At 40.4% G+C, this 64,587-nt stretch overlaps 3 protein-coding genes across 4 annotated transcripts; 2 read left to right on the top strand and 1 right to left on the bottom strand.

The window, feature by feature from the left end:
- The first annotated feature begins 5,341 nt into the window (after positions 1 to 5,341).
- On the top strand, positions 5,342 to 33,390 carry vps11 (VPS11 core subunit of CORVET and HOPS complexes). 2 transcript variants are annotated; one of them, XM_085469586.1, is made up of 16 exons: positions 5,342 to 5,549; positions 11,839 to 11,946; positions 12,033 to 12,168; positions 12,253 to 12,416; positions 15,531 to 15,778; positions 15,980 to 16,181; positions 16,309 to 16,460; positions 16,714 to 16,900; positions 17,055 to 17,198; positions 18,441 to 18,638; positions 18,742 to 18,903; positions 24,518 to 24,651; positions 27,668 to 27,870; positions 28,006 to 28,177; positions 32,446 to 32,668; positions 32,839 to 33,390. In XM_085469586.1, the coding sequence occupies exons 1-16, from the start codon at positions 5,364 to 5,366 to the stop codon at positions 33,001 to 33,003; spliced, it is 2,784 nt and encodes a 927-aa protein (XP_085325712.1). In that variant the 5' UTR covers positions 5,342 to 5,363; the 3' UTR covers positions 33,004 to 33,390. The 2 variants fall into 2 exon arrangements, with proteins under 2 accessions (XP_085325712.1, XP_085325713.1); XM_085469587.1 differs by lacking the exon at positions 5,342 to 5,549 and adding an exon at positions 7,546 to 9,198 and having other exon boundaries at positions 11,798 to 11,946.
- Positions 33,391 to 33,945: 555 nt separating this feature from the next.
- Positions 33,946 to 51,316, top strand: hyou1 (hypoxia up-regulated 1). The gene is made up of 24 exons (XM_085469585.1): positions 33,946 to 34,400; positions 35,262 to 35,337; positions 35,531 to 35,624; positions 35,745 to 35,823; positions 35,937 to 36,091; positions 36,674 to 36,750; positions 36,847 to 37,028; positions 38,942 to 39,057; positions 40,179 to 40,365; positions 40,584 to 40,718; positions 40,838 to 40,920; positions 41,006 to 41,138; positions 41,288 to 41,475; positions 41,648 to 41,786; positions 42,131 to 42,188; positions 42,956 to 43,032; positions 43,192 to 43,365; positions 43,543 to 43,697; positions 43,775 to 43,862; positions 48,377 to 48,633; positions 48,708 to 48,792; positions 48,967 to 49,222; positions 49,327 to 49,425; positions 49,830 to 51,316. The coding sequence occupies exons 2-24, from the start codon at positions 35,268 to 35,270 to the stop codon at positions 49,877 to 49,879; spliced, it is 2,937 nt and encodes a 978-aa protein (XP_085325711.1). The 5' UTR covers positions 33,946 to 34,400; positions 35,262 to 35,267; the 3' UTR covers positions 49,880 to 51,316.
- Positions 51,317 to 52,977: 1,661 nt separating this feature from the next.
- h2ax1 (H2A.X variant histone family member 1) lies at positions 52,978 to 53,843 on the bottom strand. The gene has a single exon (XM_085469588.1). The coding sequence runs from the start codon at positions 53,737 to 53,739 to the stop codon at positions 53,353 to 53,355; it is 387 nt and encodes a 128-aa protein (XP_085325714.1). The 5' UTR covers positions 53,740 to 53,843; the 3' UTR covers positions 52,978 to 53,352.
- Between the last annotated feature and the right edge of the window lie 10,744 nt (positions 53,844 to 64,587).

Genomic DNA, 64,587 nt, shown 5'->3' with positions numbered 1-64,587 from the left:
ATTCCTGTACATGCAACAAGTCTTTAATTCATCTAAGAACTTGTTTTATTAAAAAAAAAAAAGAGTCAAAGTTAAAGGAACCCCAAAATGCTTTATGATAATCCTAAGAATGGATGTATGTAGTTTTTTTCTGATATAAAAGAAAGTTACATTTCTGTCACTTGGTACAATGGTAAACTGTATAGTTCTTCCACTGGTGGAAATCAGTGTAGTTCTTTGTAAAGACAAAGAAGTTGTCTTCCCCCAGACCACACAGAGAAAAAAAAGAGACAGATACTAGCTTGTAGCAAGTGAGTATGTTGACATTTGCCAAAGAAGGGAAAGGTATATTCAGCCACAAATCCTGCTTTTTTTTTTTTTTTGGGGGGGGGGGGGGTGCTCTAGATTGTTTCTTTTTGTTTGTTTTTTAGGTATTTAAATATTCAGGTAACATTATCAGCACAATTCATCCTGTGTGGGATACAGAGTTGGAATTAAGTGCAACAAAAAGGCACCACTAATGCCTGTATATATTCAGTATTTGCACCTTATGACCCAAGGCAAAATGGTCATGGTCTTGGAAGCATATATAAATTTTACCCACTCTGTGGAAATTATGCATTTTAATGATATATGTATACAGTGTCATGGAAAAGTATTTGCCACCTTGCTAATTTCTTTGTTTCTTTGCCTGTTTGTGAAACACAGAGGTTTGAGAGCATTAAACAAAACGAATATTAGACAAAGATCCAAGTCCTTGGTGGCAAGAACTCATACACTGCACTCAGTCATCTCTGATAACTGGTGATTTTTTTCATAGTGCTGTGGAGGAATGTTGTTACATTCTTCTTTGCGGAATTGAAATCTGCCACATTGGAGTGTTTTAAGAATGAAAAACCTTTGACTAGGCCACACCAAACCCCTCACAGGTGGACTTTCTAGTGTGGTCTCTGGTAAGTCCAAATTCTCCTTCAGGATTTTCTAGTAGAGAGCAGAATTAATAGTTTAAACAATCATGCAAAGTCATCTGGGTCCCAGACCTCACACTACCATCATACTGTTTAACTGTTGGTATGATGTACTTTTTATGAAATGCTATTTTGGTTTTATGTTAAATTGTACGAAATGTATCATTTCCAAAGGAGTTCAACTTTTCCCTCGTCAGTCCATAGAGTATTTTTACCAAAATTCTTGGATCATCAAATTGGAGTTTTTTTGTTTATTTGTTTTTTGACAGCAGTGGCTTTGACCTTGGGTCTCTTCCATAGATATCCCTTATTGTTGAATCATGAACACTGCTTCATAACTGAGGCAAGTGAGCCTTGCTGTTCTTTACAAGTTGTTCAGTGTACTCTTGCAGTAATTTTGGTAGGCTGGCCACTCCAGAAAAAGAATCCCACTGTTCGCTGGAGTCTCAAAGCCATAGAAATCCTTTCCAGTCTGATAGATGTCATCTTTTTCTTTAAGTTATGGGATGATGTCCTTTCGTTTAGCCTACTTTTCTTTGTCAGACAGGTTCTGTTTAAGTAATGTCTTAATTCAGCAGGTCTGGCAGGAGTGTGGATAGTGAAAGTGAACTCGGGTTTCTAAAAATGTGGTTCATCACAATTTATTATGTAACATGTTGGGGCAAATACTTTTTCAAGGCACTATGTGTGTGTGTCAGTAACAAAACCACACATCTACAATACAGCCATAATTTTGTCATTTTCCCTCACTTTTTCTACCTAGAAAATGCTTCTATAATGTTGAATTCCTATATTAATGACCTAAATGATTATAATACCCTTTTGTGTTAGCACTGTCTTCTTGAATGTAATCATTTTGTACCTGTATTTTTCTAATTCAGTCTTGATTGTACTGTATTGTATGCTATGATGGTATACTGTTTCTAAGGTACATAGTTGTTACAACCAACAGTTCTCATGACAGAAAAGCTGCTGCACCTTATAGTCACTGGAAATGTGGGGCAGTTTTAAGTCCAAAGGACTGTCATGTCACCATCCATAAGACTGATAAAAGAAAGATTTGTGCATATTGAGTGGTTGGAAAATCTCTTTCCCCGGTTTGTTACTTTTTTCCTTTGCAGTAAAAGTAAAAGTCTGTTCAGAAGAGTTCAACTGGGACACTTCTGCAATCACAACAATGAAATGCTTGAGTCCCGGTTTATTTATTACTGCTCCTTTTTATAGTTTTAGTCAAATAAAAAAACAAACAAACAGTGAAATATAGAAATGAATATGCATCTGTTTATACATGCACATGTATAAGGTTATTTACCCTTTACTGGATGTAGATCATGACTTTTTTGTGATGAAGAGATTGTCGGATCTTCTAAGTATCTTTCCTCCAATAGGGTTGTATATCATGTGCTTACTCTAATTTATGTTACTGTAATCATTATGAAACGTCTGTTTTTGATTGTTAAAGCCCAGTTGTTACATGCAGCCTTGCCTTACTGGAACCCCTGCTTAGTGTGGGATCCCTTAGCCACCCGACCTTCCATACCCCACATCGTCCTAAACTATGTCATGACACTGTTTGCTGATGCAACTGTTATTCCTTTGACACTTTCTTCTGACGCAACTTTTGCTTCTTGAACACCTATTAAAATAACATCTACTACATCTGTGTGGAATAAGTGTTTTTATATACATTCTTCCATTGCCTCATTATATTTATAATGAACAGCTAGTGCCCTGTTTTGTGTGTGTGTGTGTGTGTGTGTGTGTGTGTGTGTGTGTGTGTGTGTGTGTATTAGGGGTGGGCTATGAGGTGCCGTAAGGGACATTATTACTGAAACGCTCTCACACACACTACTGAAATTTTAGCTCTCACACACACTACTGAAATTTTAGCTCTCACACACACTACTGAAACGCTCTCACACACACTACTGAAACGCTCTCACACACACTACTGAAATTTTAGCTCTCACACACACTACTGAAACGCTCTCACACACACTACTGAAACGCTCTCACACACACTACAAACACAAATAAATATACCAAAAAAATAGTTGATAACTGTACATGGACCACAGCACAACCACCATACTAACGTTGTTTAAAACAGATCTGACCTGTAAAGGTGTCCTGTGGAATCTGCCAATACGGCGAGAGCAGCAGGTTCTTTAAGTCATGCAAGTTGAGAGGAGGGGACTCCATTGATCAGACTTGGGATTTGGGAGGATTATCCATTTGAAAGAGGCCACTGCCACGAAGGGGTGTACATGGTCTGCAGTACTGTTCAGGTATGTGCTATGTCTAGAAATGACATCCACGTGAAGTCCAGGACCCAGGGTTTCTCAGAAGAATTTTGCCCAGAGTGTCACACTATCCTTGCCAACTTGCTTTCCTTCCCTCTTGCTGCCATGGATAGCTGTGGATCAGTCCCCATCTTCTCTGGTCTGCATGCCAAATATCCTTGGGCAAGATACTAATCCCATGCATGTCAATGTTAGATAAAAAGCACTTACATAGCAGAGCATAGAAAAAAGTGCTTGTGCGAATGGGTGAACGAACCAAGTTGTCTAAAGTGCTCAGAGTAGAAAGGCGCTATATGAGAACCAGTCCATTTACCATCTCGTCCACAGATAAATGCTGCACATGCATCTGTCTGTCCTCATCACGTAAAAGAAACCGTGATTCACCAGATCAGACTACCTTCTTCCAGCGCTCCAAGGTCAAGTTTTGATGCTCACATGCAAAGGGACTGTGACTGACCTGTGACTTTGCAATCCCATACAAAGCAAGCTGTGGTGCACTGTGTTTGGACTCTTATATGAAACTCTTTTCTGCTATTTCTGTTATATTAGCTCTTTTTTTTTTTTTTTTTTTTTTAAATATTGTACCACATGGGCCAGCCTTTGTTCCCTGCGCCAATCAATGAGCATTGGGCGCCTATGTCCCTGTCACCGGTTTACTGGTAGCCCTTCCTTGGACCGCTTTTGGTTGGTACTCACCACTGCAAGATATTTTTTAAAACACAAGTGTAATTTGGTCTTGCATTCTTTTAGTTTCTTCTCCACATTCAATGGCTGATTTTGTTTTAGGTCCTTTGATATCAAATATTCTATTTGTAATTAAACAAGAATATGTCAAATATCTCTTTGTTGTGTATCATGGATAAAAAGAATTCACTTTTTTAGTAGGATTGGAATTCAATTTCCAATATTTTTGGAAGATTACATTGGCCTCCAGCAACACTGTGAGGAATGCTGGAGTTGTTTTTGATCAGGATATTTCCTTCAATGCACATATTACACAAATATGCAGGACTGCTTTCTTCCATTTCCACAATATCTCCAAAATTAGAAACATTCTGTCTCAAAGTAATGCTAAAAACTAGTTCATGGAACTGTTACTTCTGGGACTTCTGTAATTCATTATTATCAGTCAGATTATCAGATTATTATTTATCCTAAAACTCCCTGATCCAAAATGTTGCAGTAAGAATCACTGGCATTGGCACTTGCATGCTCACTCAGCCCCATTTATCTCAAAGACCTTATAGTACCCTATCAACCCAATAGAGCACTTCACTCTTCAGATTACCGGCTTACTTGGTAAATAGACTGATTCTTATATAGCACTTTTCTACTATCCTAGAGTATGCCAACTGCTTGTGACTTTACTTGTGGCATTTAAAAGTAGAATGGGAAGCAAAGCTTTCAGGCCTCTCTTCTGTGGAGCCAGTTTCCAATTTGGATTCAGGAGACAGACACTATCTCTACTTTTAAGATTAGGCTTAGTGGCGCAAAGGTCAGCACTTTGTGAAATAGTCCATCTGTCACAAGCAACCTTGCCAAAGTCACTTAAACCACTTTTCTTCCTCATTCTGAGGTTCGATTAGAACTTAAACAGGTTTTTTTCAACATTCCTAAATACACTAAGGTACTGTGACTTGATTGGTTGATTAGATATTTTTGGAGGATCTGCTAAACAGGTGTACCTAACGAAGCCCCAGTAACCCCCCTCTCACCTTTATCTGTACCATATATAACCAGTGTTGGGGAGTAACGGAATACATGTACCGCGGTTACGTATTTAAAATACAAAATATGAGTAACTGTATTCCGTTACAGTTACCGTTTAAAAAGGTGGTATTCAGAATACAGTTACTTTGTTGAAATAAATGGATTACACTGCGGTACTTTCCTGTTTAATATTGTCGCGGGTCAGGACTGTTTGGGTTTTGTTTGACAGCTACGTGCTGTTGTTCCAGGCGGCAGCGTTACGGTTGCCATGGTTACAGGGCGACGCTCTCTCTCTCTCTCTTTTGACTGTGTGTTTCCTGAGAGCCTTTTCGTTGTTGTTGTTGTTGTTGTGCTAAGCTAACAGGCTGAATGCTACAAGCATAGCTCTAAAGAATGTAGCATCATGGGCAGTGTAGTCCGTGTTGCAGGGAGAATGGACTGCCATACACGTTATGGGTCTGTGAGCGCGAGGAGGGAGAAAAAGGGGAGTGGAAAGGTACGAGTTGTCGTCGAGGAAAAACGGGAGCTGGAAGCATGTAAATATAATAATAACCACTGCAGCCAAGAAGAGTGCCTGACGAGCCCAGTTGTAAGTAAGCTATTAAGACTCGACTGTACACCGTGTTGGTGTTTTCCTCCGAAAACAATAAGTTCCGTTGGAGCAGTCTTTCAACGCCTCTCTCTGTCTCTCTCAAGAAAAGTTGACCCACACAACAAAGTAAAGCTATTTTTCGGCTGAGCCGACAGGGACCCCGCCGTATTAGTCAGAGGTCCCTTTACTACAGTTCGGAGTCGCGGACCTTCAGTAATAGTAATAAATCACACAGCAATAGTACATTCACGTTGTTGTAAAAAGCATGATAATATATTAAGTAATCCAAAGTATTCAGAATACGTTACTGTCATTGAGTAACGTAACGGAATACGTTACAGAATACATTTTGGGGCATGTATTCTGTATTCTGTAATGGAATACATTTTAAAAGTAACCCTCCCAACACTGTATATAACTGTAAACTGTATAACCGCTGCCATAGCTGGACTGGCCATCGGGCATACCGGGCATCTGCCCGGTGGGCTGATGGTGATTTTTCGTTTTTAATGGGCCGACGGTTACAATGAAAGGTGGTGGATTGGCCAAATGGTCATGATCGACTCTGGGCTGGACCAATTACAGCCGATGAGGTCGAACTTTAAAGTTCTGTATTTTGGTGTAAAGGAACGTCATTTGTCCCGAACTTCAGCAATTTTTTTTTATAAAAAAGACACAAAGCTGGAGTTATTCTGTGTCTTTACGCTGCATAGCTGCCTCTTCTTCTCTCATTCTCTCCCCCTCCATCTCCTGTTGCTACTTCAATCATGAAACTCATCAATGATCAGCTGATCGGCTTTGCTGTCCTAAGTCCGTCTCGTTTGTTTATCCCCCACTTTGCGCCAGAAAGACGAAACCAGCGGATGTCGCGCTAAACAACAGCAACACGTTTAAGCTTGATAAGCTGTTGTTATAATTTATTTGATATTACTTTCTAGTATCAGCTGATGTTTGCTGGAGCCACAGCCGTAAACTTTTCTTTCTTATTCTCATTTAAAATGTCTAGGTTTTAATAAATACAACCAAATCTTACAACCAAAGTGGTCATCTGATGTAAAATATATAAAAATTCATTATTGTATATAGTAAATATTAAGTCTAATATATGCCCTAATAAGCTATAGTACCATGTGTGCAGTCTGCAATTCTGTTGCAGAAAGATATTGAATCTATTTAATTACTGTAGAAAAATAACTGGTTTCTGTGCATTTGTTTTACCCTGGCAATACATTAAAGTCGATTACGTCGATTAAGCATCATGAGGCGGAGGGTGGGGGGGTGGTCCCCTATTTTTTTTACTGGGAGTTGGCAACCCTGCTAGTTAGGTATATGTAATTATTGATTAGGTTGTTTGATATTTCTGGTAAGTAAGTACCAGAATAGGGAGGATGGTGTAGGTTTAAGTTTATTAGATTGATACATATATACCAACAAGACAGTGTACATCACTGTCACAACAGCATTTGTTTTCATTCAAAGGCTTTATGGCTTTTCCTATAATACCTGGTGGGCCGTTCTCTAGTCAAAATGCCCAGGCTGATTTTTTTGTCCCAGTCAAGTCCTGACCGCTGCTATATGAACAAATACACACATTTTTCTCTGCAGGGCCCTATTTCAGGAAGCCGGTTTAGTGCAAACTTTGAGTAAGTATACCCTGAGTTAACGAAAACTCTGGGTTTTCGGTTTCACAAAGCGAGTTTAGATTAATTCTGAGTGAGTTACTATGACGACACACTCCGTGAAGCTAACCTGCCCCCTAGCAGGTTTACTTCAACTAACCCTGACGTTCTCTGCCTCTTTGTCGGAAACCTGACTGTAGGAAGTGTCAGACATGGCGTGCCCCTTCCTTGAAGAGCCAGTAGATGTTGAAGCCCAAATTCTCCGCAGAGCTCTCCGCCGGGAGAGAGTGATTAGAGCGCGTTTGGACATTTTATCATTTCCTGATGATTTCCTGTGTGAACGTTACCATTTTTCAGCACAATCTATCATTTATTTGAATAACATCCTCAGGCCTAATATTGCTCATGTGACACATCGCGGACATTCTCTCAGTTCTGTACATATTATTTGTATTGCACTTCGGTTTTTTGCAAACGGGAGCTTTCTGTATAATATTGGTGACGCTGAGCACGTTTCCAAGGCTACCGTCTGTCGGGCAGTCAGGAATGTTACAGTTGCACTGAAACGTCTCCTGTACTCGTTTGTGGTGTTCCCCGGTCATAGACCCACACGATTTATCAAAGAGGGATGCCACAAAATTGCAGGTATCAGGATGAACAAAACTTAATTCATGATGTGGTGATATTTGAACTACTACTTAAATTTTACATTTATTCTCACGGTTCCCAGGCGTGATTGGCTGTATAGATGGCACTCACATTCCAATCATTGCTCCTTCAGTAAATGAAGGAGACTATGTGAACAGGAAGTCTTTCCACAGCATTAATGTACAGGTACATAGTTCCCTGTAGCATTTCAAACTAACAAATTATTTCACTATAGTAATGGATGCTAATTTGTGTTCTCTGCACTGTGAAGATCATATGTGATGCTGCCAACATTATCACAAATGTGGAAGCCAACTGCTCAGCCTCTGTGAGTGGTGGTGGTGGAGGACCCCCACCTGTTTTTCGGGCCTCCGCTTTTTTTTCTGTTGGCTATAACGGGTCACATTTGAGCATACAGAGTAAGCAAATATGTACTTGTAATGTGCTCAGATAATTTCAATAAGTGCTTACAGAAAGAAAATTAATGTAGCCTCTAACTGCAATCGATTTACATCGGACAAACAGACCAAGCACTATGGCTCATAATACAATTACACCACCTGTTTGGACTATATTTTTATATTTCATTTTTACTTGCTGCCAGGAACGTTTGGGGCCTGTTGGGTTGCACCTGCGCTCACATCACGTCACAAAATAAAATGTATGAAATAAAAAATAAAATATAATAAAATATCGTGTTAAATGGGTGGAAATCCCTAGATCAATGTTTAAATTAACACTCACGCATTGACTCTGTCGGCTATGTTTTGCCATGCATGCTCCCTTTCTTTTGCAGCTGAGCCTGTGTTACTTTTTTTCCGCGGAATTTGCATGTTATCGGCATATGCTGCCATCAGAATTTCGGCCTCAAGCGCTGTAAAATACATTGACCGCGCCTTCTTTCCCTCCGTCTCCATGGTGACTCGCTTAATCTGTGCTCCACTAATCAGGGCTTTATGTATCCTCGTGCGCGCGCTTAACTTGGGGTTAAAGCAACTCCGCGTTGACTGAACTACTTGTTATCAGCCTTTCTGAAACCGAATATTCCGAGTTGGACAGTTCGGGGTTACTCAACCCTGAGTATCGTTTTTCACTCTGAGTTTTCTAAACCGGCTTCCTGAAATAGGGCCCAGAGGTCTGCCTCATGCCTGCTATAGCCAGGAAATGGAGAACCAGCGATTTGGTCATGTGACTCACGTGTCACATGACAACACCCCAGTCTGCAAATACTAACAAAATGGCAGCGTTCTTACAGTGGAGGAAATTTGTCTTCTTTGATAAGGATACGGTGAAGGACCCAGATGACAATGGGAAAAACTTTCTTCTCCCAAAAGGGATCTCGGCTTCTGACTCCGGTCGGGGTCATATCGTTCTCGGAGATATCCTTAAATGGCAACAGTTAGCTACGTTAGCTGATGTGATGCTAGCTTGCTGATAACTGACGCTAAATAACCCAGAATTCGTGACAGTAAAATTTTAATTCAGGTAATGTAGAGCATATCTTCGAGATAAGTAACTATTGTCTTTGCAGGTTATTGAAGCAGTAGGTTGTAGGCGGCGACAGAGCTAGGCTGGCTTCGTTTTCTGCGCCATATCAATCTACATGCAAATGTATACGTTATCGTTGGAGTTGAGGCTCGACTGCTTGTCTGAGACTGCACGAACCCTCGTGGACTTCTTTCCGTCTAAAGCTACATTTTACGTATTTCCCACTTAATCTTTAGCTTTACTGGGAACTTGTAGTTAGTCATCGTGTTTATTCCAGCAAGAAAAAGTAAGGGAAAAGCCGCGTAAAGTCCGTAAAAAATAGTGTACAACAGAAAGGGTTGACATGCACACCAGCACGTTAGATGCTAATCGAGCTTATTATAACCGCCTTGCACGGGTTTCCGATGGAGACCCACAGGGCTTTAGAAAATGATTAATACTGGCCTAGTATCCGCCTATATCCATTGTATCTACATAAATAATATATTTTTTAATATGCACCTTTTAAGACACACCTTGGAATGAAAATGTGTTTTAAGACTATCTTTTAAGATGAATAGATGTTAAATAAATGTTGGGAATGTGGTGCGGGAGACAGCTCCAAAGATTAGGGGCCACTCAACTGAGATGTTCAGAAAATCATGAAACTGCAAGACTGTGGAAAAAGTTCAATTAAGAAGCAGAATCTTAAAATTGATTCACTATTTTACATGATGCCAGTTGAATGACAGGAGTACACATGGTCTCTGAAAGTGTTTCTGGTAATGACATGATCACCAACATTTTGGAAGGTTTAAGGCAATAGAGGTGTCTGTGGTCAGCCAGAGAGGATGGATTTACTGTAACCAGAGCATAAACAAGAGCTGTAAGGGATGGGCTTAGCCAACTACATAAATGTAAATCTCCAGACGGTCTGATATAATTTTAACCTGGGAGGGAGGAAAGATTAGAGAATTTCAGCTAGGGCAGTGCGATATGACCAAAATCTCATATCCCGATATAAGACATCTATCATCCTGATAACGATATAAACCACAAAAATGTAACATTTTCTGTAATTCTGTGAATCTCGGGCAGCTCGACTTGCGTGAAGTGTTTCCAGCTGGGCGTTGTTTACCTGGAGGCGAGTTTTTTAACCTTTGTATGAAACTATACATTTTTAGACATAAGTTGTAACGGCCGCCATTTTTTGTGTAAGTATTTATTACACAGCCTGCTGCTGGGAAAAGCCTATTCTAACGTTTGAGTATAAGGTTTATTTTTTAGCACCTGACGGCTCTTTTTTTGCTTCTCATCCGTAAATACTCTGCATAGTCTTTCAAGTGATTCAGTTTATTTTGAAAAGTCTCAACAGGATCTTGAGCTTTATTGTGAAAGGTTTATGTGGAAAATAAACAAGCGGACACGCGATGGTTATACCGTCATTGTTGCTAACAATGCATAAAAACAGGCGCTTGTCCGTCCATAGTGTGGTTATATTAAATATAAGAGAAAGAGTGAACTTTAAGAAATTAATATAGCCACTACAGTGACCATCAAAACGATGACAAAATATAGCCGTAAACAGTTTATTTTGCCACGCCTGGAAACAAACCATAGCGTAAAATGAAACGATAGACGTTTTTATATTGTCATCCGATATATATCGTTATATCGAACAGCCCTAATTTCAGTACACATAGAGATTTTTGGTTTCTACTAGAAGAACATCTGTTTTAGTGAGAGAAAAAGTTGAGACAGCGGAACTCAATTGAATGGCCATGAAACTATGTCATTTCTATGTCATTGGCATAGAAATGAAATTGAGTAAAAATCTGACCAAAACATAAATAATAAAATGGTGATCTAAGAAAGACCCACGTGGAAAAAAACCACTGACAACTGGAGCAGCACAAGTATAGTTAAAATCATAAATGATCTTAAGTTTCTGTGGCTGAAAACGAGACTGCAATTGTTTAAACAGGTTAAACATTGTCTAGTAAGGTGATAGTAAGTTTTTCTTTTGAAAGAAAAGGTAGTTAAGGTGAAAGGGTCTGCACCAGGTTCCTCAAGTGTTGGAATTATCACAATTGTTTTAAGAGCGGAACAGTTAAATTAGACAAGAGTGAATAACGTCAGGAGAGGGGATAAACAGGACTTCCACTTGAGTTGAAGTGGGTTAAGATGACAGGCAGAAGGCCTAGATTTATTAATAAATTCAGGTATTTCCTCATCAGTCACAAGTATGAAACTACAAAGGAAAGGAGTATGACACTTTCACAATATAATATAACTTGTGAAATTACTTGGAACCAGGTCTTGATGAATAATATTAAAATAAAATATACTGTGCATATAGTATGTAAGCATATACATTTATGTAAGTATATTGAAAAGAGAAAAGGATGGGGTATTTTTTTTAATTAATTTTGCAGCAATTTTATAAACAGCTTTTTTGTATTTTAGAAATTGTTTTGTAAATATATTTATCCTTAACCTTTGTAGTGTTACATATGGAAGGTAAGATCTGGCTTTTGATGCGCTCCTTGCAGCTGATGTCTTTTCAGGCCTACAAGTTGCGAGTTACACATCTCTACCAGCTTAAGCAACACAGCATCCTTGTGTCAGTGGGTCAGGATGAACATGGAATAAACCCTGTAGTAAGTCTGATGTTTCCCAGAGAAGTCTCATTTTCAAAACACACATACAGAAACCACTGCTAAACTGAATAATTCTTATTTCTTAGGTAAAGGTCTGGAACCTGGACAAGAGGGACAGTGGAAATCCTCTCTGCACTAGGATATTTCCTGCAATTCCAGGCAACAAACCAACTGAAGTTTCTTGCCTCAGTGTGCACGAAAACCTGAACTTTATGGCAATTGGTAAGACTCGAAGAAAGGTTCTTTTGGTCTACTGACCCAGTCGTCATTCTGAAAGGTTATAGCAGATTCTGTGTTTCCTGGCAGGCTTCACGGATGGCAGTGTGGTTTTGACCAAAGGTGACATCACCAGAGATCGTCACAGTAAAACTCTGACTCTGCATGAGGGAGCTAGCCCTGTCACTGGCCTCGCCTTCCGCCAAGTAGCAAAAGTTACCCATCTGTTTGTTGCCACCCTGGAGAAAGTCTACGTAAGTCACCATGTGCTATACAGAAATGAGGACCATCCTGTGCAATATCTTTGAAATGTCAATTAATGGAAGTGACCTAACAGTCGCTACATTCCTTCAAAGTTGAACACTTTGGCATTTGCTATTCAGGGATCTAGACTAACTTTTAGCCACGGTTACTTAACAAAAGTTAAGTCGCACCCAAATTTTTCAACTGCACCGCTTAACACTGCAGTTTTACATGTTCACTTTTTTGTGGGGAAAATTGCTGTCCATATAGACAATATTCATTTGTAAATGATTAACTAACAATCTTGTCAGCACAACGTTCTTTATTTGGAGCACAGTTCTACAAGAAAGATAAGTTACTGAAAAAGTGCTTGTGCTTAAAGTGCCAAAAAAGTATTAGTACTAGTATTGTAGACAATGTTAAACTTAATCATCATCTCTGCCTCCTCTGATGAGCTGTTTGCTGATTCGATTCAATTTTGCCTCAGACATACAGAAATATTATAATTCTGATCATCTATCAGTACTGACACTGTGAGACTTCATCAGAGGTGTGAGCATCACAGCAGATGCTTTTGTGTCAAAATAATTGAGGATAAAACAGAAAAACATGAAGCAGAGTTTCCTGGCCTGGCTTTTTATATTATATAACCTTAAAAATATTCTGCAATTTTGCATAATTTTAAAAGTGTAGTTTCTTTAGTATTGAACAGCAGAAATTAGGCTCTCTTGTCCGAGGCTCATTTGAGTTATTAAAAACAAACAAAACAAAAACAAACAAACAAACAAAAAAAAAAAATATATATATAGCGGCCAACAGCGCTGTAAACAACGGTATGAATAATGCCGTTTTGCTTCGTGGTGGAAGCAAAATAGCAGAAGTTAGAGCGAATTAATGAAGACATTTTTCAAATGTGAAGCGTAGTTTGGATCTTCTTTTGCTGCTGGTTCAGTGAATTTTGGTTGGAGAGAGACAAAACCTGCAGCTCAGAATCTAGCGCAAAAAAGACATAAACACAAAGGGCGAACCCACCGACGCATCAGAATCAGTGAGCTCTTGGCTTTCAGCCCCAACGGCGTGTCCCTGTATGGGCCGTCGGGTGAGAAAGCCGAGTAAGAGAAAGCTGATGCGCCGGGTCCGTGCTCTGTGTTTACGTCTTTGTGTTTACCTGTTCTCATTTGCTGTTTGGTGGTTGTTGAAATAGTTTTGTGATCTTTAACCTCAGATTCTGGCATTTCTGGCAAAATACATTTATATTTAAAAGTTGATTCAGGATTTAATGAATCGATATCGCTTTATTCAAGCTACTCACCTCCCTCTATACACCTGCACTTTCAAACGTACACATGAAGGACTACAGAAATATCTGGACCACGGCCAATCAGAGAGGTCCCACCCTTGACTATCTCTGATTGGTTTAGACCACGATAGGGGCATAATGTGTGTATGTTGTTGACCACACGGAGACTTGAACAGCTGTTGGTCGCACCGGTGTGACCTAGGATGCTTTTTTCAGTCGTACCATTGAAAAAATTTGGTCGCATTTGAAACCACATTGGTCGCACTCTAGAGCCCTGCTTTTATGTAAGATTTAAAAGTGAAGGTTTACATTTACTAATATCAAAAAAGTACAGGACCCACAGTAAAAAACAAACAAAAAAAACCACACAGTCTGCTGAGCAAATTCTCCTCGCCATCCAGAGGTCCAGATTAAAGGATTGGGCCTTTGCAATTTGTGTTCTGAAACTGTGGCCGAACTACCCCTTCAGATCAGGAACTCTCCCACATCAGCTGCTTTCAAAACCCATTTGAAAACTAATTTTTATTCTCTGCTTTCAAATCAGAATGAGTTCAGACGACTTTTTTTTGTGTTGTTTTTTTACTCGTGCTTTCTCATTTTATCTTATACTGTTATTTTGTTCTGTGATTTATGCTGTTAGAATATATTACATGTACAGCAGCGGTCCCTGACCCCCAGGCCAGTCATTTGGTACCGGGCTGTGAGAGTTGAGGCTCGGGTGTGAAATTTATGGTTTTCAGGGATTTTATTGTTTTTTGGGGGTTTTTTTAATAGTTTTTATCGTTAACTCGGTGTCCCTGGGATTTTCCTGTGTGTTATGAATAAATCTTTTTTTTTTTTTTGGGGGGGGTGGGGGGGGGGGTGGGGTGGTGTACTGGTTTTATTTTGTTGCATTTATCCACGAGACCTTAAAGGCCAGTCCGTGAAAATATTGTCGGACATAAACCGGTCCGTGGCGCAAAAAAGGTTGGTACAGCAATTTGGTCACCAGCTGTTGTTTTTAAATGTCCTGCAGAAATGACTAAAGGTTAATCTTTCACTTTTGTGCCAAAGATTAAATATGTTTTTGTGATACTATGCAATATCTATAGCACTTAGCCATCTTAAGAAGTTGATTCAATTCACCTGGATATATAATGGAGAAAAGAGGAGGTAGAAGAAAAATTTCACCCAAGTGATGTCTTCAGAGTTATTAAAAGAACAATCAAAATCAGCACTACTGCATAGCTTTCAGCCACAATATCAGTTTCATGATCATTAATATATCAGTTGTCATGACCTTAAGTCATGAATACTATTTGCATATAGTTGGGGGATCACGGTATTGTAAGATGGTGAAAGATGTACCTAGTCCCCCTCAGTGATTCAGAGATTGTTGTTTGTTGGCCATTAATTAATTTCTCGGATTATTGAGCGTGTATCAAGACACATACCCATCTATTATTGAGTGCTAGATTGTGCAGAGTCTGTATTGTCTTTTCAATGGTTTACTGATGCGGCTTTGTTCCCACTGGGGATTTAATTGGTCAGTGATCTTAATGTTCTGTCATTACAAAGGCTGACAATCATCATGTGGAGCCAAAAAGAACACATGCAGTAAACGTGGTGTTGATGTTGTCTAAATGTTTTTATTGTTCATAAGAGTTGAGATTATTTGAAATATTGGACATTTAAGTGATATTAAACAAAGGTGTGCTCATTTCGGTTTTATATTGGATTACCTTGTTTATCCTGTAGGTTTTAAAGAGAATGTTCTCATAGTTTGAAGGTGAGCATACAGTCTTTCAGTCTTTTGAAGTACTCTTTGTCATCTTTATTTGTTTAGTGTTACACCCTGTCCATCAAGGAATATCCAAAAGTGGAGCTGGATACACACGGCTGTGCACTGCGCTGCTCATCCCTGGCAGATCCATCCCAGGATTCTCAGTTCATTGTAGCTGGTGAAGAATGTGTGTACCTGTATCAGCCTGATGAACGAGGGCCCTGTTTTGCTTTTGATGGACACAAGCTATTGGCCCACTGGCACCGTGGATATCTGTTTTTACTCATAAGGGATGTAAAGTCACCCAACAAGTAAGAACAGGACTGAAAGAATGAGGTGACAGTAATATTCACGGAGTATTTCATCTGAAAGAAGAGAATATTGAATTTTAATATTCCGTTATTCAAAGCCATCTTTAAATCACAAATCTTAATTCAATAATCCATATTCATCAGGTGACTTACAAAAATACATGTCCTATGAGACAATGATTCTATTCATTTTTAATTCAGGACATGCTTCAGTAGTGGAGAGAGCTCGCCATCAGACAAACAGCTGCTAACTATCTATGACCTGGACAACAAATTCATTGCCTACAGTGCCTCTTTTGATGATGTCATTGACGTGGTAGCAGAGTGGGGTTCCTTCTACATTCTGACTAGAGATGGAAAAATGTTTGTTCTCCAGGAGAAAGACACACAGACCAAACTGGAGGTCAGTTCAGTCTCTGTAACTGCTGATTGAGGAGTTGTTTAAAAGCAGTGATGAACAGTGAATTGAATCATCTATAAATCTAGTTATTCAGGTAGAATAACTTTTACCTGAATGTTTGTCTTTAAAGATGCTGTTTAAGAAGAATCTGTTTGTGATGGCCATAAACCTGGCTAAGAGTCAGCACCTGGACAGTGATGGAGTATCAGATATCTTCAGACAATATGGTGATCACCTGTACCTTAAGGGGGACCACGACGGTGCCATTCAGCAGTATATTCGGTAATTGCATTTGCCAGGACTGGAACTCGCTGGATGAGAATGAGTTTTGCCATTATTCAAAGGCTCAATTTATTGAAAAGAGTGCAAAGATAGCAAGTGCTGAAATTGAGAAATTTCATTATTGAATGATGATATTATTATTTCTTAATTTTCAAGTGTTTTAATCACTGAACATATTTAGTGATATATACATTACAGATCAAATGAGCCATTAATAAAATCTCTCTTAAAAATACATTGTTTTCTCACACAGCACCATTGGGAAGCTGGAGCCATCATATGTCATCAGGAAATTTCTAGATGCACAGAGGATCCACAATCTGACAGCCTATCTGCAAGCCCTGCACAGGCAGTCACTGGCCAATGCAGATCACACTACACTGCTGCTCAACTGTTATACCAAGCTCAAGGACAGTTCCAAGCTGGAAGAGTTCATTAAGGTGACTGACTGGTGAACGTGAGCACTGATGTGTTGGGCTTTTGATGATTAAGACTGCTATTTAATTCGGACTGTCATTAAAACCCAGATTGGCAAGAGTCAATAATGGTTGGTATATCATAAATGTGTTGTCTTCCCACACTGTATTTAAACAGAGCAGTGAAAATGAAGTACACTTTGATGTTGAAATCGCCATCAAGGTTCTCCGGCAGGCTGGCTACCACAGCCACGCTGTCTTCTTGGCTGAGAAACATATGCACCACGAGTGGTACCTAAAGATCCAGCTGGAGGACTTGAAGGTACAAATGTTCAAACCTTTCTTTAGAGATAGATGTTCATCACTTCTCTGGGCTACTAGGAATTGTCCTCTTCTTTTTTTTTTTTCTTAACCTTAAAAAGCCATCCAATGCATTACTAACGTTTCGTTTGGCAAACATTGCAACTTGTAAACATTTTTTTATTAGCAACTAAGAGTCTTTCAGTTCTTGTCTGAAAGATTTTGGTCTGTTTTTCGTTCAAAGTTTTCTGTTTCTATGACGTTCCTAGACTGTCTGGACTTGCATTCACTGTTTTTGTGCTCTTAGAATTGAGATGGTCTTCAGGTAAGGCATATCTTGGATTTGGGTTACGATCACTGTGATATTTGCATTCAGAATTCTTCCATTCCACTACAGGACTTCTTTGCAAAATGGATCTACTGACGCTAAATTTTTGTTATGAGTGGGTCCCACAAATTGGTTTGTTATGTTCATAGCCATAGTATTATATTCTCTAAGCAGTGCTAGACAACTGCTTAGAGCAGCTCATGGCTGATTATTATTGATATAAGGTGGTGATTAGTCAAAATAATTTTTAAAGCTAATTAAGACCTTTTAACATTGTAAAAGTTATTTGTGAACTTGTGCACAGTCCTGTCCTTTTTACCCCTCCACTGTAAAAGGTGAATCAGAATCAGAGAGACTTTATTTATCTGAAAGGGGGAATTAAGATAAGGGCAATTAATGAGGGGTAGTGTCCTCACCCAACCTTGGGCGGGCAGTGTGGACACCCAAAGGAGGCAACGTAGTATTATCAAATTCATTTCATAGGTGCGTCTACTATTAAAAGCTCAAACAAGTTGGAATTTTAGTAACTTTAGTGTCTGTAAGGTCAGATGTCAAGTTTTCTGAAAATCTTGTGAATGCAATTACTCAAGAAGAAAGTCAGCTAGAATTTTGGAATTTATACCACATCAAAAATAAAATAGTATTTAACATATTAACTCTCTTTCTAATGGAGAGTGGATATTTGGCAGAGAGTGGCAGCTTGATAGTTTAGTGGTAAGACTACACGTTTTTGGAGCGGGAGTTGCAAGTTCGATTCCCACCCAGTATTCAGTAAGGCTAGACCCCTCTTGCTAACCTAAAAAAAGCCCTGGAATGGTGCGGCTACGTCTGCAGCCTGTCCGCAGTACGAACACAAGAACATTTCACTACACATTGTACTCTATGATACCGTATGTGACAAATAATAAAAAGCTTGTTGTTATTATTTTCCCACAGAATTATCAAGAAGGGCTGCGCTACATTGGGCGTCTGCCTTTTGAACAAGCTGAAAGCAACATGAAGCGTTATGGCAAGACACTGATGCACCATGTCCCTGAAGGTACCACGCTCCTCCTGAAGGGCTTATGCACTAATTACCAACCCAGTGGAGACGCTGCTGAAAAAGACAGCCTGGACAGGAGTGTGGTCAATAAGGTCTCTGAGCAATACTGTTATTCTCCTAGATAATCATTAATTTTGATCATAAATTTGAAGTGTTTATCAGAAATATTCTCCTCCACTACTGTTTGTATTTTAGGCAAACTCTGAGGAATTCATCCCGATTTTTGCCAATAACCCTCGGGAGCTCAAAGCCTTCCTGGAGCACATGATTGAGGTGGACCCCCGTTCTCCCCAGGGTGTGTATGACACACTACTGGAACTACGGTTGCAAGACTGGGCACATGAACAAGATCCTGAGGTCAGTGCATAACATTTAGACAGTTATACAAGCTGCCATGAAGATTTTAAAAATCGAGTGTAATTGTCATTTCAGGAAATTGTTTTCCATTTACTTGTTTATTTATTTTAAACAAGGAAAGAATCCTTATAATAAACTTTTTTTTATATGGATAAAAGCATTTCAATAAATATTTAGACAAAACAAACCTATATGGAATATTATAAAAACTTGTGGATTGGCGAAATGATTGAAAATGTGATCCATTCTTAAAAATGTACCAAAAGAAACGGAAACCGATTCTCATGAATGGAAATATAGAGGGTTTGTAGCAAGACGCAAAGGACTGGTTATGCTCACAGTTCTTGTATAGTGCTTTTCTACTCTGCCTGAGGACTCAAAGTGCTTTATACAATCTTATTCACACCAGCACATTTTTCTATTCTGAAGTGCTTTCTATCTAACAATTGATGCATTGGTGAAGGGAGTATCTGCCATCAAACAAGAAGACAGCCGCATGTAACTACGACGGTGTTTGCTAGTTCACCTTACATGCATTAATGTAATAACGTGATTAGCCTACTCAACGTAAATCACACACAAACAACATTAAGCTACTCACGCAGAGAAGAACGGCTGCTGCTGCCATCATCATCCGTCATCATTTCTGCTACACTGGCAGGGCTAGGGGCCAGGACTCTACTCTTCAGGTTTTTGGGGGATTTTGCTAACTCCGGGTCTGATAACGGGCAACCCACCCACAGTAGATGTGCTCGGTGTGAGGTCTCGCAGCAAGCTATCAAATCCGGCGCATTTCTCGGCTTTTAACAAAATGCTATGCATCGCCAGGTGTTTCATCAGATTCGAGGAGTTACCTCTGCACAGTATCAGCTTAAAGCACTTGTTGGTCTCCTCCTGGTAGGATATAGTAGTTATACAGTGGTCCCTTGCTATTCACCTTTTGCAGCCTCGCTTTTTCGCTGATTTTTTTTTTTTTTTTTGTGTGTGCAATTTTGCATGCTTTTTTAATTTTATTTTAAACAGCACATTGTGTTCTGTGTCCTGATTGGCTGTAGACCAGGGGTCACCAACTTTTTTGAAAGTGAGAGCTACTTCTTGGGTACTGATTAATGTGAAGGGCTACCAGTTTGACACACACTTCTGAAATAACAAATTTCCTCAATTTATCTTTAATTATATGTTATCATTAATAATTAATTATATTCATCTATGTAAAGACACTGATTATGTTAATTATTTTTCACCATAATTATAAAGAATGCAAGTAGGAAACAAGGTAGGAAACGGATAAATATCAATATGCAACACTTTATTTCTATAAATCTCTGCAAGTATTTACATTTTGAAGTGATCACTTCTACAACATTTTTACTTACCACTAACACATTTTAACAAATTATGCACTGTTACATAGGGCTGCTCAATTAATCGAATTTTAATCACGATTACGATCTGGGCTTTCAACGATCATTAAAAATGACTGAGCCGATTATTAGCCCCTCCCTCATTTATCCGCGACACCTTAAAGGCCGGTCCGTGAAAATATTGTCGGGCATAAACCGGTCCGTGGCGCAAAAAAGGTTGGAGACCGCTGATTAAGAGGACCCGAGGGAAGCTCGGAAAGCTAAGCAGAAGTTATTTGGAGAGTGACTGCCGTTGGTTGAAAAGAGAGTTAAAAAAAAAAAAAAACTTCAGTGGTGTTGCACACTATTTTATATTATTTTTTTAAAGTCATTGTTAACCCTTTAAAGCCGGTCAGAGCAGTAAGCTCCGTTTTGCGTAACTATTGTTAAATCCCTGTAGAACCTGAACCGTGTAAGCTAGCGCAATAATTTGTTTTGCATATGAAACCGGAGGAGTTGTACTCACATCTTATGCCATCAGCTTGTCCTCGGTCACGGTTTCGTTCCACATATAGCTTTGCAAAAATTGCATAAAAAGCGCTTGCAGGAACAAAAACATAATATTCCAGAAACACGCTTTGCCGTTCCTATCAGCTGTTCGTAACACTTCCCACAGTGAAATGATGCACATGCTGTTTTCTTTGCAAATTTGCATCATAGGATTGTTTTTTGTTTTTCCTGCAGTATATAAAAATTGCTGTATCTCCAAAATAAAACTATGAAGACACTCAAAATAAATTTCCTGTGGTGGGAAACTATTTTTTGCAACTTTACTGTATTTAAAGTTTTGAGGGATAAACCTCTTAAATTTCTCCAAGTAGAAATATATGTAAACAAAACAAAAGCGATTTTCAATTTTTTTTGTAGTTTATTGCACTTTTTTGCAATTTATGTAATTACTATGGACTTAATGCATACATATTATTAAAATATGGGCTATAACAGTTGTATTGATGTATAGCAACTTGAAATGCTCCCACAAATGGCACTACAGCATGTAAAAAAATAATATAAGCTCTGGTGGACTTGGTTCTATAGTAGGTCTTAAAGGGTTAAATAATTATCGTCAAATAATCGTGATCTCAATTTCAGTGAAAATAATCGTGATTATCATTTTTGCCATAATCGAGCAGCCCTACTGTTACATACATTATTTCTGTATGTATGTAACATACAAAAATCAACTTTCACATTTTACAGAACTTTTCACCAAATTTGCAGCATTTTAAAACAAATTATCATATGTTACACTTAACAAACACATTTGTTTTTCAATAATTAAATTCAACTTTGACATGACACTGTAATGTTGCCACTGAGAACATCTAGTATGGCTTTCTTTGTCTGTTAGTGGGAAACCTGGCATTGCATGCTGTTCACCAGTGTGTTGTAATCTGGGGTATAACTTGACACTGCAACTCTGAGTGAGTCTTGCAGATGTGCATCAGATAGGCGTGTTCTGTGTTTGTTCTTTCATTTCATTTATTTATTTCACACTTGGTACAACAGTTTCCACAGTTAGTTCTTTCAGACAAACCAACCACACTTTCTATCGGTAAAGCACTGCAACCATGTGTGAAAAGGAGCAGGAAGAAGAAAATATTCTTATTAAACCATGCCCCCCTATCTACAATCCAATTTATATTGCAAGTGGGCACCAAAAATCAAGGAACAAAGTAACATTTATCTCCGGTCCTAACGCAAACCAAACAACAAATTTACAATCAGAATATACCACTCCACATAGTAACAAGGAGAAAAGATGAGTAAATAGAATAAAATGAGGCAAAAAATAAAGTTCTGACATGAACTTGATGAAGTTCATGTCAGAAAAGGCTGATTCACAAAGATAGGTTGAACCAAACAGGCTGGCAACTTTTGTAGCTGCTGTGCATACACCACTGTACTTTTCTGTGTCAACAAGGCACCAAAAGTTTGGTGTACCCTCATAGGCTTTGAGGTGGAGGTCATTTTGCAATGTTACAATTTCGATTTCCACCTGTCCAGCATCCAAGCTGAACACTGAACTTAGTTTCTCAGCAATGCATGTTGTGTCCACATTCATGAAAGGATTGGAAATGAATGACACGCATGGCTCAAGCTGATCAAGGTCACAAAACCTATTCTCAAACTCTTGACCAAGTCGGTTTATGACTTGTGTACTTTTCTGCAACTTTGTCAAAAGTCTCAGATGCAGAAGCATTGTCTTTCAGCACCATCTGCACAAACGGAAAGTGCAGCATCTTTTTTCTCTGTAAATTCACAGAGAAGATGCTCATCTGGGCTTTAAATCCATTTAAAGCACTTATCATGTCAGCAACAGTCTTACCTTTACCTTGCAGCTCACAGTTCAAATGGTTCAGTTTCCCAGTAATGTCCGTTAAAAACGCAAGGTCAAGTGTCCACTCAGTGTCCTCCAGCAGAGATGTGTCTTCCCCTTTGGATTGCATGAACTCTTTGATTTCACCCAAAAGTGACAAAAAATGAAGCAAAATCCATCCTCTGCTGAGCCATCGGATTTCCGTTTGTAGTAGCAAGTCACCATATTCAGCTGACAGCTCCTCCAATAGCACCTTGAATGTTCTGTGCTGTTTAGCTCTGGAGCGGATGCTGTTTATGATCTTCACAACGGGAGTCATGACGTGCTCGAAGCCGATCACCTTTGTGCATAACGCCTGCTGGTGAATGATGCAGTGGTAATGCATGAAGTTTGGGAACTCTGTGTCACCTTTACAGTGAGTGATGAATCCTGCATGTCGGCCGATCATAGCAGGAGCTCCGTCGGTAGTCATTGATACCAGCTTTTCCAGCGGTACCTTTTTCTTCGCAAAAAACTCCGTCACCGCGTTATAGATGGCAACTCCCCTCGTAGTTGTCTTTAACGGCAGTAATGTCAGAAGTTCTTCTTTTGTGGAGAAACCATCAAATACCACCTGATAAAGACCATCAGCCGTGCTCTACTGCTGCTGTCCACAGACTCGTCCCACTAGATGCTAAACCACCTGCACTTTGCCAGATCCTGATCCAACTGATCGGCCAAGTTCCCGGACATAGCCGACACTCTTCTAACAATTGTTAGAAGAGCGTTGGGCGACTCCTGTGGGTGTGCCTTTGGTTTCATTCTATAATACTGGACTTATTTTTCTACAAATGGTTGAACTTTGGGAGTGTTTAAACAAGATAGAAAAGCGAAAATTTTCTTCCCTGTTTGAGAAAAGTGTACAAAGTGTGTAGTGAGGGGTTTTACAGAATTAATAAATCTATAATTATAAAAAATACACTTGGCTACTCTGCGGATTTCACTTATCGCAGGTTTTTTTAGAACGTAAATCCCGCAATAAATGAGGGACCACTGTACTCTCATTTCCACTGCTTGTATGCACAATCTCATTCTAATGGTGTTAACAAAAAGATCAGGCCTAGACTAACAGATTCATGGTGCTTCTCAAAAACGATGCTCCATCTTCATCTGGTCGTACATGGCAGCATAACAGTTAGGATACATCATTTTACCAGAATTGTGCATCAATAAAAATTATTAACAATTAGATTAAATTATTAGTAAATCTCGTAACAACAACGACAATCAGTCATCTAGTCAACTAGTTACACACTTCTCTAGTTTATACATCACTATTAAATTTAATAACTCTTAAATTTAATAACTCTTGAATTGAATTCAAATGAAGTGTTCAAGGCTATGTTCTCTGCATAGATTCAGTCAAATGCTGCGAAACGGATGGGTTAGCACTTCATGATGCAAAAGGATAATGACCTAAAGCGTTATACAAAAGCTACCCAAGTGTTTGGTCACCTGATCTCAATCCAACAAAGCATTTTTTTTTTAGTTACTGAGGAAAAAACTAAAGGTAGCAACTGAACGGTTAACTGCAAAACACTTGAATCAATTTTATACATATTACATTAAAAATAATGTTATTTTGTTCAGAAAATGAGTAAGTGACTAAAACACTTTTAACTCATAAACATTTCACGCAAAACTTTTGTTAAACCACTTGAATTAAAGCAGATAATCTGCAGATCTGAATGTTTGATTTAAAGTTCATTATAGTAGTGTTTAACAAAAACAAACATATTACATTTCAGTGCTTCGAGGCAACTGCTGTGTGCATTTGACGTTATTCTAATAAAGCTCAATATTTATTGAATATGTAATATTCTGCTTCTCATTCTGTTTTTCTTTTTGGCAGAGAAAGAAGGTCCTGCAGGGGGAAGCTGTGTTGCTACTGAGGAGTGACAACACTGTGTTTGACAAGGCCCTTGTCCTGTGCCAGATGCACAACTTCAAAGAAGGCATCCTCTACCTGTATGAGAAAGGCAAACTGTAAGTGAGCAAACAGTCTGAATACTTATCAAGCACCACCTCACAACATCTCATTATTCACTGTTTTAGTGTGATAGGTAAAACCGAATGAAAGCTGTAAGATGTGTCAGTATCAGCAGAAGCCAGTTTAGTTCAGTAAATAAAGTCATTGTGTCACTGTTTGTGGTTGAATATTAATGATGCGAATGCACTCATTATGAGTTAATTTATGTTTTAAACATAACCCTAACATATTATTGAATCTAACACAGTAGTAATATGTAATAATTATCATTTCTAAATCTGGGTCTGGATTCAGATATAGTGTAGGTATAGTGCATGATGCAATCTTTTCACCAGAGCCACCTAACTGAGGGGAATTTTAGTCATGAATCACTTAAAAAGACACTCAGCTTTCATCAATATATCTCGTCTAATGAGGTGTAACAAAACATTGGATCATTGTTACACATCACTGAAGGATGTTTTATCAATAAAGGATGCTTTATTATACATCCTCAGCTTATGTGTACGTCAGCAAAAGATGCTTATAGGTCACTCCTGTTACCTACCTATGCTAATACCAAGCCCTGGAATGGCGTGGCTACGTCTGCAGCCTGTCCACAGCTCGGACACAAACACTTCACTACATGTTGTACTGTGTATGATTGTGTATGTGACAAATAATGGTTTGTTTGTTGGTGATCCTGCCTGTGTAAAATTACTGCTTTTTTATAAAACTGATGTAATTTACTTGTTCCAGTCTCTTGTGAAAACATGATAATTCCTTTCAAGCTTTTAAGTCCAACCCCATACTTGGATCTTCTCTTTGGGGTGATGGTTTGGATAATTATCTGTAAGAAACTGAAACTCATTCCATCAAATTGATAAATGGTCTGACTTGTGAGTTACAGCTGTACCAGCATGGCTGCATACCAGACAGTTAGAGCAATTAGCTGATTTAACTTGACTTTTTCCTTTGTGTAATGTCCTTCTAGATAAAGTTTTAAAAGTTTTAAAAAGTGCCCCAGCATGCATCAAATCATAGCTAGGATGTCCTACACAATGTGGTAAGGATTGTTTGTTGTACTGACTTGCACTGTGTTTCCAGATGACATTGTGATCTGTCATGAGAGGAATGAGTCATCTCTCATTCCTTTTTATTTTTCTAGAAAAAATTGAAGTCCCTCATTTAATGCGGGACTTATGTTCCCTAAAATAACCTGCGATCGGTGAAATCCGCAAAGTAGTCAACTTTATTTTTTACAATTATTACAGGTCTTTTAAGGCTGTAAAACCCTCACTACACACTTTATACACTTTTCTCCGACAAGCATGAACATTTTCACGCTTTTCTCTCTTGTTTAAACACTCTCAAAGTTCAAACCTTCGTAGAAAAAGAAGTCCAGTATTATAGAATGAAAACAAAGGCACCTGCAGGTGCCTTTCACGGTGCAAAACGTTTCGTCGACATTGTTGTGTTTGTTGGGGAGAAAACTTACAAACATACAGTACAGCACTTCATAGTCACACTGCCAGCGATCAAAGATTTCTGTAAGTTTGACAAGCCGAACACATTCTGTACTGTGCAGGAGATACAGCATGGAGGAGATCGATTGACAATGGTCTACAGCCGAGCAAGATGCAGAACACGATGCACTGAAAAGAAAAAAAAAAATTGCACACACAAAAAAATCAGCGAAAGTTGAACAGCGTTATAGCATGGGACCACTGTATTTGCAGTGATTAACCTTAAGTCAATATTTGGCAAGAGTACTTTTGTTCTTTACAACACAGCCTGAGCTGTCTTAGGCAGACTTGTCACTTCTTTAAGTAGCCTTCAGGAATAGTTCTCGAGGCCTCTTGAAAAATTGTCTGTACATACCGATGATGATTTGAACCAAAAAAAGAAAACCACAAAGGAATTCATCATAAAAAATGTCCTAGAAATATATAAGACTCGCTGGCACTGGTTTTGAGTCCAGCTCTTGTGCAGTTTGGCATACTTCAGCCTTTCCATTTCCCTTCCTTAAAAATGACTTCCTGGTGATGGTGAGGAGGATGGCTCTAAACAGAAGCCCTGTTGATTTCGCAATCAATTGTTTTTGCCCAAATTATGGTTATTGATGATTCTGTTTTGACACATATGAAGCTACAGACACCAACAACCACTGTGAAACAATATAGCATCCATAACTGCACCAAAGAGTAAAACAGTAAAATATGGATTATTAAATATTAGGTCTCTCTCTTCTCTGTTAGTACATGACTTAATAATTGATCAACAAATCGATTTATTCTACCTTACAGAAACCTGGTTACAGCAGGAGTTAGCTTAAATGAATCAACACCCCCAAGCCATTCTAACTATCAGGGGACTGGGAACAATCCTCCCCTCCAGCTTATTAATAAACCAAAGACCCAGACAGTTTTAATTAATTTGAAAGCCTGATGCTTAATCTTGTCAACCCCCCCCAAAAAACAGTTTTATTTGCTATCTGTCATCTACTTAGCCTTTACTCAGTTTCTATCTAATTTCTCAGACTTATCTGATTTAGTGCTCGGCTCAGATCAAATAATTATTGTGGGTGATTTTAACATCCATGCAGATACTAAAAATCACAGCCTTAATGTAGCTTTTAATCTTTTATTAAACTGAATTGGGTTCTCTCATAATGTTAAAAATAAAAACAAAAAACAAACACACAGCACTTTAATCAGACTCTAGATCTGAATATTTAACAGTATTCCCCAAAAACCCTTGTTTGTCTGATCATTTCCTAATAACATTAAAATTTACAATAATGGATTACTCAGCAGCGGAGAGTACTTTTCATTACAATACATGTCTTTCTGAAAGTGCTGTGTTGCTTATATAAACTCACACTTTAAAGCAGAAATGGTGTCTCACTCATTTGTAAGCTGTTCGTGTAGCCTAGAAAAATAGTTTGTTGCTCTATTTAAAACGGGAAAAAAAGCCCTGCGTAAAGCTAGAACATCTTACTATTTATCACTAACTGGAGACATTTGTATGCAGGTACCAGCAGATTATGCACTACCACATGCAGAATGAGGAGTATGGAAAAGTAGTGGAGGCCTGCAAAAGTTATGGGGACCAAGAGTGTTGCCTTTGGGAGCAGGCGCTGGGATACTTTGCCAGAAAGGAAGAAGACTGCAAAACTTATATCAGTGAGGTCCTACATCACATTGATCAAAACAACCTGATGCCTCCATTACTTGGTAAGTACATTTTTATCTTCATGCATTGGTTGTTTAGAGTGTGATCCACACGTTACAGTATAGGTTCAGGTAAAGATCATGTCAGTTGAATGTAATTTTAAAGGTGTCATATTTTTTTTTCTTTTGTTGCTGTAGTGGTGCAAACATTAGCCCACAACTCGACAGCCACTCTCTCCGTCATCAAAGACTACCTCATCAACAAATTGCTTAGAGAGAACCAACAGATTGAGGATGATGAACGGAAAATCCGACAGTATCGCGATGAAACGGCTCACCTTCGCTCAGAAATCCAGGAGCTCAAAACAAGGTTGGTCACATAAAGGATGGGATTTTCTGTAAACGTAACTCTTTCATAGCTAATACATCAAGTCCATGCCTATGAGTATTTGGAAAGTAACAATTATTTTTAACCCTGCTAAGAGGGTTTATGTGATTTGCTTGCTGTGTATTTGTCCGACTCTATTTCAGCTTAGGGGGAGCTACACAGTGGGGCTGCCACAAACGATTATTTTGATAGTCGACTAGTCGCCGATTATTTTTGCGATTAGTCGACTAATCAGATCATGCATCCATTGGACGTAAAACGTACAGCTTATTGCACTAGCATGCGTCTGCTCTTATATAACTATCATTAGCTTACAGCTTTAAGTGTTTAAGGTATGTGCTAACTAAAAATAAAGACAAGATGATAGTTTATTAAATTTTAATGAAATTTGCAGATTGTTTCGGTGAAGTTTAATAAACTCCTTGCTATCTAAAATATAACAGGACACCGGAGTATATTCTCCAGCATCTCACACTTCTGATAATCAGTTGTTTGCTTGACGTTTATTCAGCTGTGTAAAAACTATAACTTTCATCTCAGCCAAACCGATTTTGCTCAGGAACAAATAAAATACTAAAAAAAAGCCAAACAATAACATTTTTAAGTTATCAAAGTGACTTATATATGTTTAACCTGAGTAGCGAAAGACGGCGGTGGGTTTGAAAACGATTTGCCGGGAGTCCGCTGTTCTCACGGGCTCTAGTGAGCCTTGCCCCCGGCTAGCTATTGAGCTAGTGGATAACAGACGTCTCCGAAAACGTCGGAGCGCTTTTGAAAATATGTGGTGTCTTGATAAACTGAGCAGATATTTGAGGTTTACACAGTTACATTCTCGCCTGAAAATATGTTAAATGTTTATTTTGTGACCCAGAAAAAATAATAAGAGTAATATTAAAACTAACTAGCTGCCGCCATTGTTTGAAACTGAGCTGGGCTGCGCTATGAATTCTGGGACACAGCTTCTTCTTCGGGGTACAACGGCAGCTGGCATCCTTGTACATGCAGTGCTGCAATCTTCTGTTTCAGTCCGTTATTATACTCTTAAATCCTACCTAATCCGACGTGTTGACTATTAAATCAGTCGTCGACGATTTTGATAGTCGACGTAATCGTGACTAGTCGACTAATCGTGGCAGCCCTACTACACAGTCTCAGACTGCTCTTTCTTCATGATGTGTTCAGCTGATACTGGGAAGAAAAGTGTCCGTAAATATCAAAAACTTCATCAGATAGGAATTTTGCAGATCTCACATTCAGGTCATTTTCTGGGACATTTCCAAACAACTTGCAGTAGATACATTTCTCAGATATTTGTTCCATTCTGACTGCTTCCACTGTGAACTTTACTAAATTGTGTAAAAATCCAACTGTAGCTCTGACAAACTGACCTGATGTTCGTGTAATGGTGAGGAGAGTCGTGTCTGCTGCTATAAGGTCCTAAGCATCTGAGGGAGAATACTGAGAGAGAACAACCTGAACTGCAGTGTCATGGTTGCCAAGCCAATCTGTGTCTATGTGCATAAAGATTAATTTCGCATCACTCTAGCGACAATCCGCAGAGTGAATGGTAAATGGTAAATGGACTGGTTCTTATATAGCGCTTTTCTACTGAGCACTCAAAGCGCTTTACACAACTTGTGCATTCACAAGCACATTTTCTAAGTGCTTTCTAACTAACATTCACTGCACGTACCAGTGACACTGCACGTACCAGGTACAAGATATTGTCGACAAGACATGGAAAGAAGTGTGGGCTTACCTGGACAGCGACCCTCGTTGTAAAGTCACGAACCAGGCTTCCATTTTTAAGATTTAGGCCAGCTCACTTGGTCCAGTCAATCTTGAGTTGTGGTTCCTCACCCCGCGAACAGCTCAGTGTTTAATTGATGAGACATAAAATAATAATAATTTCCAAATAAACAAGAGGAGGGAAGCAGAACCCCAGAGATGCTTGAGTGGCCTCTTCTTTCAAAACTCTGCGTCTCACAGCCTTGCCCTGATTGAAGACAGTTTAATACACCTGGAGGCTCTCAAACCCATTTCCTTCACATCCTAGTGGCTAAATCCTTGAATAGGCATATAATTTCATTCCGGCTGTAAGTTTATTGACCATATTTTGACCTGGCACAAAAAGGTATGGCAGCTGAGAGCAGCTGCAATAACATGCCAAATCCCACCGTTACACCGGCTTTATTTTCAGTACTTGTATGCTTTCAAGTGAGTGAAATCTGAAATCCTTGTAAATTGCCAAATTCTTTGGACTTCCTGCTGACTTGCTGCTTGTTTGTGGTTCTTTCTGCTGTTTTGACTTCATTTCAAAAACAAGAGGAATATTTGGATCATTCCATTTATTTACCTTGAAATGTGCTTGAGTTGCTTTCACTGTGTTCACCACAGCTGATGGTGGTGTATGATGAAGTGTTACTGGCTTTCCATCTCTTATGTGTCTGCTAGTTCATTTTAGTTTCATATATAAATTTGTTGTTTATAAGTGTAAACAGAGGTTTTCATATTGAGGTAAATTGTTTGAATATTGTTGAAGAAGTCTTTTATTGTTGACTTTGACAGTAAAACTTGTTTTCTGAACTTGGTCACATCCTATTTTCTAGGTGTTTTGGTGATGCAAAACTCTCCCCTTAAGGATTTATTGATTTTTGTGTCACACTCTTTGTCTTTCTCCTACTCTGCTCCTTCTCTGTAGCTTGTGTAAAAAGTGTTTACCCCCTTTTTGATTTTACTTTGTTTTTGCGTATTTGTCACACTTACATGTTTCTGAGTGAGTACAAAGATAACCTGAGTAAATACAAAATACAGTTTTGAAATGATGATTTAATTAATTAAATCACTACCAAATGTGAAATCATTAATTGTCTGTAACCACATTTTTGGAAAGATGAGTTCAGTTTCACTAGACACACCCTGGTCTGATTAGTGAAACACCTATTAAATTAAAAGAAAATCACTTAAATGACAAAGTAAAAGTTCACAGAAGAAATAAGTTTTGACATCAGTCTGGAAGGGGTTACAAAGCCATTTGTAAGGCTTTTGGGATTGGAAAACAGACATGGCAAAAATGGCAGAAACCCCCTCCTTGGAACAAAGACTCATCTTACACAATGATCTCAAAGATTTTGCAGAAAATACTCTGTTGACCGACAAGAGAAAAGTTGAACTATTTGGAAAGTTTCTGCCCTATTACATCTGGTATGAAACTAACACAGCATTTCACAAAAAGAACATCATACCTACAAACAAACATGGTGGTGGTATGCAGCTGCTTTGTTGCTTCAGGATGACTTGTTGTAGTTAATAGAACCTTGAATTTTGCTCTCTATTCTAAAATTCTGAAGGAGTATTTGGCCATCAGTTTGTGGCCTGAAGCTCAGGTGGAGTTAGGTTATGCAACAAAGATAACACAACAACAAGTCCACCTCATAATTCCTGAGGAATAAAAGGTGGTTTTGTAGTAGCCTAGTCAAAGTTTGGACAGATTATGTGTGAAAGCCCTCCAATGTGGCTGAACAAAAATGGTTCTCGAAAGAAGAGTGGGGCAAAATTCCTCCATAGCAATTTCCCTGTTATTACTGTTGCTTGTTCCAGCTCCAACTGTCAAGGGTAGCACAGCCACTTATTATTTTTAGGGGGCAGTTACTTTTCTATATGGCCAGATAGGTTTGGATAGCTTTTTTACCCTGATAAATGAAATAATAATTTAAAATTGCATGTTGTATTTGTTTGGGTTGTCTTTAATAAAATTAGTTTGAAACATGTAAATCTGACAAATATTCAAAAGATAAGAAATCAGTACCCAGGCACCTACTTTTTCACAGCACAGTATATCAACACCTCTGTGGACAACTTAAAAATTCCTTTAAATAGTTACTATGCGCAGATTGAGTACTTGTAATGAACTTCTGATGTCACGATACAAGCACAATTTTGTATCTGAGAACTAATTTTCCCATTGAGATTATGAAAGTAACTGAAACTGTTAATGCGGTATTTTTGGTGAACCCCTTAAATTAAACTCAAAAGTCTGGACTCCAGTCACATCTCGATCATGTTTCTTTCTATTGTAAGATGTATGAATCTTATTGTAGTGTACATCAGCAAAATAACAAAGAATATTGTCACCATCTATTTACTTATGCACCCAACTTATCTCTTACTGCTCATGTCAGTAGAGTGCTGTAGAGTTATAGAAACTGCCAAGTATGACCATAAATCTTAAACTTAATATTTCCACACAGTGCCAAGATATTCCAGAAGACAAAGTGTAACATGTGCAACAGCCCACTGGACCTGCCATCTGTTCACTTCCTGTGCTGCCACTCCTTCCACCAACACTGCTTTGAAAGCTATGCTGAGAGCGAGGCGGAGTGCCCAACTTGCACTCCAGAAAACCGAAAAGTCATGGACATGCTGCGTGCCCAGGACCAAAAACGCGATTTGCACGATCACTTCAACAGACAGGTAACAATAAGTCGTACACCAAAAGACAAAGAACGTGTTCATGTTGAATATGTGCGTGGTCTGCTTTAATATTGTCTAATAACCTGCTTTTGTTATTTAAAAAGCTTATTTGAAAACTACAGGAATATTGGAAAATACAAGTTTTCTTTTGTCTTTGCTCTGGTTTACAGTTACGCAGCTCTAACGATGGATTCTCTGTGGTAGCTGACTATTTTGGCCGAGGAGTCTTCAACAAATTGACCCTAGTTACTGACCCACCTGGCAGCAAATCTGTAGGGAATCTGGAAGTCAACCTGCAGAGGGACCTTCTCATCCACACCAAGAGAAACAGCTAGAAATCTTGTATTTACAATCTCAATTTTACCTGAGAGGCTACATCTTATTCAGGTTCAGGACAAGATGCTGCATGTGTTGCCCCCTTTATTTATCAGAAATTAAAGCCACCTGCTTTTAGTAATTTTGATGGTCCTTTTTACATAATTGTTTCAGTTTGGGCCAATGACTGGAAACTGCCTACATTTGTGTTTTAAAATGGTCATACTGTGATTTGAATAGTCACGTGTTGGAGGCTTTAGCTAATGCGTGTATGTGTATGTACTGTCTTGCACATAGCAATCAAAAACAAGTCAGCCATTGATCTTTATTGAAATTACGCCTGGCACTATAACCTGAGCATTACATTTGAAAATAAAGTCGTCATTAAGTGTTTCAGTGCTTCCTGACATATTTTGTGTTGTGTGCTCTGTAACCTTTAAACTGTTAACATTGCTCTTTGACATTACTGTTTATGGCATTCTGAGTATGTAGATGTATGTTGTTCGCTTTGAAGTGTTCATCGTTTGGACTTGGCACGCAGCTTTTGTACACAAGCACCTTATAAACCACTAATTCTATTTCCTACATCAGGTAGTAATTTGCAACTGACTTCCATGCATGCATGCGGATTTCTATAGGGTATATATTAAAATCACACATGAAGACATTAAAACAGCCATTGTGAGAGCAAACAACATAAAGTTTATTAAAAAATTGACAAAAATGTCCTCACTTTTGTCAATAAAACAGTTTATTCCATGGAGGCACGTGGCGTGCTCACGCTTTACCTGGAAATTGCGTCATTCCGGATACGCCCACTATGTTGACGTGTAGCAATGGGATCGAGATTTGGGTTCAGGATTTCGCGTGGACCAATCACTAAGCAGTGCGTGGAACACGGTGGGCAGGCTCTAGCGTTACATTGGGACCAGTCGTCAAGACGGTGGAAAGTAATTACCGGAAGCTTAGAGGTGTCTCCTTCATAACAAGAGCACATAACTAGTTCAGCTCCTTTAATCAATAACACCAACTTTATACGACCCCCCCTGCGAAATTAGAAAATGTCAATGATAACAATTTTAATATATAAATATAAATGTGTTCTTTATTTCCAATTCAATCAACTGTAGGGAAAAACTAATAACTTGCGCTCGGTCGCTTTATCGTCAGTCTTCGATTGGTTTTCATCCCAAAAGGTAACCGGTTACAGTATACTTGGTTTTAAGTAACTTGACCACAGTTTTTCTCCCGGTCGCGGCTTCAGTGGATCCAATGAGGTGACGCCGCGTTCCGGGCCCGACAACTGAGAACAAGCCGGTGATAAGGGGAACCAAAACTACCGAGTGTGACAACAAAGAAGCTCTGAATAAAGATACCAACCGAGAAACTAACCTCATAACCCGCCTGGAAAAGCACAGTATGTTGGTGTCTTTCACTTTTATTTGTGCCGACTGAAGACTGATTCAATGCTAGCGCTGTAGCATTATATCGATAAATGTATGCTTTTATAGTGATGGTTTTGCAGACAGTATACTAGCTAACTGTAGCCTTCAACTTCTGTTAGTGGTCTTTGTATCAGCGTATCGGTACTTTTGTTTAGAGCGTACACTTCTGGTCCAGCTGTACTTGAGTAGACCGTTTACTGGTGTGTATCTCACCTGGCTCTGTAATGGTCAGGAGCGTGTTGGTCATCTTATCGTTAGCCAGCACGTATAGAGGTTCGGAAAAGCTAAAAAAGCGGTGGCGTATTAATATGTAATAAAATGAAAAAGTAAGGCTTTCTGGTGTACATCCGTTTTTCATTCATGTGTCATATCTCGATGGGTACTAGAAGTTTCTATTCGTGTTCCTTTTTGTTTTCTCCCTTTAACAAAAGCATTGTGCAGGTACTTGTGTGGATCTGAAGCTGTGGCTTCAGCACACTGTTTGATAATGCTATTAATGCCACGTGTTCAGAATAGTGTATGCCTAAGTAGGTGGAATCAGGTGCAATACATGTTTTTCATATCCTTAAGCCAAGGTCATCACCAGGCGAGGACACATTAAAACTTTTGGACAGTTGTTTAAAAACCGACACACAGCAGATAAAACGAAGTCTGTTTTATCAAGACATATACTCTACAGTTGAAAAACGTTCAAGAAAAGTATAGGATAAATGAGCAAAAGAACATCTTAAAGCTTATGTGAGGATACTTGTTAGGACCAGCTAGGGTATATATCAGTTCTGCTAATGCCTTTATTTTTTTACTAAAATGTTTCCCTTTTCTGATTTTTACAGCTAGTGATGGAGGGTAGAAAGCTGGTGCCGGCTGCTCTCTTCTGTCTTGTTCTGGCAATGTTCCCTTCTCACATAGGTAACATAATAATTTAGCTTGACTTTTCTTCTGGTACTTAAGGTTAACAGTAACCATAGGTTACTGTTAAAAGCAGCACAGTTTGAAACATGGTCTCATTGATGAACACATGCAGTGGAATAGAAAAAGTACACTGTAGGTAGGTGTTAGCTGTCTGCCTGCTTTACTTAACAATTGATCTTTTTGTCTCCAGTGACCGTGGCTGTCATGTCAGTTGACCTGGGCAGCGAGTGGATGAAAATAGCAATAGTTAAACCTGGCGTGCCAATGGAGATTGTTCTAAACAAGTGAGAGCACATTCCCAAATAGAGAAAATGGCACCATTGCGTTCCTTATTTCTTGTATATGCTCAAAAATAGAAGAAAAGCATGCGTTGCTACCATTGTATGTATTGTCTTTTCCATCAGGGAGTCGAGGAGGAAAACACCCACAGTTGTATGTCTCAAGGAGAACGAGAGACTTTTTGGAGACAGTGCAATGGGAGTAGTAAGACTTCTTCTAAAATTTCCAGAATTGACTTAATCGGCTAAATCACAACTGCATATTCAGATATTGCCATGTATGCTGTTAATGTTTCCATGCTTTGTACCACATTTCAGTCCGTCAAGAACCCCAAAAGTGTTTATAGACATCTCCAAAGCCTCCTGGGTAAAAAGCATGAGAACCTCCAGGTGGCACTCTACCAGAAACGTTTTCCTGAACACCATCTGCAGGAGGACCCAGTGAGAGGCACTGTCCACTTTAAAAACTCAGAGTGAGCCTCTTTATATGCTACCTTGTTTTTATTTATTCACTACACATTCACGCATATTCATATTACAAAATCTGTATACACTAGGAACAGATGTAAAGTAAACACCAAAAGTGTGTTATTGTGTGCTACCTGTGTGGCTTCACAGCTTTGACATTGATTCTTGGATCTCTGGAATTTCACTGGTCAATGCCATTCCTCCAGAAATTATTACCTGATTTTGTGTTTTGTTGTTGAGAGTTCTGCCTAACACAGGGGTGGGCAATTCCAGGCCTCGAGGGCCGGTGTCCTGCAGGTTTTAGATCTCACCCTGGGTCAACACACCTGAATAAAATGATTAGCTCATTACCAGGCCTCTGGAGAACTTCAGGACATGTTGAGAAGCTAATTTAGCCATTTAAATCAGCTGTGTTGGTTTAAGGACACATCTAAAACCTGCAGGGACACCGGCCCTTGAGGCCTGGAGTTGCCCACCCCTGGCCTAACACATCAGTCCAGAATTTTACCGATGTTATTAATCGGTTATTACCAGAAACACAACACTCTCCTAGTGAGGCTCACCTAAGTGTATTATGTTTCTGTCAGAGAAATGCAGTACACACCAGAGGAGCTCTTGGGGATGGTCCTTAATTACTCTCGTGGACTGGCTCAGGACTTTGCAGGTTAGTTTGCTTGACGCAGATGATGTATCATTGTGAGGCATGTTCACATATGTTCAGGACATATTAAAAAATAAAAACATTCTCTTCAATTCACAGAACAGACAATCAAAGATGCAGTGATCACTGTCCCAGCCTTCTTCAACCAGGCAGAGCGCAGGGCAGTCCTGCATGCTGCACACATTGCAGGTCTAAAGGTCCTTCAGCTCATCAATGACAACACGGCCGTGGCCTTAAACTATGGGGTCTTCAGGAGGAAAGATATTGACAGCACAGCTAAGGTAAAGGTTCAAGCTTCATACCTAAATACATGCATTAACTCTCATCCTACCAACACATTTTACATACGTGGACTACCAACTGGCGATCTCTGCGGACACTGCAAATAAGCAATCATAATCAACAACTACTCTTCGAGTAGATCTTCCTACATTCAGCAATTGGAGTTTTCCTCACTTGCAGAAAGATCCTTATTCCTCAGATTGGAGCTTGTATTGTGTCGTGATCATGTCAGATTCGTCTCTCATGCTTTAGCTTTTAGGTACACTAGATTTAGCAACATCTCCAATTAGGGCTGGGCCATATTATACCGTTCACGGTAATACCGGTATAATGTTAGGCAACGATAGGAAAATGAAATATCGCGATAGAATGGGAGTAAAACGCGCATGCGCAGTGCCTTTGTTTTCATACGCACATGGCCGATTGTTGAGTGAAATAGATGAACCAGAATTGGTTTGTAAAAATGGTGCAACTTCCGTGATGTGGAACTGGTTTGGTGTTTGTCCGTCAGATACACAACAAAGCACATTTTTTTGCAGAACATGCAAGCGGCCGTTGTTATTGTCGTATTTGTCGGACTAAGATGCTCTTAAATCTGGGAGTAATCTGGGTCCTAAACTCCGTATGCAACACTGCAGCATCACTTAGAGTTAAAAACTGTCTAAATTCTTTCATCTTTAATAAAACGATCAGCATTGCTGCTTTACCAGGTGTAACTATAAAGTTTAACTTCCAGGCATCCATGAAAACAAAAGTTATTACATTTAACGGAGTTAGAAGTTAGCAGGAAGCTAGCGGAAGTTAGCTCGCTAGTTTCGCTAGTTACCTAAGCATGATATAGCATGTTCTGACTGAGAGATTTCTGAAAAAAATCAAACGTACAGCTCTGCTATCACTTCCAACATAAATGAAGACAGGAAACTAAACAGCAGTGACGTTTGTAGGGTTACTGAAGTTGGGCTAGCTGGTATATAATGATGTGCTACGTGATCGCTAGCGACACAGCTATGTTAGCATAACATAAACAGTGAAGCTGGAGGACGAACACTAACACTTTTCCACTTATAAAAGTTAACGTGAAGGTTCTTCATGGTTAGAGACAAATGCAATCGCATGGCAGGATGCTGTAAACGGACCAAACTTCAGTCAGGAGAACAACTGAGATAATCCATCCACAATACGAGGTTAGTCATTAATATACTGCAACAACATGGGAATAGAGCAGCTGCCAGAGAATTCAACATTAATGAATCAATGGTACAGAAGTGGAGGAAGCAAGAAGAATGAGTTTAATAAAGTTTGATTTATCTGACTGCTTTTTTTCGCTTAATGTGCCTTATAATCCCGTGCACCTTATGGTCCGAAAAATGCGTACTGCACACTGCAGTTTAATGTTGCAAAGCACCTCTTTTTAACTTCAGTGGATATTATACATGGTTATGCTCAGGATATGTCAGCCCATTTCTACTGGAAATGCCTTTTGGTTAAACTTTCAGCAAGGAATTTGCATTTGCACTGTTACATTTTTATAAAGCTTTAATATACATAAAAACCAGCTTCTTGTTTAAGTGAAAATAAATGGAAGGTTGTCTTTTTGCGCTAGTAATGTTGTGGAGTTGTATTTTCTCGCATCAATTATATCGTCGGTTATATCGTTATCGCAAATTTTCAAATATATATCGTGATAAATATTTTTGGCCATATCGCCCTGCTCTATCTCCAATTATATGACAACTTGCAGTCTGGAAAATTCCCTTTCCATTTGATTTGATTTCATTTATTTCATAAAACTTTATTAATCTCAGAAAATGTCTGACTACAGGGCTGATTGATCAGAGGTGATATTTGATGTTGTTTAAAAATGTGATGAGTGATTACAAACTGCTGAAAGCCTGATCTCGTTCCCTTCCAGCATGTGATGTTTTATGATATGGGCTCTGGCAGCACCACTGCCACAATCGTTACCTATCAGACTGTCAAAACCAAGGAGTCCGGGACTCAGCCCCAGTTACAGATCCGAGGTGTTGGGTGAGTCCATTGATCCATGCAGCGGCACTGCCACTGACAGAGAAGCAGATATTAGAGTTGATTCTGATAATGGTCGAACAAGAAAAAAACTTGGATATACCTAAACTAAAGGAGTTTGGAACTAGAGTAGAATAGAATAAACCTTTATTATCCCACGGATAAGAAATTTCGGTGTTACACAGCTCTTATAGCAAGGGGAATATAAAATATAAAAAGAAGACACAAAATGGTCCTCTATACATAAGCAACTGAAGTTCGTATATACAGGTAACAAAAATTGTATGGAGATGCGTACAAAATGTACAGGGATATGTATAAAATGTACAGTGGTCATCTTACTCACTAGTTTGTTTGTTCAAAGGATGTTAAACTGTGTTATAAACTACCTGCTTAAAATGTAATTCAGAGATTACAAAATATTTTTTGTTGGCTCTCTTATTCTATAAGCCTGATCACAGTCTAAGTTGCAGCTATAACAAGAATGCCAAATGCAGACACAAAACTTGCCTCTTATTTTATTATCTTAACAAAGATACACGTTCTATGTACAGTCCAGTAAGCTATCTGGGTATAGTTTTTGACTGTATACTGTATATGAAATACTGCATTCATACTTCTGATCATTTTACTTTCACTTAACGTTAATAACCACCTGTTTATTTGGCATCAGTGGGAAGTTTTTCCTTCCCCATGACGCTAAAGTGCTTGCTCACAGGGATTCGTCTGATTGTTCAGTTTTTCTGTGATATTGTAAGGTTTTTACCTTACAAAGTCCAAAAAGACATAGATGAGCGAGTTTGGTGTCGAAGTATAGAGTAGGTATGGCTGTTACTTATCTGCTGCATGGAAACAGGACAGTACTGTTTCCATTGTACGCCTCTGATTTCCAGTATATCTGCCATCTGCAGAAGTTCTCTGACACCGCAGTGGCAGGAGTTGGAATACAGGGAGCTGGTGCTTCATGCGTTTGCTTGTTTATCATGTTGTAGCTGTTACTAACTAGAAAGGGTTTTGTATTTGTTGGTCAGTATTAAAACTATTAAATTGTAATTTGCTCTATAAAATAACTGCCTACTTTACATCCATCCAGACTAAAGTGTGCAAATGTGTTCTAACTTAAGGTTTGATCGGGGTTTGGGGGGCTTTGAGATGGACCTGCGACTTCGTGACCACCTGGCCAGACTGTTCAATGAGCAAAAGAAGAGCAAGAAAGATGTGCGGGAAAATCACCGGGCTATGGCCAAGCTTCTCAAAGAAGCTCAGAGGCTCAAGACTGTGCTGAGTGCAAATGTAGACTTCATGGCCCAGGTGAGTCCAGAGACAGGAACTTCAAGCACTCACTCCATCTTACCGGTTGCGTATGTCATTGTAATGGTCTATGTTGTAGCTAAAGTCACTGTGATAAACTGCAACACATGAAAACGCTTTGCCAGAATCTCAAAATCTGAAATCCACACTGCACTCTTAAACTCGCAGAAATCTTGCACTTTCTTACTTTATCTTTTTTCTTTTTTTAAATTACCCAGGTGGAAGGTTTGATGGATGACATTGACTTCAAAGCTAAGGTGACCAGGAGTGAGTTTGAAGAACTGTGTGCCGATCTGTTTGAAAGAGTGCCTCGGCCAGTGCAGGATGCCCTGACTGCTGCAGAGATGAAACTGGTCAGTATGCTCAACGTGACAGGATGTGGGCGGATTTGGCTCCAAACATGGGATACAACAACAGAATTAGAAGTTCTGTCATCACCAGACTATTAGACGTTTTATGTTTGTGACAACAGGAGGATATTGAGCAGGTGATTTTAGTAGGAGGCTCCACTCGTGTGCCAAAGGTCCAGGAAGTGCTCCTTAAAGCTGTGGGCAAGTAAGTGTTGTCCATAGAGATGTTTCCATCATTCTCAAAATTTTAATTTTCCAAACTATACTAAGTTTGTTTTCTCTACGTGCAGAGAGGAACTGGGGAAGAACATCAATGCAGATGAGGCAGCAGCCATGGGTGCAGTGTACCAGGCCGCTGCCCTGAGCAAGGCTTTTAAGGTCAAACCTTTCTTGGTTCGAGATGCAGCTGTTTTCCCCATTCAGGTCAGCATTCAGGTCCTCTGCTGCCTCAAACTGAGTGCATCATGAGTACAATCATACTTAACTGAGCTTTGATTAGTCTGATTAGAGTAATGGGAAATTCGGAGTAAAATCCATGTCAACACTGACTGCGTGACATCTCATTGTATTAGGTGGAGTTTACCCGGGAGGTGGAGGAGGAGGAAAGTGTCAAAACCTTGAAACATAACAAACGCATCCTGTTCCAGAGGATGGCAACCTACCCCCAGCGCAAGGTCATTACATTCAACCGTTACAACGATGACTTTGTTTTCAACATCAACTACGGTGACCTCAGCTTCCTCAGTCAGGAAGACCTCAGGTTGGAACTCTTTGAAAAATACTATGAAATGAGGTTCATTTTAACAGTTTATGGCAAAACCCCATAAAAAGAAGATATTTAAATGTATTCCATCCCATCAGTGTGTGCCCTCACGCTTTAATTGGATGCAAGTGTAAGGCAAAACTGTGTGCTTCTTGCTCGTGTGTCACAGTGTGTTCGGCTCTCTGAACCTGACCACAGTCAAGCTGTCTGGAGTGGGGAGTAGTTTTCAGAAGCATGCAGATGCAGAGTCGAAAGGAATTAAAGCCCACTTCAACATGGATGAAAGTGGAGTGCTCCTGCTAGACCGGGTCAGTTAAACTAACATGAGCTGCCTCACGACAGTCACTTATTCAAGTTCTGCCTTCTCCTCCTGGCAGAGTTTCAACAAAGCATTTCACTACTGTACTATCATTTGCAACTACTATTAAAAGAAGATAACTGTGCTTGTGGATTTCCTTTTTTTTAATCTTTGGCTGTAATGTTGGTAATTAGGATTGATGAATTTCAAGCCAAAACATTGGACTCCAAATGTGAAATCCAAACATGGGAGGATTGACGTTCCATGCTCACATAACAGCTTTCAGTGTTAATGGAAAAACTTTGTGATATTTAAGCAAACCAATGTTTAAAAAAATGTCATTTTCATACACAGGTGGAGTCTGTCTTTGAGACTGTGGTAGAGGAGAAAGAGGAGGAATCAACATTAACTAGTAGGTTTCTTGCAAACATGAGCCAGTGCTTGAATCCATTCTCAACTCATACTGCTAACATGAGGGGACTAACCCCAGACTGATATCTTGTGATGAAACTTTGACTGCAGCCAGACATCCAGTTAAAGCTGACACAAGCATCTGATACTGTTACATAAAAAGCTCTCTACTACGAAGTAGAAAAATGTAGCTTGACAGAGAAGTTAAATTGTTGGATTCTTGCTGATGTTTAGCACATAAGTTGATTAAGGCTCTGTGCCCTTTACTTTCTGCTTCCTGCCTTATTTGCTCATTATGCTAATGTGATAGCTAGTATTTAGTCACAGCTCGGACTCCTTTGGTGTCAGTAACAGTAACTGTTCAAAATTATTAGCGCTAAGACCAGCTTTATCAGTTGCAGTCATAGCAGAGGAGTTTATGCACTCCAGCAGCCAGGTCATTTTTAATTAAAAAGTTAATCATCTTAAATATTTTTGATGTTAAGATAAAAATTAATACGTTTACTTTTATTGAGTGACCTAAAGTCTGTTATAGAATAACTGCAAACACCTGTAGATGAGAACCCTCGTTCCTTGGCGACTCACTGCTCTTGTCCATCATTAACTCCTTTTTTTTTTTTCCACTCACTTATGTTTCACTACTTCTGTTATGCAGCACACACTGCTCGTTTTGATTGATTTGACATCGTATGTACTTTTGCAATGGCCTATATTGTAGAGCGTGTGAGTTGTCGTATTTAACTGAGGGAACGATTTGCTGTCTTCCAGAACTCGGTAACACCATTTCCACTTTGTTTGGAGGAGGATCGTCAGAACCTGCTCCAAATGTAACTGAACCTGTTCAGGTAACGTCACCTATAAAAAGCAATACATGCTGGTCTAGGAATGTTAATACGTTCTTGCCAAGTGTGATTTAACTTTACCATTATATAAAGAACATAAATGGTTGTCCAACACTGAGCAAAGGGTCGGCATGGCATTGGCTCTTGATTTGTTGTGCCTAGGATGAGGAGGAAGTACCTCCAGAATCTGGGAAGGACAGCAAGGATGAGGACGGCAAGGATGAGAATCACAAAGACAAAACTACCAGTGAGAAACCCAGTGATTCAGAGAAGAATTCAAGTGAAGACAAAAACCAAGAAAAAGCCAAAGAGGCAGGAAGCACGACCGAGGCCAAGGTAAGAGCTTCATTTATAATACTCTGTGAAATGCCTCGGTCTGAATTCAAATGCTGACATTTATCTGCCTGTGCACCTTTTTAAAATTTTGTGTAGTGTTTGGTGAAAATGTATATTCATGAGAGATTAGCCTTCACAAAGCTGTTATTGATATTACCCATCTGTCTCTCGGCGAAGGAGGAAAAAGACGGAGACAAATCTGTAAACACTGAGGTGGAGAAGAAGGCCAGACCTCAGAAAAAGAGCAAAATCTCTGAAGAAATCACACTGGAACTCCTTATCAATGACATTGTTGATCCCACGGCCGATGACCTGACATCCTCTAAGAAAAAGTACAGCTTGATTTTCATTTATTTTCTGTTTTGGTTTCCTGGTTTTCTCAGCTAAAGGAGTCTTTGTGTGATTTCAGACTGCAGGATTTGACAGACCGAGATCTGGCCAAACAGGAACGAGAGAAAACACTCAACAGCTTGGAAGCTTTTATATTTGAGACACAGGTAAACAACATGAACATCCTGTGTGTACCTGTTTATGTTTATTTATTTACTGCAAGTGTTTTCTATCTGACATTCACACAGAAATACCCCAGCCCTCCCTCTCCCTGGCCATCACCCAGGAACTTTGATTCCAAACTTTTTTGTGTTAGGGAATGGCGACATGAAGGCTGAAAACATGTTAGCTTTTGGACCTTCTGATACTGAGCTAGGTCCGGAAGGGCTGAAGAAAGCTTGCTGGAAGTGATGTTGTAGTTCATGGACTGATGGTTTTGCTTCTGCTGTTGAGAACATCACTCTCTAGACTGGGAGGGAGGCAGCAGTGGTGGTGAAGAGCTGGTTAGTGGTGAGGTGAATGGCTTGTTGATAGGCAGGGTTTGAGTGCAGGGGTGTGGCTATGAAACTCTGAGTCCTAAGCATCCCAGAAACGACACAGAAAGTCATAAAGTCAAACATAATTTTTAAAAACACCAGTATAGGCTCATGAGGCCCTGATGGTAAAAAACTACATTTCCGCAAAATGACGTCACTTCTGGTTTCGGGCAGGACATGGCGGACATGCGATAGTTCGCGCTGATGGACGTAGGAAGTGTTACAAACAGCTGATCGGATCGGCAAAGTGTTCCTGGAATATTATGTTTTTGTTGCTGCAAGCAGTGTTGGTCAAGTTACTTGAAAAAAGTAATCAGTAACTAATTACTGATTACTTCCCCCCAAAAGTAATCCCGTTACTTTACTGATTACTTATTTTCAAAAGTAATTAATTACTTAGTTACTTAGTTACTTTTTAAAAACACGATTTACAACCTGAAGAGGTGATAAAGCGATAGATCTACTTTCTACATTCTACTTTTTCTGCATAATTCATCATACAAAATGTAATCAAATGGAAAAGTCTCTTTTTTTTAAACTTGTTTTATTAGTTTTAATCTTTTAACTTTATGCATCAAGCAAAAATTAAATTATATGCAACATTCACTGACTGGAAGAAATTTGTTTAACATTTAAACCTAATTTTTGCACATTCCAGCACATAAAATAAAATATTTTTTTGTGTTTACACTCACTCTTTCAAATAAATGCAAGTAAAACACAGCAGAAAATATATAAAATCAAAGACTAGCGGTTCTGTTGCTCTATTCTCACCTATAAAGCAGGAGTGGCGTAGGCGGAGGTTAGGGTGCAGGTGTGCCACAGCGGTCAGTTGAAGAATCCGCGAGTTTCTCTCTGAATTTCACATTACGTCGTAGGGCACTAGGTGCTTGCTCGGAAGTTAAGGGGTTTTTTTTCGCTGTAAAAAGAAGTTTTCTTCCCACGCAGTGATCAGCGGACGCTAATGTTTTTGTCACTTTTTATGGAATCAAACTCAAAGTAAGGTCAGTACTTCCACGCTTTAAACGCTGCACGCTCATACTCTCTCCCGCACTCGATATATTATCCATTGTTCATCTGCACACAGCTGTTGCCACAAACGTCGCACTCGCTTACGTCACTGTCATGAGACACTCTCGCAAGAAAATCACGGTTTTAGTAACGCAGTGTGCTTACGGGAAAGTAACAGTAATCTAATTACTGTTTTTGCAATGGTAATCCCTTACTTTACTCGTTACTCGAAAAAGTAATCGGATTACAGTAACTCGTTACAAGTAACGCGTTACTGCCCATCTCTGGCTGCAAGTGCTTTTTATTCAGTTTTTGCAAAGCTATATGTGGAAGGAAACTCTGACTTAGGACAAGCTGATGGCATAAGATGTAAGTACAACTCCTCCGGTTTCATATGCAAAAAAAATTATTGCGCTAGCTTACGTGGTTGCAGTGCTACCGGGATTTAAAAATAGTTATGCAAAACGGAGCGTGCCCGCTCCGACCGGCTTTAAAGGGTTAATAAACTCAGCCGTCTGCTCCTTGCTATCTAAAATATAACAGGACATTTGCGTAAATTCTCGATCATCTCACACTTCTGTTTAATCAGTTTGACGTTTGTTCAGCTGTAATCTCAGCCAAACCGATTTACTCACAAAGAAATAAAATACTGAAAAAAGCCAAACAATAACATTTTTAGGTTATCTAAGTGACTTATATTTCATGTTTAACCTGAGTAGCGAAAGACCGCGGGGAGTTTGAAAACGATGTGCCGGGAGTTCGCTGTTCTCGCCCTGACTAGCTATTGAGCTGGTGGGTAACAGACGTCTCCAAAAACGTCGGAGCATTTTTGCAAATATGTGATGTCTTGTTTGAAGCTGAAGGATGTGGCCCCTAAATTTGGACACAGTGGGGGCTGCATCCTCCCAAGGCCTATTACGTCACAGCGATGTGACGAAGGCTGTCCAAATTTGTAGACTCCTCCAACGGAGTCAAGGCTCGCTAGAGCCGGCGAGAACCGCGGCACATCATTTTCAGAAAAAATAAGGCGACTAGTCAACTAATCGTTTGTGGTAGCCTTATTAAAGACCCTCAAGGTCACCTTACAACAAAATAAAAACATAAGGTAAACAAAAACTAAAAAAAAGAAGTTAAACAAGGTAAAAAATAGACTAAGACTGTGTCATGATAAAGCATATAGATGGGTTTTAAGATGCCAAGCAGAGTGCTGTTGTGTCTTTTGAGATGTGAAGGTGATGGCTGACAATGACAAAGCTTGAGTGCAGGGCCGCTCTTACAGCAACAGGGATAAAAGAATGAAAACAAATTCCTCTTACCATTTTGGCAATATCTGCTGGGGGCAGGAGCGTAGCAGGATGCTAATTCTTTGCCCCACTTCTTCCTTGCAGCCCATGCAGAAGGAACATAGCCACCATCCCAGGAGAATGAGAAACTGATTTTGAAACTCCTCGGATGCTGCGTCCACTGGGTCCATTCTGAGCAGAGTGTACAGTCATTAGGTGGAGTGTGAGGAGTGAGAGCTCAAATATAGGACACGAACACAGGCAGGCAGAATTATAATCTATAGAAACAACACAGTGGGTCCACATGAACTGGCATTCAGACAAAGAACAAGACTCTAAATACATAGAACGTGTGACAGCGGGGGAGAGGGACATATGGCTGAAAGGGAAGCAAAACTAAAAGTAAAGCATAAGGAACAGGCACTCTTAAAAATAAAGCATTAAGTGAGAAAACAGACACATGCATGAATGTACACAAGAGGTTATTTCAAGTTTCTGTATTAACCCTAAAGCATGGGTGTCAGACTCATTTTACATGGTGGGCCACATGTAGCTCACTTCGATCTTAAGCAGGCCGGACCAGTGAAACTCTCGTCACTGTCAGTGTAAAGAAGTTACATGTTTAATTGTTTTTCTGCATAATGAAGAAAAAGCTGCTGTGACAAAGGTAGAAATCTGCCAGCATGAAAAAGTTCTGGTAGCTCACTGCCCAGAGGCTGCCCAGCTTTGTTTTTTGTTTTTTGTTTTTTTAACTGTAGTTGTGGAAAAAAAAACTTGAAATTTCTATAGTCTGTTTTTCACAAAGTTAGAAAGGTTTTATTAGAGACATAGCTTTTGCAAGCAGTGTTTCACAAATTATGCCAAATTGGCATCCTTTGCTGCTGGTTCAGTGAATTTTGGTCTAAGAATGATGAAACCTGCAGTTTCAGAATCTGTGAGATGTCAGCTTACAGCACCGGTAAACAGACATGTGGATCGTGTTTACGTCTTTTTATGGAATCTCCTGCTCTTTAATCGTTTGGTGTTTTACCTGTTTGGTGGTTGTTGAAATGGTTTTGTTGCTGAGATTTTGAAGTTTCTGTGGATACCACACGTCTATATTTAAATATATAGAGATATGGAACATTCCGTTTAACCTAATGTTCTCCCTCTCGCCCCCAGTACTGGGTAGCATTGAGTTTCAATAAGTTAATTGTTTATTGCTCAATTACTTTGTTTAGTGCGAATGGCCATATGGGAAGTTTTAATCATTAAGAAAAACTGTAAATACAGTTACAAGTCCATTTGTGTCTGTGTGCGGTGAGCACAGATCGCGCAAGTTAGGAATTCCAAATAACTTCAAGCGCACATTCAGGCCTATGAAGACTCACTTAGACACTCAGGCACTCTGTATCATTGACATGCAACCAGATGCTGCTAATTTTATGTTTTTGCTTGTTTCTTCACTTTTTCCCAACACGCTTGCATTTAAATCTGGCCCCCCATCTCTCTGTGTACCTGGCTGGTACTACTATACTTGCTGTCTTCAGAATGTCTGCCCCTCCTTCTTTCACATAATGGTATGATCCCAGTCTGACTTTGAGTCTGACTGGGCACATGGTGTGTCCATCAAAATAAAGTCCCACCCCCACTTGCATGGATTCTCAGCAGACCTAAAGACTTGTATACCAGCGATTAATAACTGACATATGAAACTATGTGGCACCCAGGCTGTACGTTTGACACCCCTGCTCTGAAGCAACCGGGAACTAGGACTAGAGTGAAAATTTCAAAGTTAAAAACAAATATACAACAAAATAAGAAATTAAATTCTTTTTCCCCATGTAAGGGTTCAGTATGCTCTTTTTCCAGGACAAGCTGTACCAGGAGGATTACCAGCAGGTGGTAACCGAGGAGGAGCAGGAACAGATCTCAGCCAAGCTGAAAGAGGTGTCTGAGTGGATGGATGAGGATGGCTATGCTGCCACCACCAAACAGCTGAGAGAAAAACTCTTTCAGCTGAAGAGCCTGTGCAAGGACATGTTTTTCAGGGTTGACGAACGACGCAAGTGGCCGGAGCACCTGGCCCGCCTGGAAAGCCTGCTCAATAGCTCCAGTTTCTTCTTAAAGTAAGTGGTTAGAAGGAAGGAAATGTAAAGTTAGTCATGAGCCAGTCGTTGACTGAGTTTTTGTTCTCTTAAAGGAGTGCGAGGCTGATCCCAGAAGATGATCAGATCTTTACTGACGTCGAGCTAAACATGCTAGAAAAAGTCATCAATGAAACAATGGTAGGTGGTGACAAGCTTTTTCTTGCCTGAAAGCCTGTGTATCTGAAAAGCCTTTCCTCTTGAGAGAAATCCAGGGTTTCTCGCCCAGACTTTACATGCCTGTTCACTTGGGCTGAATTTGTTGCTATGTTTATAACTGAGCTTCGTGTGTGAAGTCACCTCTGCTTACTTTAGGTGTGGAAGAACGAGACGACAGCAGAGCAGGAGAAACGCTCTCCAAAAGAGCGACCGGTCTTGTTGTCCAAAGACATAGAGTCCAAACGGACTCTTCTTGAGCGAGAGGTCAACTACTTGTTTAACAAGGCCAAGTTTGCCAAGCCTAAACCCAAAGCCAAAAACAGTACAAGCACAGATAAAAGCAGCAAGGCTAACAGCACAGCTGAAGAAAATGTCAGCCCTCCTATAGAGGAAAGCACAGACACCAAGAGTGGTGGGTCAAACAGAAAAACACACATTCTTTCCCCATTATTCTGTTAAACTAATTAGAAGTGTATTAAAAGAACTTCATTATATCTTTTTTTTTCTTAAATTTAGATACAGGAAGTTCAGAAGAGATACCATCTGATGAAACCCCATCCACTGAGAGTACTCTCGACAGCCAGTCACAACCTAAAGAAGAATCCGCAACTACAGGTTTGTACACCACACCTGTTAATTAGTGTTAGTTAATGGAGCCAATTAATGGTTTGACAATCTTACTGCTTCCATAGAAACTGGAAGCCAAAGTAGCAGTCAGATCCTCCTAATCAAATGTAGTTGATTAACTAATGATCCACCTGTGACCACATGTATACAAACTTTGACCAAGAACCAAGCTGAGGTGGGTGTCTCCCGAGTAGAACCCGGGATAGATTTGGGACCCGCTGGTGAGACTATATCTATCGGCTGGCTTGAGACACCTCCGGCAGACTTCAACACCTAAAAATATAATTTCACTCACTCACCACTGTATCTCCAGCTTGCAGAGAGAACATGGTCATAGTGGAGCTTTTACTGTTTTGCATATTTATGGTTCCGATCTCTGTCCTTTTTTCCAGGAAAACTGGAGAGAACCCAACCTGAAAACCACATAGAGGATGAATTATAACAGCTGGAACTGTAGAAGAAAAAATATTTATTGACAGTGTCTAAATGTTCAGCTTCTCTCTCAGACTGTTTTTTTTGTTTTGTTTTTTGTTTTTTTTTGTCTCGTTGACTCATTTGTTGAACCTCTGGACACACGGTGAATAGGAACTGGACATTTTTCTGCTCCTTGTCTCCACTTGAGTGTTTCATCTTCATGGATTCTATAAATGAGAAGTAGTTTCACATGAATCAAGCCCCAGACTGCATTCTTCCTGACAAAATGCCTTTTCACCATTATCTTATCAATGCTAATCCAGAGGGAGCTGTTTGGCTAGTTTACAATGTCTTTAATAACAATATTTGATGTTTTAAGTTGGTGGATATACAAACCAAGTTAGTGCAGCACTTAACAGTTTTGGTTACAGTCACAGCGGATACAGTGTTCTTGTTTTTGCACCAACCTATAATTCCTTTGGCCCTTTAAATTGCTGCCAAAAGTGTCATCTAGTATATTAAGCATATGTAAAACTATAAGAATGAAAAATGTGTTAATTTATTGAAACTTTAACTACACATAATGTAGAGGAAGCCCCTATGTTTTTCAGCTAACATTCTGAATCCAATGTTATCAGAAACATCCAGTGTAATGTTCAGAGGGTGGGATCCTGCCCTTCAGGGACAACTCGCTTATTTCTTTTTTTTTTTCTTTTTTTTTAAACATTTTTCCTAAAATTCTGCTACTCAATGGACATTTTATTTATTGGTAAATGTTCCGACAAGTTATCCACCAGCAGCACTTACAGATATTCACATGGTAGTGTCCTTTATGTGGCCCTTAGTTTTGATAGTGGACTGCCCCCGTGTGTGCAGACAAAACAAGATAAATACTGAGCTCCCAAATGGTGATGATTTAACAGTTCAACAGTGAGTTCACGCATCTGCCTCCTGCTGTCATGATATGGCTGGATTTCAAAGACGTTTTCTACTGATGCTAATAAAGCTTTTGACAAGTGCTTCGATGTTGTTTTATGATGCCAGTCACACTGAGTGCTTTCAGAGTCTTCATATAAGCTGCTAGTAGAAGTGTTTAGCTTTTTGTTTACATAACAGTGTGGTGCACATGTTTGCACCATTTTTCCTGTTAGAACACGGGAGTAAGGGGTTTGGGTCTGCTATATCCTTCTCTGTACTCTGAATAATGCAAAAGAAATCAGGGTGGAACCAAGAATAAAATTTGGAATGGGAGATGGAAACGATTCCTGTATTCCTAAACTTAATAAAAATATTTTTGTTTGTAATTTTAAGACACTTTGAAGAGTAATGTATATGTTCCTCAGTTTTTGTAAGTGTCTTAGTAAGGCTGAACTGGGGTTGAACTGCATAGTCCCTGATTTACCATACTGTGTATGTTTAATATATGTACCTTTACAACTAAATTAAGGAAAAGATTTTAAAAGTGGCTTGGTTTGTAATTATTGAGGCTGCTCATTCAAAAACTGAAACAAAGTGAAAGGTGACATGAATCCTCCTGTCATTAGGATTATTACATTAAGAACTGAGGCTGGCTGAGGGGTTTAAGAATATATATAAATCACCCCTGGTGGCCAGAAATCCCAGGGCAGTTTTTTTTCCACACTTTGTGGAAAAAAACAACAAAAAATGGCATTGCATAAAGTATCTCCCACACAAATACCAGGACAGTAAATGAAATTCACCAGAAGTTGGAGGTGTCTGAGGATAATTCTCTCCAGGATCTTTATCAGGTGGGAAACAGACTACAGGTCAGGTTTGTGGCTCTGATTTGTCAAAACCACATAGAAAGTCTTACACTTCAGACCAATGCCCAGAGTACACTGCCGTACCCACTCCAAGGCTGGTTTTATGCTCTTGTGTCACGTAGCGATTTTCACATCACATCCTGTGTCACGAGACACAATCTTTGTTGCGCTTCAGCTGACAAGCAAAAGATCTTGGACAAGGGCAATGAGGTCATCAGCTGACTGGAAGAGAGCCAAGCAGATATGAATGGATATGGAACTAATTAAAAGCTCAAATTAATATTGTGTTTGTTCGTGGTTTTCACTTCAATTTATTTTAATATTTATGGTTATCTGCTAAAAGAATATGCAGACAGAAAATTCTGGTGGTCTCTTATTTTCTTGAATTATGCATATCTGTGGCTTATGGCATATTTAGGAGACCATCAAATATTGCTGGTATGTCAATATCAGTCACAGTAGTGTTGTTGTCAGCATGTAACTGTAACCATTTTCCAACACACTATGTTGGTTGGCTGTTGTATTGAATGTGTAATATATGACTCACCACAAAGAAAACATCTATATGTGCAGTTTATGAAATGTTTGGACCCTGAAGATTAAATTATGACCAAGGCAGGTTTCATTTTTTAATTTGTGTTTGTGTAATAAACATTCATTATATTTGTAAGCTTAAGTGGAATATGTTGGTAATAACATTAAATGTTTTCCATGAATACTAATGACAATAATATTGAGCCAAGTAACAGTTAACATATACCCTGCTGCAATGAAACAGCTAAACACTCCGTGCCAAGCCTTTGTAAACAGCATATGGCTAACTACAGGATCCTTCTGATTCTCATTTTTGGTTATTTTAAAAACAGACATTGAAAATATTGTACGTATTATTGAGAAAATGCATTCACTTTCAATTCAAATGGCCCTTGCAGAACTAATACTGGCAAAGTCCAAGTGTACTATGTGTATTTGTTAATGCGTTTATGAACAACAGCATACACACGAGGACTTCAAGCACAGGAGGGTCAAGAAATTTACATCTTCCGTTTAAATCGGGAGAAAATGTTCATGAATCATAAAAGAACAAAATTTTTAGTTTATTACAGTAACGTGAACTCAAATTCATAGCAACCTACTTTGACATATTAGTCAATGTGAAATCTTGTAAACACCTCGCATTGTTCCACTGAAGGCCAATCTCTTTTGTGAAAGGAAGAATCTAAATGAAGAGAGAGGGGAAAAAATACTTAGTACCCCTGAACACAACACCACAGCCAGAGAGGCCATTTCTGCTCAGCTGTCGTTTGTTCCATCGAAGAGACGAACAGCAAAACAACAAAAATAAAGACTTAACAGATTTCTTTATTGAAACACCATGACATAAACAATAAAACACATTTGCACGTAGCAGCATTGCGAAACTAAAACATGTTCCGGCCCATACTTGGTCCACTTTAAGAATGGATTTTTTTCCCCCTATGGCCGTCATCACCACCCAGCCCGCAGAGTGCCTCCATTTTCCAGAGCCAAAAAACGCAACAACAGTCAATAAAAATGTCCCGATACTGTAAGTTATAACGCAGAAACAGCAACACCATCCCCGTTCGAAAGGTTGTTTATCAAAAAAAAATATATTTAAAAAAAAGTGGCTGGCCCCACGGGAAACCTTTTGTCCCGGCTGAATCCAGACCTCTAGGCAGTTTGTTTTGTCTGTTTTTTACTTGCTCTTGGTCGGTTTCTCCGTCTTCTTGGGAAGGAGGACAGCCTGAATGTTGGGCAGCACTCCTCCTTGGGCGATGGTCACTCCCCCCAGCAGCTTGTTGAGCTCCTCGTCGTTTCGTACTGCCAGCTGGAGGTGCCGGGGAATGATTCTGGTCTTCTTGTTGTCCCTGGCCGCATTCCCTGCGAGCTCCAGGATCTCAGCAGTCAGATACTCCAGCACGGCCGCAAGGTACACGGGAGCCCCGGCGCCGACCCGCTCCGCGTAGTTTCCTTTGCGCAGCAGCCTGTGGACTCGACCCACCGGGAACTGGAGTCCGGCTCGAGAGGAGCGGGACTTGGCCTTTGCTCGGGCTTTGCCTCCGGTCTTTCCTCTGCCAGACATCCTTGATAATGTGGCTATTGACGACGTAAACAGTATAACAACCGTACAATGACGCCCTTAGAGCTTTACGTAATGCATTCGTGAATATAGCGCTATAAACCAGAAAGCGTTCTCCGATTGGACGAAAGGAACTGAACTCCACGAACCAATGGCACACCACATCCTTTACCAATGCAGGTCCTCGGATGAGCAATGGCCCAATCCTAAAGAAGGATCGGCACGCTTAGATTTACATAGACATGCTATAAATAGGAGATTGTGCAGGAGGCGGTATTTTGAGCTGTGCTGTGTTGGGGATTTAGTCAACGCGACGGAGAAACTGCCTGAGCCGGCAAAATTAACCCCGGGCCACAGAAAAGGCTCCCAGAAGGCCGTGAGCAAAACCCATAAGAGAAGGGGGCGCAAAAAGCAGGAAAGAGCTATGTTATTTACTTGTGTAATGGCACGGTAAGATAATGGCCATTGTTTTACACATAAGCAGGCATTACATTTTGTACTATGTATTTAATATGGTTGAAATACATCAAATGCATCAATAAACACTGTATGTAACTTTCTCATTTTCTTTAGACCACATAATTAAACGTTTATGTTACATTAAAAAAAACTGAAGTAATAGTCTTTGGTGCCAAAGAAAAACGATTACAGGTCACCAGAGAACTTCAATCTATACACCTAAAAACCACAAACCAGGTGAGAAATTTGGGTGTAGTGATGGATGCAGACCTAAACTTAGAAAAACACATTAAGACAATAACAAAATCAGCTTACTATCACCTCAAGAATATATCAAGGATAAAAGCTCTGATGTCTCAACAGGACCTGGAAAAACTAGTCCATGCATTCATCTTTAGTAGGCTTGATTACTGTAACAGCATCTTTACAGGTCTAACCAAAAAATCAGTCAGACAACTACAGCTCATTCAGAATTCTGCTGCTCGAGTCCTCACTAAGACCAAAGAAGTGGACCACCTGAGGTCTTCACACCGGCTGCCTGACCGTCAGAGGATAGACTTTAAAGTTCTGATGCTGGTCTATAAAGCTCTGAATGGTTTAGGACCAAAATACATCAGTGACCTCCTGACCCAGTATGAACTTTCCAGATCCCTCAGGTCATCTGGATCCGGTTTTTTATCAGTTCCCAGAGTCAGAACCAGACATGGAGAAGCTGCATTCATCTTTTATGCTCCATATATCTGGAACAAACTCCCAGAAAGCCTCAGATCAGCTGAAACACTCAGTTTATTTAAATCCAGGTTGAAGACTCCCCTATTCCCAGCTGCATTTGAATAAAACACCAAATCCACACTTGTAAGCTTAAATTTCAAAACTTACATTTTAACTACTGATTTTATCTAGTGTTTTTTTTAATCAATTTTAAATCATGCTTTTTATTTGTTTTTGTTTTTTAATGTCTCTGTAAAGCACTTTGAATTACCTTGTTGTTGAATTGTGCTATATAAATAAACTTGCCTTGCCTTGCCTAAAAATGTATACCCCAATAAGTATATTACAGACAGCTACACAACACGAGGTCAGTCAGTTAGAAATACAAGTCTAATTTCAGCTTCACACTATTTTTCATTAGAAAAAATCAGATGGTTACATACTTAAATTTACATAAAGTGTCATAAATCTGCACTGTCATCAGCACATTTTTCACCAATGCAAAGGTAGTGGAGCCCAGGGTACGACTGGCCATTTTTGACTACTTTTCATTTTACCTTTAAAAACTATTTACTTTCCCTTGTTTGGTAAAATTATTTTCAGCATAATCTGACATGTCTGAATTTACAGTTATTTTTTTCATTCTGAGATACTGCATAAACACCAAATCACACAAAAATGAATTCAAAGTAGGAAGGGTTAGGGTTAGGGGTTAGTGAACCCCCCATGTTCAATGGTTTACTTTGCCAAATTCTTAATTTTTGCACCAGCACTGGAGAATGAAGAGAATGAATTCCATTAGAATCAGGCCTTACACTGAACGTCTTAATTCACTGGACCGGTCTGTTATGTTTTAATATAGTGTTTCATTTGTCTCCGATTTCTTCGTAGGGAACTTAAGTCTGACTTGTTAAAGTATGAATGTCTTTTTTTTTTTTTTGCACAGCTTGTACACATTTTACTTTCACTTTACAAAATGGTTATTGTATTTAATTGTCATGAAGTGGAAAGAATGAGAGGACCCAAATGCAAACACTGGAACAGAACTTAAACTGAAAACGTGCCTTTATTTGTGGCAGAACAAAACACAAACGAAAAAGCAAAGGGAGACAAAGACTAAACTATCAAAACCTGAACTGGGAAACAACTAAACATAAGTACATGGAACATAAAGACCTGAAACCCAGACCATGAGGCACCTGAGACTCACAAACACAAGGGGAGATGAGCAGACAATCCAGCAACAAGCAATGAAAGATGGAAGATAGATTTATTTCACAAAGCAGCTGATGTGTAAGTGCTGTTTTAGCTTTGAAACTTAACATCGGCATTTTAATAAGTAAACTTAGTGGTTTGGCTAAAAAAGTGTATGCTCACTGGACACTTTATTAGGTACCCCTTGCTAGTGCCTTCCAGACCGCCTTAATTTGTACTAACAGATTCAACAAGGTTCCTTCAAAACTTTAGACTATATTCATGTGGGGTATATTACTGTGCATCGACACAGTGAGCAACAAACCCTCGGTAGGCTGTTGTAAAAAGGAAATGAAAATCAGATACGATTACGCCACCTGCAGCCTGAAATGTTGATACAAGGCATATCTATGCTAGAATTCTGACCTGATCATGTAAATGTTGCAGCAGAAATTGAGACTCATCAGCTAAGGCAAGGTGTTTTATACCTACCACTGTCCCGTTTTGGTGAGCCTATGCTAAATGTAGCCTCAGTTTCCTGTTCTTAGTTGACAGGAGTGGCCAACAGTGTGGTTTTCAGCAGCTGCAGCTCATGTTTTAAGCTTCATTTTCGGTCCATTTCGGTTACTATTGCTTTCTCCATCAGCTCGAAGCAAGTCCAGTTATTCTCTTATGACCTCTGAAATCAACAAGGCATTTTATTGCCACTCACTGGATATTTCACACAATTCTTTGTAAACCCTCGAGATGATTGTGTGGAAAAATTCCAAATCACCACCTGCAACTGCCATGTTCAAAGTCACTCAGTATAACCTTTCTTCCAGATTATAATGCTTGGTTTAAGTGCGCATGCGCCAACCAGCGTGCAGCCTGTTACAGTCGCTCCTGCTTTTCTCTTAGTTTAGCTCTTTTTTCTTACGTATTCTTTTTTTTTCTGACTTGTATTTTCCTCCGTTTTCTATCTCTTACTCAATCATGTGGATTGAGAGAGTTTTTGTTCTTCTGGTGGCCGTGGAACTGTTACTTTTATCATGGAACGGGACCGCGGCACATCTCCTACACGCACGGACTGTTTACTCCAGAGATCAGCTGATCGCCCTGATGCCGGCCGGCTCGCTGGCCAGGCCCGCAGAAGTGCCCGCAGAAGTACCAGCTGAAATTTGGAGGAAAACACATCGGGGATGCAGAGGTCAAGGACAGAAGAGAAGAAAAAAGGTGACGGTGAGACAGCGGAGGCTCGAAGCGAGGAGGAGGTTTAAACCGTGTCTGCCGTCTATCGTGATGGGAAATGTGCGATCGTTGGCAAGTAAAATCGACGAGCTCTCAGCACTGGTACGGAGTCAGAGGGAATACCGAGAGTGTAGCCTGATGTGTTTCACCGAATCATGGCTGCACCAGGTCATTCCCGATGAGAATGCTCCCGTGGAAGGCTTCCACACTGTTCGGGCGGACAGGGACAGCATCGCTAGCGGTAAGCGTAAAGGAGGTGGGCTTGCTGTTTTAGTTAACAACCGGTGGTGTAACCCTGCCAACATAACAATCAAAGAAAGGATTTGTTGCCCGGACACTGAACTGTGTGCTGTTGGACTCAGGCCGTATTATTTACCCAGGGAATTCTCTCACGTCATCTTGGTGGCTGTTTATGTTCCCCCCTCTGCTAACCCCACAGCTGCATGTGACACTATCCACTCTGCCATAGCTCGGCTACAGACTCAGCACCCGAGTGCCTTTATTGTGATCTCGGGTGACTTCAACCATGTATCACTGGACAATACACTACCAACATTCAAACAATATGTGGACTGTCCCACCAGGGGAGAGAAAACTTTAGACTTACTGTATGCTAACGTCAAGGATGCATACAGCTCCTCCTCCCTCCCCCCACTTGGTAGGTCAGATCATAACCTGATTCACCTCACCCCCGCTATGTGCCAATTGTGAGGAGGGAACCTGTGACCACCAGGACTGTTAGGAGGTGGTCAGAGGAGGCAATAGCGGAACTACAGGGCTGTTTCGAGGTGACCGACTGGGAAACACTCTGTGAGCCTCACGCCGAGGACATCAATGGGCTTACTGAGTGTATCACAGACTACATAACTTTCTGCACCGACTCAATTGTTCCTGCTCAGACTGTTCATTGTTACCCAAATAACAAGCCGTGGGTGACTAAGGACATCAAAGCCCTCCTCAACAACAAGAAGAGGGCTTTCAGAGGGGGCAACAAAGAGGAGGTGAGGAAGATCCAGGTGTTACTAAAGGACAAGATCAGAGAGGCTAAGGACAATTACAGGAGGAAGCTGGAGTGGAAACTCCAGCAGAACAGCATGAGAGAGGTGTGGAGGGGCATGAAGACCATCACTGGATTCAGGCCAACCAACAGCAGGGGAGCTGAGGGAGGTGAGAATAGAGCCGACGAGTTGAATCTGTTTTTCAATAGATTCGACACCACAGTGTCTGCTCCCACCCCCACAACCTCACCTGCAGTCAGCCTGGAATCCAGAGCCACACCACTGTGCCAGCCTCTCTCTTCACATGTTGCCTCCTGTGAGATTCCTGACACCCCTCCCCCACCCATCACCTTCACTCAATACCAGGTTGAGATGCAAATGAGGAGACTTCACTCAGGCAAGTCTGCTGGACCAGACGGAGTGAGTCCCCTTGTCCTCAAGGCCTGTGCCCCCCAGCTGTGTGGAGTCTTTCATAAACTGTTTATGCTGAGTCTGAGTCTGCAGAGGGTCCCGGTGATGTGGAAGACATCATGCCTCGTCCCTGTACCAAAGACGCCTCGTCCCAGTGGCCCCCAGGATTACAGGCCCGTGGCACTGACCTCCCACATCATGAAGACCCTGGAAAGGCTCATCCTGGACCAGCTGCGACCCATAGTAAGACCACATCTGGATCCCCTTCAGTTCGCTTATCAGCCTCGTCTCGGAACAGAGGACGCCATCATCTACCTGCTCAATCGTGTCTACACCCATCTGGACCAGCCGGCGAGCACTGTGAGGGTCATGTTTTTTTACTTTTCCAGTGCTTTCAACACCATCAGGCCGACCCTCCTGGGTGATAAGTTAGCAGCGATGCAGGTGGATGCTTCTCTGGTGTCCTGGATTGTTGATTACCTGACAGGAAGACCACAATATGTACGTCTCCCACAGTGTGTGTCTGACAAGGTGATTAGCAACACAGGGGCACCACAGGGGACTGTCCTCTCCCCCTTCCTCTTCACCCTCTACACCACAGACTTCAGCCACTGCACAGAGACCTGCCATCTTCAGAAGTTTTCTGATGACTCTGCGGTGGTTGGATGCATCAGCAGGGATGATGAGACAGAGTACCGGGCTGTGGTCGACTCCTTTGTCACGTGGTGTGAGCAGAATCATCTGCAGCTCAACGTGGCAAAGACCAAGGAACTGATCGTGGACTTCAGGAAGACCAGGAAACACTTGACCCCTGTTTCAATCCAGGGGGTCAGTGTTGACATTGTGGAGGACTATAAATACCTTGGAGTACACATTGACAATAAACTGGACTGGGCTAAAAACACCACAGCACTTTACAGGAAGGGCCAGAGTCGTCTCTATTTTTTGAGGCGACTGAGGTCTTTCAACATCTGCCAGAAAATGCTGAGGATTTTCTATGAGTCTGTGGTGGCCAGTGCGATCCTCTATGCTGTTGCATGCTGGGGGAGCAGGCTGAGGGTCGCAGATGCCAACAGACTTAATAAACTGATCCGTAAGGCCAGCAATGTTGTGGGGATGGAGCTGGACTCCCTCAAGGTGGTGTCGGAGAGGCGGATGCTGTCCAAGATAAAGACAATGTTGGATAACACCTCCCACCCACTCCATGACATGTTGGTCAGTCACAGGAGCTCGTTCAGTGAGAGACTGAGATTACCGAAAAGCACCACTGAACGACACAGGAAATCATTCCTGCCTGTGGCCATCTCCCTGTACAACGCATCCACTTAACACACTGTTTGCTGCTACAACTACACATGTTTCTTTTCCAAATATTTATTTATAAGTGACTTATGTATGTATGTATGTATATATTGTACTATTCTTAGTTAGCGTATTGTCTGTCTTGTCTTAATGTTGGTTTAAAATGGAGCACTGTAACAAAAAATAATTTCCCCCAGGGATCAATAAAGTATTCTGATTCTGATTAACTAATGTGTCTATATGCTTAAATATACTGAGGTGCTGCCGTGTGACTGGCTGATACGAATATGATATAGATTAGATATTAACATTAATAAGCAGTTGAAAAGATGTACCTAACAAAGCAGCAGTGAGTGCACATCCATACATAGATAAAATCCATATTAGAAGAGTATACTAGTAATTTATAATAATGTTAAGAAATATACTCTAAAACACTTCTTCAGTAAAGACTCAGAGAAGAGAAACACACAGAACTTCTTGCTAGCAAAGGCAGCCTCCAGCACTGAGGTTCGCACTGAGAAACTGCCCCGGTCTTTATTTATACTTCAGTGAGCGTTTGTTCCTTACATTGGAATGTGGAGGTGTGTGTGTGTGTGTGTGGCCCCATAAACAACTTCCCTTAACCTGCTGGTCTGGAAAATCCAACAGTTCATCTATATGTAAAAAAAAGCACTTAAACTAAAACTGACATAGCTACGTTAATCCTACCGTAAAACAATAAGACAAGGTACGACCTCTCTCATGCTAGGATGTGGGGGTGAACACCCTAGAATGTTACAGACCTCCTAGGATGAGACATTCTTTCAATATGCCACCAACTATATACTTCTACACACAAATGATTACATGCAGTATTCTACCATATGCAAACTTATATCATTAAAAGACTATACTGAGTATAATTTTCCATTGACAATTAATATACTTAATTTGTAATAGAACAATAAAATAATAAAACAGTAAAATAAAAACAATTTAAACTCAATTTAAAATAATCAATAAAAAAACAAAAAACACAAACAAAAAAAACAAACAAACAAAAAGGTGATGCATAAAACTAACCACAGTTGGCCAGATTAGAGTCAAGTACAGCACAGATGTGATTACTTACATGCAGTTAAACAAAACAGGTCACAGTTGCTGCTAATAACACGATGAAACCAACACGAGCCTGCTCAGAATACACAAGATGCACCTGAGCTTATTTTTGATATCAACAAGTACAAGTTCAAAGAAAAGTTATTTGCTCTTTGTGTGTTTACTATGCTGTGAATTTAATTTAATAATTTTATTTCATTTAAAGTAGCCTCAACTCGTCTCACCTCATGTCTCAACCTCCACTGAGATCTCTGGTGCAAGGAGAGGATTTGAGGAAAAAAATGGCGAAACTGAAAAATAAGAACTGAGAAAGAGGATTGGATTCAACAGCTGCATTTAGTTTGTTCTTGAGCACAGTAGTGAACTCCAAATTGCTCCTGGTCTGATATAAAAGCTTAATATAAATGCCAGTAAATGAAGTACACTGTGTAACCTTGAGGTGCAAAACACAACATCAAAGTTCAAAAGACAAAAATGAACAACCTGATAATCAAATCAGTGAGCCCTTTCCTCATAGTATCTACCACCAACAAAACATTTTTAGAATGCTAACACTCTCCTCCAGTACCTTGGCGCACCCTGTACCCCCACAACATCCAAAGACTTGAGAAACTCAGCATGAATCTTATCTTGGGCCGCCCCCTCCAAACAGAGGCTAAAGAACCCCTTTGAAACCACAGACTGCAGTCCACATGGGGAGGACATTGACAGTCTTACCCACTGCATCACAGGTTTTACATCAGCTCTTTACCCTCAGTGCCACTGGAGGAAAGAACTTTCAGTTGCTATCCATGTACAATGTCCCCACACCTCCAGTCCTGCTGGAGGTGTGATGGATGTCAACACTGCTCTCCCTGAAGTGTTCAGGACCCCAATCATCCACAATGACCTGGCCAAGATACTGAACTCTAAGTTGACCCTGCATTCAGAATAAAGTGGTGTAAAAAGTCAAAGGACTATATATAAATAACAGTGCATTTCCATCTGCTATTGGCTCTAATTCTCACTTCTAATGTCCAAACTACATCACTGACTTTAATGAACATACAACCTCAGAGTGATTTCTTTAGTCAAGGTAAATCCATTCATGTGCACGGTATAGCTGCCAAACATGGCTTTCCCTGATCATTCTTAGCTAGCTAGGAATGTTAACAACTGATTAGCTTACAAACACACATTTAACTTACAAGAAAGTGTGCCAGGGCCTCAAGTCTTTTTGTCAGTCCAGTTTACTGCAGAACACCTCACGCTGTCAGTTTGAAACAGTCAGGTTTGGTTTTGGAAAATAAAGGCTGGACCTCCTCTCTCCATCCCCACTCCATCCACCCTTCCCAAACTAACATATGCAAGTTTCTCTATGATTGCAGCTCCCAGTCAAAGCTGTCATTATGACGTTGCATGCCAATCTTACAACATTAAGTTAGTAATTGGAATTAAGCTTATGAGAAAGAATACCCCATGAACACTAAGCAACATGATGAGAACTACTAATATTGGCAGAAATATTTATTTGAAGATAACTTTACTGTTTTAGTTTACCCCATTTCCATCTGCCGAGTGTCATGTGATGGCTGTGTGCAGGCAGAAATGGTGGACCCAAAATGCAGACTCACGGAAACTAAACAAATTAAACACAAGGTGCTATAAATCAAAAACAGCAAATACTGGAGCCCAGAAAACAACTAAACAACCAAACAAGAAAAGGTTGCCAAAAGGTGCAGGCGGTCAGGAAAACAGTTCCAAAAAAATTCAGGGGCCAGCCTGGAGGTTGACAGCACAAAAGTCCAAACCTGGGCAGTTCAGGAAGCCGACCGTGCGAAAAGCAACGGCAGCGAGGCAAGCGAAGGAGGTCCGGAGGCCGGCCATGCAGAGAGCAGCGGCGGCGACACAGCTGGCCGCGACAGCGATGATGTCCAGCCAACGGCCTGGAAAGTGGCCAGACAGGGCGAGGACGAGCAGGGACAGACGGTGCGGGGACAGACGGTGCGGAGACCTCCGGCGTAGACAAAGTGAAACCAGCCCGTGCAAAGGCCTCGGGCAGAGACGAAGCAGGACCAGATGGCAGCATGGCAACCGCAGGCAACGAAACAGATGGTGGCGCTGCAGGCGACGGCGTGGAAGCCGCAAATGGTGGCGCTGCAGGCGACAAAGGCTATACAGGTCTCTCGGACCCTCCAGTGGAGACAGGAGACGGCTGGAGTAGTCCAGAACCCCCAGCAGGAACAACAGACCAAGGCCGGACGGGGCCCTCGGACTCTCCAGCAGGAACAGGTGGCTGAACGGGCCCCTCGGGTCCTCCAGCGGAGACGGAAGACAGCTGGAGCGGTTCTCCAGAACCCCCAGCAGGAACAGATGGATGGACGGGCCCCTCGGGTCCTCCAGCAGGACCAGGTTGCAGAACAGATGAATGAGGAGAGGAGTGACGATGGCGCCTGCGCCGTTTCCTACGGGATGAAGGAACAGGAACCAGTGAAGAAATGGAGACCTCCTCCTGATCCTCCGACCACATAGCCGCTAGGAAAAAGCCAGGCGAACGAGATCCCCACTGGCGTGGGGAGGGAGAGGAAGTCCGTGGCAGCGGTGCGGAAACTGTCCCGTTGTGGTGACCACTGCGGAAGCTGCTTTACAGCGAGCTCAGACCGCTGCTGCATTGGCGTGGTGAGAGAGGGCAAGCTCACGTGCCCTGACCTACTCCCTCCATGCAGTGATGGTGCTGCCCAGATTGGCATCCGAAGCAAACTGCTGAAGCCGGGAGCTGGTTTTCACCATTGTTTCCACTGTGCTCAGTCCCACAGACATAGCCCGTAGGCTGTCGGACTGGGATATGCGGTCCAGCAATTTAACCAGCCTTTCCATCTCAGCGCCTGACTCCGAAGTGAAAAGGTTTGCGGGGTCCATGTTCTGGTTGTGATCTTCTGTCATGTGACGGCTGTGTGCAGGCAGGAATGGTGGACCCAAAATGTAGACTCACGGAAACGAAATGTGAACTCAAAACAGCTTTAATGCTGAATTCAAAAGGGAAACAAAACTAGGAATACAAAATAAGCTTATGCAGCCAGAACACAAAGGAAGATGAGGGTAGAGCACAACACCAACAAACTGAAACACAGGGCTTAAATACATAGAGGGAGCAATCAGGGAATGGGCAACAGGAGGGAAAAACAGCTGGGGCAAATCAGGCCTAACGAGACAAAGGAAGCAAAACCAGACGCATTTACATGAGACACGGTCTTTCAAAGTAAAACAGGAAACATAACACAGACTGAACTTACAGACACTGGCTGTTTCCCAAGTAAGAGACTGCACGCTTGAAGTACGCGCACTACACGTACTACGTACGGTGCGTACTATAAGTACGAGAAGTGCGGAAGTGAGAGGCCTGTGAAATGGGACGCTTCGTCGCGCTGTTCAGGTTGCCTAGCAACCATGATACGAACCGCGAGAC

The sequence above is a fragment of the Copadichromis virginalis genome, linkage group LG10 (genome assembly GCF_057382275.1).
Source record: "Copadichromis virginalis isolate Kocher_CV1m ecotype Utaka linkage group LG10, C_Virginalis_male_GT1.1, whole genome shotgun sequence".
NCBI classification, from domain to species: Eukaryota; Metazoa; Chordata; class Actinopteri; order Cichliformes; family Cichlidae; genus Copadichromis; species Copadichromis virginalis.
The sequence above is the reverse complement of the archived record's forward strand: the minus strand, read 5'-3'. Positions and strand labels throughout refer to the sequence as shown.

Coding starts and splice junctions, on each gene's coding strand:
- h2ax1 (XM_085469588.1), bottom strand. CDS start 53,739: ATGTCTGGCAGAGGAAAGACCGGAGGCAAAGCCCGAGCAAAGGCCAAG.
- vps11 (XM_085469587.1), top strand. CDS start 9,024: ATGACAACACCCCAGTCTGCAAATACTAACAAAATGGCAGCGTTCTTA. Junction 18,904..24,517: donor CACATGAACAAGATCCTGAG/GTCAGTGCATAA, acceptor TCTTTTTGGCAG/AGAAAGAAGGTCCTGCAGGG. Junction 28,178..32,445: donor ATCCAGGAGCTCAAAACAAG/GTTGGTCACATA, acceptor ATTTCCACACAG/TGCCAAGATATTCCAGAAGA.
- hyou1 (XM_085469585.1), top strand. CDS start 35,268: ATGGAGGGTAGAAAGCTGGTGCCGGCTGCTCTCTTCTGTCTTGTTCTG. Junction 37,029..38,941: donor ATATTGACAGCACAGCTAAG/GTAAAGGTTCAA, acceptor GTTCCCTTCCAG/CATGTGATGTTTTATGATAT. Junction 43,698..43,774: donor CTGACATCCTCTAAGAAAAA/GTACAGCTTGAT, acceptor GTGTGATTTCAG/ACTGCAGGATTTGACAGACC.